General features: G+C 36.8%; 9 protein-coding genes and 1 pseudogene across 16 annotated transcripts in view; 7 read left to right on the top strand and 3 right to left on the bottom strand.

The window, feature by feature from the left end:
• The window catches only part of LOC147296551 (factor of DNA methylation 4-like), a 5,979-nt gene extending 985 nt beyond the window's left edge, over positions 1-4,994 (top strand). Inside the window, exons 2-8 of the mRNA XM_086228820.1 lie at positions 196-1,385; positions 1,488-1,669; positions 2,156-2,224; positions 2,315-2,602; positions 3,065-3,271; positions 3,845-4,077; positions 4,501-4,994. Coding sequence (XP_086084946.1) covers positions 203-1,385; positions 1,488-1,669; positions 2,156-2,224; positions 2,315-2,602; positions 3,065-3,271; positions 3,845-4,075 — 2,160 coding nt within the window. The 5' untranslated portion in view covers positions 196-202 and the 3' untranslated portion in view covers positions 4,076-4,077; positions 4,501-4,994. The remainder of the gene's footprint in view (positions 1-195; positions 1,386-1,487; positions 1,670-2,155; positions 2,225-2,314; positions 2,603-3,064; positions 3,272-3,844; positions 4,078-4,500) is intronic.
• Positions 4,995-7,845: 2,851 nt separating this feature from the next.
• On the top strand, positions 7,846-10,611 carry LOC147296550 (protein INVOLVED IN DE NOVO 2-like). Its single transcript, XM_086229378.1, is given in 7 exon segments — positions 7,846-7,879; positions 7,980-8,287; positions 8,444-8,500; positions 8,606-8,702; positions 8,775-8,971; positions 9,582-9,812; positions 10,381-10,611. Coding segments are annotated over 7 exon segments (1,155 nt in total).
• Positions 10,612-12,464: 1,853 nt separating this feature from the next.
• On the bottom strand, positions 12,465-13,939 carry LOC147296549 (uncharacterized). Its single transcript, XM_086229367.1, has 3 exons — positions 13,862-13,939; positions 13,487-13,756; positions 12,465-12,920 (listed from the first exon to the last, which is right to left on the bottom strand). Exons 1-3 carry the CDS (start codon positions 13,937-13,939, stop codon positions 12,465-12,467), a joined length of 804 nt encoding a protein of 267 aa, XP_086085493.1.
• A 2,570-nt stretch (positions 13,940-16,509) lies between these two features.
• LOC147296548 (uncharacterized) lies at positions 16,510-21,259 on the top strand (annotated as a pseudogene). Its single transcript, XR_015119895.1, has 5 exons — positions 16,510-16,740; positions 16,951-16,991; positions 17,175-17,853; positions 18,031-18,099; positions 19,954-21,259. The product of XR_015119895.1 is annotated as an uncharacterized LOC147296548 (transcript).
• Positions 21,260-23,817: 2,558 nt separating this feature from the next.
• Positions 23,818-31,266, top strand: LOC147296547 (putative F-box protein At3g52320). Its single transcript, XM_086229344.1, has 4 exons — positions 23,818-23,847; positions 23,961-24,194; positions 24,723-24,891; positions 30,335-31,266. Exons 2-4 carry the CDS (start codon positions 24,102-24,104, stop codon positions 31,264-31,266), a joined length of 1,194 nt encoding a protein of 397 aa, XP_086085470.1. The 5' UTR covers positions 23,818-23,847; positions 23,961-24,101.
• A 926-nt stretch (positions 31,267-32,192) lies between these two features.
• Positions 32,193-33,494, bottom strand: LOC147296546 (fe(2+) transport protein 1-like). Its single transcript, XM_086229342.1, has 2 exons — positions 32,895-33,494; positions 32,193-32,648 (listed from the first exon to the last, which is right to left on the bottom strand). The coding sequence occupies exons 1-2, from the start codon at positions 33,492-33,494 to the stop codon at positions 32,193-32,195; spliced, it is 1,056 nt and encodes a 351-aa protein (XP_086085468.1).
• Positions 33,495-34,950: 1,456 nt separating this feature from the next.
• On the top strand, positions 34,951-47,482 carry PHYLLO (2-oxoglutarate decarboxylase/hydro-lyase/magnesium ion-binding protein). Of its 6 annotated transcripts, none has more exons than XM_086229337.1 (28): positions 34,951-35,202; positions 35,292-35,492; positions 35,583-35,782; positions 36,410-36,497; positions 36,693-36,809; positions 37,280-37,381; positions 37,614-37,673; positions 37,806-37,874; positions 38,115-38,219; positions 38,299-38,493; positions 38,834-38,932; positions 39,724-40,290; positions 40,669-40,893; positions 41,063-41,365; positions 42,150-42,217; positions 42,418-42,576; positions 43,090-43,215; positions 43,320-43,451; positions 43,531-43,648; positions 43,738-43,893; positions 44,107-44,346; positions 44,486-44,653; positions 44,880-45,023; positions 45,576-46,037; positions 46,161-46,454; positions 46,546-46,703; positions 46,813-46,920; positions 47,002-47,482. In XM_086229337.1, exons 1-28 carry the CDS (start codon positions 35,062-35,064, stop codon positions 47,252-47,254), a joined length of 5,058 nt encoding a protein of 1,685 aa, XP_086085463.1. In that variant the 5' UTR covers positions 34,951-35,061; the 3' UTR covers positions 47,255-47,482. The 6 variants fall into 6 exon arrangements, with proteins under 6 accessions (XP_086085463.1, XP_086085462.1, XP_086085464.1 ...); XM_086229336.1 differs by having other exon boundaries at positions 36,410-36,527; XM_086229338.1 differs by lacking the exon at positions 37,280-37,381 and having other exon boundaries at positions 36,410-36,527.
• A 551-nt stretch (positions 47,483-48,033) lies between these two features.
• LOC147296544 (factor of DNA methylation 1-like) lies at positions 48,034-50,928 on the top strand. Its single transcript, XM_086229323.1, has 7 exons — positions 48,034-48,195; positions 48,517-48,554; positions 48,664-49,235; positions 49,747-49,857; positions 49,956-50,189; positions 50,292-50,510; positions 50,665-50,928. Exons 2-7 carry the CDS (start codon positions 48,524-48,526, stop codon positions 50,926-50,928), a joined length of 1,431 nt encoding a protein of 476 aa, XP_086085449.1. The 5' UTR covers positions 48,034-48,195; positions 48,517-48,523.
• Positions 50,929-59,308: 8,380 nt separating this feature from the next.
• On the top strand, positions 59,309-61,703 carry LOC147296543 (uncharacterized). 2 transcript variants are annotated; one of them, XM_086229218.1, is made up of 4 exons: positions 59,336-59,354; positions 59,802-59,845; positions 59,938-60,095; positions 61,083-61,703. In XM_086229218.1, exons 2-4 carry the CDS (start codon positions 59,809-59,811, stop codon positions 61,545-61,547), a joined length of 660 nt encoding a protein of 219 aa, XP_086085344.1. In that variant the 5' UTR covers positions 59,336-59,354; positions 59,802-59,808; the 3' UTR covers positions 61,548-61,703. The 2 variants fall into 2 exon arrangements, with proteins under 2 accessions (XP_086085343.1, XP_086085344.1); XM_086229217.1 differs by having other exon boundaries at positions 59,309-59,845.
• An 855-nt stretch (positions 61,704-62,558) lies between these two features.
• Positions 62,559-65,357, bottom strand: EXPA6 (expansin A6). Its single transcript, XM_086246201.1, has 3 exons — positions 65,135-65,357; positions 64,563-64,881; positions 62,559-63,358 (listed from the first exon to the last, which is right to left on the bottom strand). The coding sequence occupies exons 1-3, from the start codon at positions 65,283-65,285 to the stop codon at positions 63,049-63,051; spliced, it is 780 nt and encodes a 259-aa protein (XP_086102327.1). The 5' UTR covers positions 65,286-65,357; the 3' UTR covers positions 62,559-63,048.
• Positions 65,358-68,230: the final 2,873 nt, after the last annotated feature.

Raw genomic sequence — 68,230 nt, 5'->3', positions numbered from 1 at the left:
TGATACTATTCTTGTACTCCATTTCACTATATCAGCTCCCTTTCCTGTTTCTTTGTATATTATCTATCATTTCACTATATCAGTATTTTTCTTAGAAAAGCTTTCAAACTAAGGACTCAGCTTGAAGTGTAATCATCTAGGGCAAAATGAAATGAAATTAGAAGCTGAATCTTATATTTAGTTTCTGCATTGCAGGGTTGAAATGTCTCATAGATTAAGAGAAGATAAGGATTTTATCCATTCTGAATTGAAAGACTACGAGGATGAGTATTACAGTGACTTAAAGAAAGGAAGGTTAAGGGTAAAAAATTCGGATTCAACTTACAAATGCCCATTTTGCCATGGGAAAAGGAGGCAAGATTACCGACTAAAGGAGCTTTCACGACATGCTTCTGATATTGGCAGAGGCTCACCTAGCAGTGGTATAAAAGAGAAGGCCAAGCACTTGGCTTTGAAGAGGTATATAGATCGATATCTTGATGTGAGGAGTCGATTAGAACCTCCGGCCAAGAGAGAGCGTCGGTCAGAACCTGCAGTCGAGACAGAACGTCGATCAGCCAAGACAGAACGTCCATCAGAACCTCCTGCAGCCAAGAGAGAGCGTCGGTCAGAACCTGTAGCCGAGACAGAATGTCGGTCAGATTCTCCTGCAGCCAAGACAGAACATTGGTCACAACCCGCACCCAAGAATGAATGCCGATCAGCCAAGACAGAACGTCCATCAGAACCTCCTGCGGCCAAGACTGAAGATCGGTCACAACCTGCTGCCAAGACAGAATGTCGGTCAGAACCTAGCCCTATACAGGATGACCGATTACTTGTATGGCCTGTGATGGGTGTTTTGGCAAATATTAAAACCGTGTTAAAGGATGGGAGACATGTTGGTGAAAGCGGTTCTAAAATTAAAGCTGAGTTGGCAACACAAGGCTTTAACCCTGTGAGGGTTCATCCCTTATGGACTTTTCGAGGCCACTCTGGGTTCGCAGTTGTTGAATTTGAGAAGAACTGGGAAGGTTTCAAAAATGCAGTGGCCTTTGATAAGAGTTTTCAAGTTGATCACCATGGAAAAAGGGACTATAACACAACGAGGATTCTAGGAGATAAGTTATATGGATGGGTTGCTCGGGATGATGATTACCATTCAAGGAGTGTTGTAGGTGATCATCTTCGTAAGAATGGAGATTTGAAAACTATATCTGGTCAACAAGCAGAAGAACAGAGGAAAACTTCAAAGCTTGTTTCCAATCTAACAAACACCTTAGAGATAAAGAGTTCGCATCTTGAGGATATGAAGAGCAAATATGATGAGACCAATACTTATTTAAACAAGGTAATGAAGGAGGTAGTGGAGAAAAAGGATCAGATGATCAAAGCTTTCAATGAAGGTAAGCTCAAAATTTCTCCAGCTTTATATAATGTTTATTCTTTTCTTTTTCCAGATTCATTTTTGCAGTAGCTTACTTTATATTTCACTTTTACGTTGTTAGAAAGAGATAAAGGGGAACAAAATGCTCGTGAGCACCGAGAGAAAATATTCTTAGAACACGAGAAAGCCATATTGAAGTTGGAAGCTCAAAAGAAAGAGCTTGAGCAGCGTGAGAAGCAACTGCAACAACGCAGGGCACATAATGATAGTGAAAGGAGGAAACTCTATCACGAGAGGAAAATGGTAAATCTTAATTTTTCCATCTTAAAATCAATTAACTTCCAGCTTATTAATGATACATGCTCAAAGTCAGTTTAGAAGTGATCTGGATTGTAAGTTTGTGCGTTAACATTGGGAATTAGAATTTCAGAAGGAGAAGAGACAGCTAAGAGAATGAGATCAATATAGAAAATTCCGATAGTTTCCTTTTACATTTTTAGCTGACCTACTTATTTGATATTCGAATTACAAAGATGAGTCAGAAACTCATCGTACTTGCTTCTGGTTTTAGTTGGTAAGTTACTTTGAGGTGGTACAAAGTTGACCTCACGTTCAAGTTTCAATTTTTACTGTCCCTAGCATTTCTTTCTTTTCCAAGTATGCGTTGTAGTTATCTTTTGATTGTCTAGTTCTCTCCTTTGGCTAATCTAGCATCCAGAATCTGATTGGTTGGGATGTTCTTGGCAATTATTTTTTAGTTTGGGCTAATAAAGTTCCTTTCTCTTTTAGAATGAGAGGGCTACTGTTGTGCAGAAGAAGGCTGATGAAAAGTTGTTGTGTTTGGCAGAAGAACAAAAGGTCTGTTTTCCATTATCGTTTTGAAACTTTGAAATTTGGATGAATGAATCTCTGAAATTTTGCGTTTGGTGATTGAATGGCTATTTGCAGAGAGAAAAGGAGAAACTTCACAAAAAAATTATTGAATTAGAAAAGCAGCTTGATGCTAAACAGGCGCTGGAGCTGGAGATAGAGCGTCTGCGAGGTTCTTTAAAGGTGAGGAAACACATGGATGAGGATGGGGATTTGGAAGCCAAGAAGAAGATGGATGAAATTGAGAAAGATTTACAGGAGAAGGAGGAGGAGCTTTCCGATGTCGAAGAACTTTATAACACACTTATTGTCAAGGAGCGGAGAAATAATGATCAAGTGCAGGAGGCTCGTAAAGAGTTAATCAAAGTATGTATATTTGTTCTTTTTGGTCTGACTGCTGGGTGGGTTATTTTTTTTCTTTTTATATTTTACAACTATTGGGTGGTTTATTCAATTATATATCTGCAAATTATCTTCTAAAATATCTCCCTATACTTTATACAGAATTTGTGCATGGTTAAACTGATAAGCCTTGATAAATTAGGGCCTCTTGACCATGTCTTTTGATTTTGCTAATCTTGATATACATTGTGTTTGAATCACATGTATATTAGCACGTTGAAAGGTCAAGTGGTGGAAACCAGTGAGATGATTGATATACAGTGTCCCGAATACAACCTTTTGTTTTTAATGAAGGGTGCTGGTTTATGAGGTTTCAGAGGCATTGATTTGTTATTCAAACTCAAAGAGTGACTTTAGCAATATGTCTTAATTGTTGATCATAGTGCTCTTGTCAGGTTGTGGTAGTCTAATTTTTGTTCTTTGCAGGGATTGCGGGATTCAACAGGCCGTGCTTATATTGGCGTGAAGAGAATGGGAGATCTTGACACTAAACCATTTCAAATTGCAGCCAAGAGAAAATATCCTGGAGAAGCAAACAAGGCAGTTGAGCTATCTTCTATTTGGGAGGGTAATCTTAGGAATCCTATGTGGCATCCATTCAGGATTATCACAGATAAAGAAGGAAAGACCACGGTATGGGTCCAACTAATCAAGCAGTACCTGTCCTTCAATAGAATATCATTGTTGGTGATTTTTTTTTCTGTTGCTCCTGCTATACCGGTTTAACTTCTCATGAGTGCACATGGTTTCAGTTAAAAAATATTTACGTGATTGGCCCTTTATATTCAACTACCTGAGTTCTTATTAAAGACAAATCCATGTGGTCAATCCTGTGAACTTGCAATCTTGCATATATATATTTTTTTTTCTGCCAATCATGTTAACTTGTTCTCATCCTCTGCTCAATCTAGTAGTACACTAGTATCCTTTCTTCTTGATGACAGTTCCCACTTCTGTAGAACAGCAGAGGGAGCTATTTTGTTTTATCTTATATACTAGGTCCAGTAGCTCAGTGAGCTTGTACCTTGAGTTTCCAGTTTGCCTGTTGGTGGACTATCCCTTTCACTGGATTCTAACCACTAAAAAATTGTGCTATTTTTCTCCAGCATTTTCCTGCCATTGCTTCCTTGTTCTTAAACTCTTATTGTTTTGACCCACTTCTTACTTTCCCTGTTGCTAACTGGGTTTTATGGGATGTGGGTACAGGAAATTATTAATGAAGAAGACGAAAAATTGAAGAATTTGAAAGACGAACTAGGGGATGAAGTGTACAAGGCGGTAACTACTGCCCTATGTGAAATGAATGAATACAATCCCAGTGGCAGGTATATAATAGAAGAGCTATGGAACGTCAAGGAAGGGAGGAAGGCATCATTAAGCGAGGGAGTACAGCATATTCTGAAACAATGGAAACAGCATAAACGGAGAAAGAACTGAAGGTATTTATCTAAATTTTACTTGCTATAGCAAATTTATCGTGAATTATAGAGTTTTCTACTTGAGAGAAATTTTATTTACCTGAATTCTTTTAAATTTCTCTGCAATTATTAGTTAGGAATTGGATTATAGGATCTTTGGGAATGCAAAGTTGTTGACATCAGTTAGATTCTCTAATTTAATGGGTCGCTTTGGTCCCAATATTGCAATCAATTTTGAACTTGGTAAAGTTATGAAGACCCTTCATATAGTCCAATAGACTTGGTACTCAGAAAATATGACATCATGGGTAGCATGTAATTTAATGGTTTATTTGTCCTGATATGGTTGTTTCACATGAGATTACTGATGTAATTGTGATTCTGATACAAAGGTTTACTTCCTAGTATCATGTTTCAATATTCTGATGGTGTGCTTTTTTCTAGGCATTATGGATGGAGTGCTTAAAGAGTGTTGGTTATGCATGCTTGAGCTGTACACTGGCTGCTGTTGATGTTCTCTTGCTTTTCTTTTGTGAGAAGAGTAGGTTGAAAATTAAGACATTTCTTTTAGCATCAATATAGTTAGAATGGTGAGAGAGCAGATCAAATTAGAGGGTTTTTTTGTGCTCTTTCCCATTAACTTGTATTTAGTTGTTGGAAGTTGGAACATACTATTGTGCATGGTCACATTTAGTTGCTCCTTGACCTCCGAAATAGCTGGTAAATAGAGATCCCAGAGTTGGTATTCAAATGCTTTTCTTTCCCTTCTATGGTCCAACATTGTCTGGCATTTGGCACAGCAGACTCCATGCATGGATTGATCACGTCCGTTTGAGTTCTATCCTCTGCTACAGCAGGACCCATGGGCTGCTGGGCATTGGTCACAGTTACTTTTTCAGTTTCATGTAGTTCTATGTTTGGGCTTCTTTATGACCTCACCCAATGTACCAAAATTAGCCCAATTTTTCCTTTTCTTATTTAAGATCTGGAAATTCGAATGAGAATTTCAGATTCTTCTAACCAAGATTAAAAAAGTCAAAATTCTAAATTGCATGATATTCTGTTTTGCTTGCCAAACAGTTTGCGAAATCTCTCTTCCTCTTCCTTCTCCAGGCAAGATTTTAAGAGCCTCTTATCTTTTGGTCGTTGGAATGCAAATAATATTTCTTTAATTTGGATTTTTATCCTCTCCCGTCAATGTAATTAAGTGGCTTATGTTTTAGACAAGTATATCTAGAAGTATGCAATTCAAACTTGGAAACTCTTCACATAACAAATCGGCAAAAAGGGACTATGGAAGATCTCTGCACTGCACAGGGTGTTTTTTTTTTTTTTTTATAATTATTTTTTAGGAAAATGGTATTCACTAATTAACCAATGTTAGACATCAAGTTCCACAATATCGACCAACCAAGTAGGACAAGCATCCCAAAGAATTGGGTTCGAAGAACACGTGAGCGAGCGCAAACTACGCAAGAGCATGCATGGCACAATTACAGAATTACTAGAAAAAAAGTTAATTTCATCAAGTATCAAGCCATCCGCCGAGAAAGATTGAACCTCAATAATGACCGCCTTAATTGCCAGCTGTGCATCCGAATACAAAACTACCTGTTGGAAACCATGATCTCGTGCCATCATCAAACCATATGGAATAGCACACAACTCCAATGCCAAAACAGAGACAGTACCCACAAGCGGTTGAGAGACTGCCCCAAGCACCTCCCCCTTCTCATCCCTACAAATAACTCAAAGCCCATAAACACACTCAGAACTCTTTGTAGCACCATCCACATCCACATCCACCCGAACCACACCAGGTAGTGGGCAAGACCACCTCACCTGCGGACCAGCCCCCGCAACCTTTGTATGGACAACCTCATTAGCAACTCGGAATTCCTTTGCCAAAGCCGCCAATTGATCAAACTGCTGTTGCCCCGTCTGAACAGGAGTATTAAAGAGGAGATTGTTGCGTGTATTCCACTGCCCCCAGCATAAATAAGCAAACTCGCACAACTCAGAGGAGGACAAAACAGCCATGGCAAACAAAAACAAATCTTGAAATTTCCCTTGTCGCCACAACCCCAACGAGTCGGCAAGAATAGAGAAGGACCATAGTTTCCGCGCACTCGAGCAACCCCAAAGAGCATGCAATACCTAAAATTTAAATATTTTGATAATTAAAATAAAAAAATATTTAAATTTAATACCTAAAATTAATTTATAAAAAAATAATTGCGTGAAAATTTAAGATAGTTATTTGAAATAAAAATACAAAAGAACAAGTATTTGTGGTTGTGGTTATTCCACACTTATGAGAAAAGAGGCCAAGCATTATCCGTAAAGTAATTACCTCTATTAAATAAACCAACTTAACTCGATAGTCTCTATCACATTGACATCCTTCCAGTTCCAACTCAGTCACATCCTTGCAGTCACTTCAACGGCGCAGAGATTTTCTTTCTGCAGAATCATACTGCAGAGGTTTTCCTTCTGCAGAAACCAGACCCACGCAAATTATGTTTCTCGTGTAACAAGTCAACGAACGATGAATGCTAGCAAGCCTAGCATCTTGATTTTTGCCTTCTCCTTTCAACCACTAATCTATTATTTTTAACTAATTAAGTATAGCATTGTGCAGTGGTGCAAAGTATTTGCCCTTCGTAGGCAAAACGTTGCCATTCCTCAACCACAGAGAAACTGAAAAAATCCGACAAATATGGGAATTTGAGGCCAGATATTTGTGTGCCAGACTGCCAGTATTGAGTATGTAATAATAATATATTAATAAAGAAGTTGGATGAGGCTGCAGAACTCAGTTGGTAACTTGGTATTAAGTTATTTATTTTTTTTTTTTGGCCAAAGTTGGTATTAAGTTATTAACTATACCATTATTACTAAGAAAGATGACATTAGTAATTAGGCAGCATATTTTACAGATTACAGATTCGTTTCATTGTATTCCAAACAATTTATTTAACTTATTTAAGTTTTAATTTAATTTTCTGACAATTTTTTTTAATTTAATTTTTTTTTTTGTGAGAATTCATTGTAATTTGTAAAAGAATTGTTTGAAATTAAAAAGAAAGCATGTGTCTCCGTTGTACCCAAAAAAAGAAGAAAAAAACATGTGTCTATTTTATGGTTATGCCACATCTTTGGAAAGCTCCTCCCCCAGCAATGTTCTTTTGTAAGTGCACATAAAAAGCATGAAAAACAGTGAAGATCTAGAGGAGTAGGCAAGACAAAACTTAAAGCCCATTTTAGAAGAACAGAGAACCTTGAAAAGAGAAGGTAAGAGGCAAAATTGCTAGGCATTCATAGAGGACTCCCTGAGGACATTCTGGTTCGCATATTGGTGTTTGATGATTGTGTGAATGGTTATTTTATTGTTCAAAACTGAAAAATAATGCTTGGTTGCTGAGAAAATGTCAGGAAAATAGGATGGATATTCCGCATAAACCATCCCCATGCAGACATGCAAGGGGCTGGTTTGGCAGCCCACTTCTAATTTCTTCCTTTTCAAGACCAGACACTTCACTCTCTTCTTTCCCCCACAGTTGACAGAACACCCTTTTTGTTACTTCCAACTCCTTTCATTCGCAACCAAGAGAGAGAGGAAGTACTTTTAACTTCTTCTTGCTTAAATCGGCCATTAATCTCAGTTTCCTTTATCTATATTTTTCTGGGTACCTTTTTTCCTTGTTTAGTTGCTTTGAAGAGGTAGGATTGAACTTGAATCTAAGATTTTTTTTTTTTTTTTTTTGTTCTTTGTATTGCAGGTTTGAAATGTCTCAGAGTACTTCAGAAGAAATGGATATTGGTGAGTCTGAGTTTTGTCTTAATTGATAAATTAAGGTTAAAATTTCTGATTGAACTTGGCGACAAGCTTTACTTTATTTTCATGCTATGTTGTTATATAGAAAAATTGCAACAAAATGTACGTGAGCAACTTGAAAAGGCTTTCGTAGAGAACGGAAAAGCCTTGTCCACATGTGAAACTCAAAAGAAAGAGCTTCTTAACAATTTTAAGCAGAGTTTAGCTCAGAAGAATGAGGTCAAGACAAAGCTAGAGCAGAGTGAATATCAGAAGAAAGAGGTCCAGAGAAAGCTCGACCATAGTGAAGCTCAGAACAAAGAGCTTCAGCAAAAGCTAGACCAGAGTGAAGCTCAAAAGAAAGAGATTAACAGAGTGCTTCTTCGGCAATATGAGGCTCAAAAGAAGGAGATGGTATCCTTATTCTTTCTCAACATAAAATCAATTAAATTACCTTTTGATTGTTTAATTCTCTCTTTGAGTAATCTAGTGACCAGAATATGATTGGCAGATATATTCTTGGCAATGATTAATTTAATATGAGCTAATGCTGTGCCTTTTTTTTCTCAGCGTGAGAGCGCTGCCGTGGAGAAAAAGAAGGCTGATGAAAAGATGCTAGAACAAAAGGTTTGTTTTCCATTAATTGTCGAAACTAGGAGATTTTGTTTAATTCAATTATATAAAAATGAGTCTTTTGAAATTCCGGTTTTGGTGATTGACTGGCAATGACAGAAAGAAAATGAGGAGCTTCATAGGAAAATCGTTGAAATGGAAAAGCAGCTTGAAGTCCAGGAGGATGAGGATGAGGATCAAGATGATGATCAACCTTGTACCAAAAATAGAAAGAAAGATCAGGTTCGACCTAAGGGCATGCATGTCAAGATGGAACCAAGGGATGAAGATGAGGATGAGGATGAGGATGAGGATGAGGATATAGATGAAATTCGAGAAAAGTTAAAGGAGAAGGAAGAGGAGTTGGCCAATTTAGAATCTCTTAACAATACACTCATCGTCAAGGAGCGCAAAAGTAATGGTGAACTGCAGGAGGCTCGTCAGGAGTTGATCCGTGTATGTATATGAAAAAGTTTCTAATTTCCCGTGTGTTTTTCATTCATTCTACTGCTGTGTTTAAAACTTTAAATACAAGCTAGAAGCTTACATTATACATGGATATAAATGGTTCAATATCCCAAAACAAAAGGCATGGCATACTCTTTAATATCAATTGGGTGATGAATTAAAGGGTCTGAAAGAATCAATTGAGGGCTGAACAAGAGGATGAACCAAGTGACGATTTTCTAGTATATTTATTCTTTCTGCATTTGCCTGTTGTGTGGTTTTTTTTATTCTATATCTGTAATTTAGTTTCTTATTGGATTTTTATATGTTATTTTATAAAGTAGTTTCCTTTACATTATAGAGATATAATGTGTACTTAAAACTTATATGTCCTGAACTCCTGATATATTAGAGCCCACTGACCATATTTTTAAGATTTTTAATTCTAGATTTACATTGGCTTTGGACTTCAATCTTGATTAATCACATTTATATTAGTACCTTCCGTTGACAGAAAGATCCAAGTGGTGGAAACCAGTGAGATAATTTATGTACACTGTTGCAAATAAAAATTTTCTTTGTTCTGGTTTTAGTGTCGATCATGATCCTTGCTTGTCAATGTGATAATGCTCTTGTCATTTGGTGGGAGTATGATTTTTGTGCTTTGCAGGGATGGGACTCAACAAGTCGTGCTTTCATTGGGGTGAAGAGAATGGGAGACCTTGACAACAAACCATTTCATAATGTATGCCAGAAAAAATATCATACAGAAGAAGCAGATGACCAGGCAGCGGCGCTGTGTTCGCTCTGGGAAGACCATCTAAGGGATCCAAGCTGGGATCCGTGCATAACAAGCAGGGATGTATTTGGAATTTTCAAGGTGTATTTTCAACTAATCAAGCACTACCAGAGCATCAATTGAATAGCATTGTTGGTCACAATGTTCCTTTTCTGTTGCTCCTGCTGTACCTTTATCTCCTCATGAGTGAATGTGGTTTCAATTAAATAAATATTCATGTGATGTTCCTGCAAATAAGTAGAGCACTGTTTTTATTAGACATATCCATGTGGTCAAGCCTGTGAACTTGCAATCTTCATGTTTCCTTTTCTGTTCATCTTGTCAACTTTATTCTCCTCTCCCACTGATCAACCTACAGAAACCTTTCTTCTTAAAGGTTTCCACTTCTGTTGCAACAAGCCAATAACGAGCGAGATGTGTTTTCTCTTATGTACTAGGTCCTGTATCCCATTGAGCTTGCTTTGTCTGCTGAACCACTGATCCAGTGTCCACTTATTTGACATTGGTGGACTGTGCAGTCTACCCACATTAAGATTGTCATTCTTTTTGCCCATCATTCTCCTGCCATTGCTTTCTGATACTTACTGTGATCCACTTTTCACTTTCCATCTGCATTGCTAACTGGGTTATATTGGATGTGGGTTTACAGCAAACTGTTGATGAAGATGATGAAAAACTCAAAAATTTAAAGGAAGAGCTTGGTGATGAAGTTTACAAGGCTGTGACAACTGCCTTGGTGGAACTAAATGAGTATAATCCCAGTGGTAGGTATTCAATACCAGAATTATGGAACTATAAACAAGGGAGGAGGGCATCATTAAAAGATGGAGTACTGTATATACAGAAGCAGTTGAAACTGCAGAAAAGGAGGAGAAGCTGAAGGTATTTATTTGAATTTGACTTGCTATGGCCAATGTGTGGTGAATTATATATATACGTACAGCTTTCAACTTGAGTGTTAGTTCTTACTAGATTTCTTTCAAGTTTCTATGCAACATCAATAATCTCATTGAATTAATCATTAACATCTTCTGAATGAACAGGTTCTAAGTTAATTGAGACAGTTCATTTCAAATGTTCTGTTAATTGCTAAACCCATACATGTTCTGTTAATTTCTTATGTTTGTTTCAAACTTTATAATTATTGGAAACCACTGATAGTTGCTTGCTAAGCTGAAAGCTCACCATAGGTTCTTAGTTCTAACCACATACTGTTGTCTAACATTTCAGAGTAAGGGGTAGCACTAAGAGTGAAGGCAACTAAAGGCGGAAGAATACAGGAGCTGCCGTAGTTTCCTGTTAGAAAGCTTTTGAAGTAGCTCTTGTACCAAGTTGTCTACCCAGCATGTTCTGTACGTGTAAATCTATAGTCAAGTCTATTTTGTATTTTGGAAATCTATAGTCAAGTAATACTCAAAGTAGGGTTGTAAACTTGTAATCCCAGTTTGTAATCAAGTTCACTAATGTATATAAGTTTGCATTATGATGGCATTTTCATTATTTTGTGTTGGAAAAAAGGGTCTAAATGCAATATTTATAGATAAAAGCATAAACAAATCAATGTTAATTTAATGCATACTCATAAAATAAATTAAACGAAAAAGAGTTTAGAAAACCTTAATATTAGATTGAGGCTAGTATTTGATACTATGTCTTTAAGACAAGATTTGTCTTAAGGTTTGAATTAGCAATCGTCTCCCCAATACAATGATCTTTATTCTTGCAGAAGTAGCACTTTAATCTATAAGAAATGGCGAAGATTATGTTGATCTCTTTCAATAATTAATTATGAATAAAACAAAAATTACTATTGTCTCTATTAAAAACTCAGTATTTATAGAAGATAAAGTGTCTTTTGGAAGGGTTTTATCTGTTAAGAAAAAGTAAAAGAGTACCTTTTTGTTTTAAAATATACCCATTCACAATTGCTTTACTACCTTTTTGTTTTTAGACACATCAATTCACAATTACTGCAGTCCATTAAGCACATTTTCCAAAGTAGATGTCACTTGTATCTATTTAAACAATATATAATTGATAAATGACAAACAATTCTTAAATTTACCTTGTATTTTTATTTATCCAAATAAAAAAATTAATAATTTAAATATTAAATTTCCCAACATTTTGTTCTACCAAAAAATTTATGATGAGCCGGAGCGTTGAGAGTTGAGACTATCGTTCTCGTTCTCGTTCTCGCTCTTCCTAGACCTTGGGCATTTTGTACCAAGAAAAAAATTATGATGCGGAAGAACTTATGATGACATTTTGTTATTTCTTTGTTATGAAGTGTTGGGCTGCATCTTGACTTTTTGTTGAAAATTCACAAAAGTCCAATGGTCTTTTGTTTTTGTTTTTGTTGTTTTTTTTTTTTTTTAGTATTAAGCATTTCATTCAATGGCAAAAAAAAGAAAAAGCATTTCATTCATTGGTTTTTCTGTCTCTTTTTATAGAGGCCGATTGAACCTATCTATCACTAATGTATCCTTATACTACATATAGGTCATCCAAATATACATACCAACATTACTTTCAACATCCTCGATCGAAGTTCAGTAGGCAGTGAAGCATAAAAACCCAATTAATATACATATGTAGAATCGATCTTCAAAATAACTTTTTCCTTGATCTCCTTGTTCCATATTTTTCAATTGATATATCTCAGTGAAAACACCACAAAATGGAAATCACATATTTGGTCCCTTGGCCACACTAATTAAGTTCCATAAAGAATCATGATACTGAGCTCAATGCCTCCATAGGGGTGTGCTCAGCAGTTTGCTCACCTGGAAGAGGAAGAGTAAGTTGAGAAAGCTCATTAGCCTTGACCACATGATCAACCATAGCAGCCAGGACATAGGCATGAGGGTCCTTGAACCACCCATCAAGGTACCCTCGGCAGTAGGCATTCTCCTGTCCCTTATCGACCTGTGGTTGGAAGTAGTCCTTAAGTCTTTCAGAGAGTGCAATCCTCTCAGCCTCCCACTCCTTCTTCCCAGCTTCCAACCTCTCCTTGTAGCTATCCCTGTCCTGGCAGCTCTTCTCCAACTCAGCCTTGCACTTGGACAACTCCTTCTGGACCTCCTTCAGCTCTTCTCCACTCTCGTTCAACTCCTTCAAGGCCATGTCTCGCTCCTTCGTAATAGTCGTCTCATACCAGTCCATCAGAGCAGTGGTGTAAGACCCAACCTGCCCAAAATTATGTAGGACAAAACTTCAATTTCTGTCTAATTTTCGTCTAATTACTCCCTTACCATCCCATTATGCTTGTGGTTTGACAGACATAAACATAAATGAAATGGGAGAAGCAAAATGACAATTATACATACCCATTGAGTTTAATGAGACGTAAAGTAAATATAAATTGATTTAGTGGTTTCCATCGTTTCTATAGTTATTTTTTAAACGGTGAGGTCTTCTCTACACACTGGAGATGTTCCTTTATTTAATCAATGTTATTGTTAACTTGTACAGTTCACATACTCCTTGGCCCGCGAAAGAGTGTGACTTTTTTCTTAGATTGGTTATGGATATTAACTACATGCCAGTATTATTAATTAAAAAGAATTGAATCCACAAGGGTAATACTGAAAATTTGAAATAATGGCTAAAACCCAGGATCTAAACAGCAGCCTAAACATGTAATTTAGCCAATACTTAAACAACAATAACACTAAATAAAATGAGAATTATATTATGTACAAGAGTACATGATGATCACAGAAATAGTTGTATGCAAGTATGTATGTACTTACAGAAGCATAATGCTGAGAGAGGGCAGCTCTGAGGTCTGTGACAGAGAGTTTCTTCAAGAATGGCCAGTCCCCAGGACTTACTAAACCCCTCATAACAGCTTCTGCAGCCTTGGGATCTTTGAGCAAAGATATGTCTTCTGGCAATGGCTTCCCATCCACCTTGAATTCTGGTCTCCACACAACCCTCTCCCTGCTGCTGCAACCCACTTCACCATTTGCAGAGCTGCTTGGACCCACCCCTGCAGGCCTCCTTCCTAATTTCCTAACAGGCTTTTTAGGATGAAAACAAAAACAAACATAAATCATTGAAGAAGAAGAACAAGTTATTATATAGAATCATTAAAACAAACAGATATGTCGCAAGAAAAGCACAACCTGGGTGCCTAGGCGCTTCTTGGGAGCCTTACCACCGGTTGACTTACGAGCAACTCCAGGTGTCTTGCTACGAGCCATTTCTTCTCACATGAAGCACACAAACCCCAAACAGTCTAAAAGCAGAGAGCAAGAATAGACCCATCAGAAACTCAAGATTAATGTAATAATAAGTGGAAGAATTGGAGAGGGGTTGGTTTGACATATCTGTATGCTCTGCCTATTCCTTTCCTTGTAAAAATTGAGGTGTGCACTGGGTTTCCACTTATGGTGCAACTTTGCTTGTTTTGTGCTGATCGACTTTGTATGTTGGGCTGATATATATGTGGGTATATGTTTTGACTTTGGATCAACTAGTAGTGCCTTTTTGGTTCTGTTTTTGCTTTGTTCTGCCTTTACCTTTCTTCGATCAGGCATTCAGGCCTGTGTTTTGAGACAACTAAGGAAATGAAACCAAGCTTTTTTGGCTGACACTGACAGAGGTTGGAAACAACGCTTATAATGTCAAAAGCAGGTTTTTTTATTGTTAACCTTGTCGTACAAAATAGGTAAAATGGGAATGATATGGATTATGTTATCTTGTTTTGGATGGGGGTTAACCAGTTGAGATTTGAACCTGCCAACGATTTGGTGTTGAGACTGTAATGGCACAATATATATTTATGTCATTTAATTTATTTAATATCATTTGGTGAAGAAAATTTATTATTTTTTTTTGACCAATGGTGAAGAAAATTTATTTAACTCAAAGGAATGTGCTATCTTTATCAACTTTTTGCCCAACTTAGGTGTTGGATGCAATTTATATAAAAATTAAAAATTAAAAAACATAAGATAAATTCTATCAAATACATTGATCCCACATTCCCACATAAGTCAAAAAGCAAAAATTGAAAAAAAAAAAAAAATAGTTGGTACACCGTACACCGTACATTATTAAACATTTTTCAATTTGGAAGCATTTTCCAATTTTAAAATTATATATAAAAACACAATACAACAGTTTTGAAGATGTCTCATGCAAGGAGTAAAATTTCGGTTTCGAGGAAATTTTCGATGGAAATTTCGACGGAAATTTTCGTGGAAATTTCGATTAAAATTTCGATTTCGATAAAATTAGATAAAAACGACGGAAATTGTTATCAAAATATGGAAATTTTGAATGAAACTTGACCATATGTTTATTTAACATATTATCTACTATATTAATAAAAAACATTGAAGAAACCAAATTATATAATAGGTTTCATGTGATATAAGATGAATATAATGCGCGTTGGAGAGGCAAAAACTGTTAAACAAAATTAGTATAATGAATAATGAAATCAGTATATTCTTTATACTCTATAATTTATACACTAACCCTAATACTAAACCCTATATACTCTATATATTCTAATATTCTTTATACTCTATAATCTATGCACTAAACTCTATATACTGTATGTTCTTTAAGATATGGACCATATGGTATAAGATATTATGATTTAGGCCCTTTAGGGTATTCTTCCCCACCAAGCACCAGCCCCCTGCCTCTCTCCCCCCAACCCAGTCCATCCCCGACACACCCCCCCTCACCCAGCCCCTCCCAGCCCCTTTTCTGTGAGGCCCTGTATTTTCTAAATAATTATTTTAAATATTTTGAGAATTTATTTTATGGATTTTGAGAATTTATTTGGAATTTAAAAAGGTTTTAATTTAATTTTAATTATTTAATTATTTTTGTTTTAAATTAGGCTTGACCCAAAGTTAACTTTTAAATTTAGTGGACTTTTGATTCGGACTTTGGGCACGTTGGATAGGTCTCGAGTTCACGAGTTCGTAGACACGTAGCACGCGTCGATCGGAGTTATGGTTTGAAAGTTACGGACATTTAAAGTAAAGGACAATTTTGTAATTTTTACAAAAGGGGTTTTAAAACCCAAAAACCAGATTTTTATCCCATTCTCTCTCCTCTCTCCTGGTTCTCTCTCTCTCTCTCTCTCTCTCTCTCTCTCTCTCTCTCTCGCGTGCCTCACCTTCGCCGCGCCTGCCACCGGCGCGTGGCGGCGCATCCAGCCATGGCTGGCAACGGGACCGGCCCAGATCTCCTCGCCATTCTTCCTTCTTCCTCCCCCTGGTGGCGGCGCAGCCCAGAAACCTCCCCCGAGTCGCGAACCAGCTGAGGCCGATCCTTGGAGCTCCGGCGGCGATCTCACTTTTCCGGCGACGACGCGACCTCCCATCACCTGGGTTGTCTTCCTCTCGTCACGGTGAGTCTGCCCATGTGCTTCCCTGGCTCCGACGACCCCGCACGGCGGCGGATCGAAGATTTTGCCAATTTTCCCGAAACTACCCCCAAACCCAGCCGAAATTTCGCCGAAATAATTACCGAAAATAATTGGGTATGAGATAAAATTTCGGTGACCCAAAAAAACGAAATTTTCGGCGAAATTTCGCCGAAAATTTCGAAATTTCATTCCTTGGTCTCATGTTGGAATTTTCTCTTCCATTTTAAAAAGAACATAACACTCATTGTAATTTTTTTTCTTACAATGAAGAGAGTATGAGACTAACTTAATCTTAACCATCAATCCACACCACTTGAGTTAACGCAAGTAAACCAAATCATAACTCATTATCTTCAACTTCACCACTTGGGCTAAGTCAAGAGTAAACCGAATCCAAACCCATTAGCCCACCCATTCTCCTAAGTGGCTAGCTAAGGGCTTCACAATACCCCTTATCTGGTGACAGATTTTAAGTAATATCCGGTAATGATCATTCTTTGTTTACATAATCTTGTTATGATCATTCTGAACTTCAGGGAAGATTGAGCTGGTTTCTCGTTTAATTTACTGGGCAACCAAATTGGGGATTCGCTATTCGCTAAGGAGATTCAGGTTTGCAAAGTGATGATTTTGTGCAATATGCTATTTTTATTGTTGGGGAACTTTTTCTAGTGTGTTGCCAAAACATGAGAGATATATTCATCCTTTCATCTGTATATTTTTGGTACCTTTAATTATTTCCTTGTTTAATTAATTAGGTTGCTTTTCAGACATAATAGGATTGTCTCAGATTTCAGTTATAATCTTTCCTATATTGCACAGGTTTACAATATCTCATTGTGCTTCAGAAGAAAAGGACTTTGGTGAGTCTGAGTTTTGTCTTACTAATTAAGGCTAAAATTCTGATTCAACTTATCAACTTTATTTAGGTGTCCATGTTTGTTTGATGCTGCATATCTTTAAAAAGGGCTGCAAGATTAGACTAGGGTTCATTTGGTATTCTCATAAGAATTTTTTTTTTTTTTTTTTTTTTTTCCATGTATAAGCATGATATCTAGTGGAATGGCATCGGCATCTTCAGTGGCTGCTGCTCAAAATGCATTTTCAATTTCAGGGTCTGGCAATCCTAACATTGGGATGCTCCAAGGTGGTGCTCTGCAATCTGCACAATCCAAATATGTGAAATTGTGGGAGGGAAATTTATCTGCGGCAAGACAAGGGCATCCTGTGTTTATCACTAGATTGGAAGGTTACAGGAGGGCTTCAGCTTCTGAGATGCTTGCGGTAACTGGCCACCAACAATGCGGATAGTCAGGCTCATACCTCAGGACCGAATGAATCACAAGCAATAATGTGGAAGCTTTCTGGGCAATGAATCAACATGGGTTTCTTGGGCAGGTCCAGCAAAAGAAGCTTTATGCTGTCATTCAATTACTGTCTCAGACACTACTGCTCTCTGTTTCTGACAACGCTTCCTGCTTGATTGGAACGCTTTTTCATGTGGATATGGTTGTGTTCAACCCACAAGTAACCGGTCAGCAACAACAACAAATAGGAAAATTGCAACAAAATCTGCAGGACTACCTTGAGAAAAAGAAAGATGGAGCCTTGTTAGAATGTGAAGTTCAAAAGAAAGAGCTTGAGAAAAAGATTGAGCAGAGTGAGACTCAAAAGAATGCACTTAAGAAAGAACTTGAGCAGTGTGAGAAGCAACTGCAACAAATGGTATACAGTACTCTTAGTGTTCTCAACTTCGGTTCAATTGAATGTTGATTTTAAATAGATATTTATCACTGCCATAATTAAGTTTCCATTTTGTAATCTGGATTTGATTTGTTGATTTACTTTACCAAATTGTTATGTGTCTGGAGCTGATCATGTACAGTGCCTTTTTTGTTTTAGAATGAGAGGGCTATCTCAGAGCAAAGGAAGGCTGATAATTTGGTTTTATTGCTGGAAGAAGAACGAAAGGTACTTGTTTTCCATGATTTGTTCTATAACTTGGTGTGTGCTGGATCAATAAATCAATCATATCTACATGAAACTCTGGAATGCTGTTTTTTTTAATGGTTGAGTAGATATGGCATAGAGAAAAGGATGAACTTTATAGGAAAAACAATGAATTGGAAAAGCAGTTTGCAGTGAAGAAGCTAGGCATGGATGAGTTGGAAGTCAAGACCAATCAGGAAGTGGTAGATGGGGAAACACTTGACAGAGTCTAAAGCGGCTAAAGAATGCTGAAATATCAATTACAGCCTATAGAGAGGACCAAATGGCTGTGACAAACCTGTTGAGAGAGAGGTCTAGGTGTTAGCCTATTGGGGGTTCCAACCTTGGTTTGCCTTCTTAAAACTTTCTTGTTTTTGTTTTTTTAATCCTTTATCAAAAGTAAATAAAATGTCTTCTGTTTATACTTTGACAATTTATTTTTTTGGCAGTAAAACGAAACATCAAAATTATCATTACACTTTTGGGTCCTATTATCAGTTATGAAAAAATTTAATGTGGTTATTGGCATTAATTCTTTGGTTTCATAAAATAAGATATGAAGCATCTGAGAACATTATTGGAAGTCTCCATAAGAAATAAAATTGGGTGTGAACTTTGAAGGGAAGTAACCACATTTTGGAAACCATTTAATATAGGAATATGTATTTTTTCGTACAGGGGAGGGTACCTCTTTGGGTACAGAGTCTCAAAATTAATTATGTAAAACCGTAGGTCTCTCGGAATGCTCTGAAATCGAAATATTAATTATATGATTTGGTTGAGAAACAAGGAGAAATATTAGAAATAAGTTTGGTGTTTATGGATTTCAATTATACCATAACAATCACTTTGGATGCCTTTAATTTTTAACACGCATAATTTCTAAATGTAAGGTTGGTATGCCAGTGTAGAGGGCTTTACCCTCTCTCTGTAGCGACAATCAGGATAGGCAAAGCGGTTTGGGAAAGATGACCGGTGGCACGATGATGCCACCAAAAAGGAGACAACTTGCGTCGACTAGAATGTCCTTTTAAAAATTTGGCACGTTTTAAAAGAAAATTACAAAATTACTCTTAAGAACCCTAAAGGCCTTCCTATCCTTTTATATATATGTTGGTTTGTATTCTCGCTTCTCACTCTCAGACCGCCGCTCTTTCAAAATTTCTCTTATTCGAAACAATCTGCTCCTCCTCTCTCTTTCGTAGACTAGTAGCTTACTCCAAAACCGAACAGGTAAGAAATCTACTTTGAGTTTCATATAATTGTAATAGTTGAATGATTAATGATTTCATTTAATCAAATTTATCGATGATTATCAATATGCATAGACAAAAAATTGGTTAACTTGAGCCACATATATTTTGCATTTTTTTTAATCAAAATTTGGATATATTTGAATTGTGAGCTTCGTATATTATCAGTGCATATATACAAAAATTAAAGTCTGTTTGAACATTTGGTAGATTTTATTAAATATTTTTCAAATTTAGGGATTTCAAATTTTTTTTGTTTGATAATTTGATTTTAAAGTTGTGGTTTGTAATTGTAACATTTCTTGTTATTGAATTATCCGGTCCATATCTATACTTGTGTCCCTCCTATAGTATAGACTCATGGTTCCACCACTGCTATTCTACATGATCATACACATACAAATTAAATCTAGTTGTTTTACTAAGACAAACAGTAATTGCTTTCTTGCTGGAATAGATTTCATATTAGATGTACCTAGTTAGCATTTAAGATTGAAAAGAAATTGTGTTATATTAAAAATGTGCTTGATAGTGAAATTATCATCATCTAACGCTGGTTAAGGTCAATTGCAATTGTAAGCAGATGGACTCTAGCTACCAAGAAAACAAAAGGAGAAGAAGATTAGACCCCGATCCTGTAAAACTACCAAAGTTTCCTTTCGAGATCATCATCGAAATATTGAGTTGGTTGCCTATAGTGTCTTTACTGAGATTCAAGAGTGTTTGCAAGCAGTGGCATACATTGATTACTCAAGACTACAAATTCATTGCAAAGCATATGGGTCGGGCTAGGCCTCTACGGCTTGTTTATGAATACAAACAGCTACCTAAGTATGCAGCCATTGTTTTCGACAAAGACTACAGTTTTTATGATCGTTTTGCAGGCTTGTTTCTGGAGAGGAGTCTTACTTCTCCAGTTTGGCGCATCAGAAATCCTGCAACACACCAAGTACTTTACTTGCCTTGTGATGCACACAAGGGTAACTATTGGCAAGTGGAGTGTGGTTTTAATTCAGTCACAGGTGAGTGTAAACTGTTATGTGCTTATGAGAGAAATGGTAGTAAAATATTTGGGGATGAAACATATGAAGTGTTTACTGTTGGGAAGGATAGGAAATGGAGACCCCTGAAATGCTCAAACACAAGTTTGCTGAAACATGGCAAATGGGCACTGACACAACTTGCCCGTGTAGCAAGTAAGGTTGATGGGGTTGTTCATTATTTGGAAAATATAACAGACGGACGCGATGCTAACCTACAAGTTCAATCTATTGATCTATGGAGTGAATGCATCACCACCAGTACTCTGCCCCGGGGAGCCTTCTTGGATTTGAATAAAGTTTGGGCAATGAGTTGGAATCAGTATCCAGCCGTTGCCGATATAGTAGAGGGTGCCCTTAATGTCTTGGTGTTAGAGGACTACAGGGAGCATAAATGGAGTAATGAAAAGATTGTTGTTCCGTTGAAATTTTTGGAGGACGATCCACTTTTGAAGGATCAAATTACTCTTGTTTGTGTTCAGTTTGATGAACTCAAGTTTCGTAAGGGAGGGAAAACTCTTTTGTATGATATGAAAAGGGAAAGAATTAAGGATAACAAACATGTACAAGTCGGGAAAGAACTTGTAGCTTTTCATCAGCCAAGCGTGTTGAGTCTCAAGGGAATGATAACAGAGAAGATTACAATCCAAAAACGACGATTAGATCAATTATAATTTCACTTACATGGGTCAATCTTGCTTCCAAAGTTACTCTTTAATTTCTTAAAGAACGTTGTTGTACTACTACTACTTTGTAATCTCGTTGTACTACTACAACATTGCATCTTTTATATGCGAAAACTTGAATTACTTTATGACAATAGCCAAGTCGCTTGCAAGTTGCAACCCATCTTTGGTTGAGTTCGTCATGTGAAAATAGAAATTTGCACTATTTATCAATTGAGTAAAGAATTAACTAGTATTAAATATGAATATTTGAATAATATTAAAGAGATCACATTATTTTACTATATTTTGATATTATCTGACATGCTAGATCATTCAATGTCAATTTAAGTCTTTTCAATTTTGAAAAAGAAAGAATGTTTAAGTCTTTTCAATTTTTCATTATATTTTTAATTAATCAAAGCTGTAAGCCTGTAAGTCTGTAACATTAAAGGCTTTAAAGCTACTATTAAATCAAAAAATAAACTGGAGAAGTGCCACTAGGGTGAGCACGGGCAGGTGAGAGAGTTTATTCATATTTGTCGTGACAATATGCTTTAATTAAATAATAATAATAGTAGAGTTAAAAAATTAATACACAGTATACCACATTAATTGACGTGACATGTATGCATCAGTTGTCCCATCGAGTGTATCACATGACGCAGTTAGAAAATATGATCTTTTACTGGACAAGAGTAATTTATAAAAGAAAAACAAAAATCTAAAAAGACTTTTAAATAATTATGTATTATCTTTCTATTTTATGGTATCTTTTCTTTCGTTATCGTTAATTAAATACAAAAGAGAAAATATTATACGATATGAAAAGGAAGATGATGAAACCTGTACAGGTCGAGAAGGAACTTGTAACTTGCCCTAATGAAGATTAGAGGCTTAATTAGAACAATTATAGTTTCACTGCCATTGCTAATCTTGTTTACAAAGTTACAGTTTAATTTTTGTTCATCTTAAACAATATTGTTGCACTATTGCGACATTGCTTCTTTTATTACAGTGTGTGTGGGACTTTAATCACGTGACAAGGGTTATATACTTATATCCTAAGAACTTCAACGCTATTGTTCTGGGTTTTGCATTCTTATTGTTTGGGACCTGCCCTAAAAATAGTGTAGTCCTGTCCTCCTTTGGCATTACTTTATTAGGGAACCTTTTCTTTTCCTTAACATGTACTGAATTATGTACATAATTGATGTATCAAATAGTATTTTCTAGTTTTCATTAATTTATAGGATATTTTGAATTTTGGTTTCTTTTTCTGAATTTTTCTTTTTCATTTAGAATTAGTAGTGGTTTTCTTTGTTAATTAGGATTTCCTAGTAGAATTAAGGTTAGAAGCCTATATAAGGCCTAGCTTGCTTTGTATTTTCATTCATTATTGAGACTTTCGACTTTCCTAACTCTGGATTCCAGGTTTTTATCTCTCCGTGTTTTTGCTGCGTCAATAATATATTTTGTACCTTGTATACTTGTTTTGTTGATTTGAGGAGGTAGGAATGTAGGATCGAACTTCGATCCTATATATATATATATATTTATTTTTTTCTTTATTGCAGGTTTAAAATTTCTCACAGATCAGCAGAATGGATATTGGTGAGTCTAATCAATTTCGTCTTAATTAGGGTTAAAAATTCAGATTCAACTTTGATTACTTAGATGCCCTTGTTTGCCTTTGGTTGAAATGGGTGACAAGATTACCGACTGAAGTAGGTTTGCATCATACTTCTAGTACTGGCAAAGTCCCAAAATTGTTTTCTTATATAAGGCTTAATTGTGTTTTTACCACCTAAAGTTTACATTGATTTCTACTTTACCACCCAGAACTTTATTTGTCTCACTTTACCACCCAAAGTTTACATTGATTCTCACTTTACCACCCAGAAATTTATTTGTCTCACTTTACCACCCAAAGTTTACATTGATTTTCACTTTACCACCCAAAACTATTTTTCGTGTCCCAGTTAACATTTTTCCGTCTATTTTGTCACTCTAGATTCAGGAGGTAAAGTAGGAATCAATGTAAACTTTGGGTGGTAAAGTGGGAATCAATATAAACTTTGGGTGGTAAAGTAGGACAGATAAAGTTCTGGGTGGTAAAGTGAGAATCAATGTAAACTTTGGGTGGTAAAGTGGGATAAATAAAGTTTTGAGTGGTAAAGTGAGAATCACCCCAAACTTTGGGTGGTAAAAACACAATTAAGCCCTTATATAATGATAGTACTTGAAAATTAAGTTCTTTAATTTCTTTTTGATTCCTTAATTTAGTAGCTTATTTTATTTTTATTTTTTCATTTTATGTTGTTAAATAGCAAAATTGCAACAAAATGCAGGTGACCACCTTGAGATGGTATTCGTAGAGAATGATAAAGCTTTGTCAAAATCTGTACCTCAAAAGAAAGATCTTAGGAAAGAGCTTGAGCAGGCTGAGGCTCAGAAGAATGAGCTTAAGAAACAGCTTGAGCAGAGTGAAGCTCAAAAGAAAGAGCTTAAGAAGGATCTTGAGCAGATTGAGAAGCAATGGCAAAAATCGGTAAATACTCTTATTATTCCCAACTCTTCCTTGCTTAATTATCCTTTGGTTTATTAGTTTTCATCTTTTGCTAATGATTTAGTTGCCAGAATTTGAATTGAAATATTTTTAGCAATTGTTATTAAATTGGAGCCAGTGCTGTATTCTTTCAGAGTGAGAGGGCCACTTTTGAACAGAAGAAGGCTGATGAACTGGTGTCATGGTTGGCAGAACAACGAAAGGTCTGTTCAATTTCCATTATTTGTTTATATTAGTGATTCGGATTTTGATGAACCAAACATATAAGTATGAATCTTATTCCTTTTATTTTATTTTATTTTTTATGAATTACTAGCAATGGCAGAAACAAAATGGTGAGCTTGAGAGGAGAAACATTGAATTGGAAAAGCTGCTCGATTTGAAGAAGAAACACATTGATGAATTGGAAGTTAAGGCCAATGGAATTCAAGAAAAATTAAAGGAAGAGGAAGAGGAAATGGCAGATGGTGAAGCACATAGCCAAGTACTTATTGTCAAGCAGAATGAAAGTATTGCTCAACTGCAGGAGGTTCGTAATGCGTTAATCACTGTATGTATACTTGTTATTTTCTCGGTTTGATTATTTTGTGGGCTCTTGAATTATTTACCGGCAGTCTAGTTTCTAATTTTTTTTTATAGTTTTAAAGCTTTTCAACAATATCCTCCTATAGAATCGGAGTGTGATTGTTATTTTTATGCTTTGATAAATTAGTGCATGTGATCTTTTTAGGCTGAATAGTTGTGTAAAAATGTTTTGATTTTCTTTCCAAAAGAAAAAAAAAAAAAGACTGACATATTCTTTGTTTTATCATTTTACTCTGTATAATTGGTTGAATAATTGGTTGGAGATCCACATAGGTAGAATAATTGTTTCCAATATAGAAACAACCTAAGAAATCTAGTTGTTTTACTAAGTAAGACAAACAGTTAATTGCTTTTTTGCAGGGATAGATGTCATATTAGATATACCTGATTAGCATTTAAGATTGAAAAGAATTCGTGATATCTTAAAAATGTTAATTGATAGTGAAATTATCATCACCTAACGCTGGTTACGAAACATTGCATTTGTAAGCAGATGGTGTGTTGCTACCAAGGAAACAAAAGGAGAAGAAGATCAGATCCTGATCCCGAAGTACCAAAGTTTCCTTTTGAGATGATCGTAGAGATTTTGAGCTGGTTGCCCGTACAGTCATTGCTGAGATTCAAGTGCGTATGCAAACAATGGCATTTGCTGATTACTCAATGTTAAATTCCTAATTTATATGGGTTTTCTTGTAATTATAGGAATAGATGTATTTGCTATTTAGACCCTCACTTGTACAGGTATAAATACCTCTTTTATATGATTAATGAAATATGCTGAAATTATTAAACCCTAAACACATTGTTTGACATGGTATCAGAGCCACCCAAACTCCTATTCATCAGATTTAGGTTTTTGGTGGTGTGTTAGGGTTGATCTTGATCTGTTTTATTGCTCCTTGCGTGCCCAGTTAGTTGAATTGTTGCTGGGTGCTGGGATTATTTTTTGGTCTTACGTGTTTTTCTGCCCGCCACTGCTGAGACGACGCAGAGGTTGATCAGCCCAGGTTGACGACGCTGCTGCCGGCTGCTGCCCAGACGACGACGACGCCGCCGCTGCTGCCCGCCGTTGCTGTCGCCGGCCGTCGTTCTGCTTGCATCCAGAGGGTGACGACGTGTGCAGAGACGACGCCGACTTCCTGTGTGCAACGCCGCTGCCCAGGCGCTGCCCAGACGCCGTTCCTGTGTGCAACGCCGCTGCCCAGACGCTGCCCAGACGCCGTTCCTCTTCCCTTGCTGCGCCGCGACGACGACGCACTGCCCAGACGACGACGACGCCGCCGCTGCCATCCAGGAACGCCGTTCCTCTTCCCTTGCTGCGCCGCCGGTCTCTTTTGCTGCGCCGCCGTTTTTTCCTGACGCCGATCCTTGTTGCTGCGTGTCAATCTTCCTACTTGCAGCACTAACTGGTCCTTCAGCATCCTGCGTGACATGGTGTGGCTACATGGTGTGGCTGCTGGGATGAATTGACACCTGCTTTGTGTGCTTTGTGCTGCTGCGTGACACCTGCTCTCTGACTTGTTCCGCTGCTACAAATCCGTTTCTTGGTCTAAGTTTTTTTGTTTTTTTGGGTATCATGGCCGACTCTTCCAAGACTGATGGCAAGAAGTCTGAATTGAGTACACCCCCTACACTTCCTCCGGTTACTTTTAATGACTCAGTAATCACACCAGAAAAGCTTGATGGCACAAATTATGGTGAGTGGGCTTTAAATGCACAGAATAAGATCCGAGGCCGGAAGCGCTGGGGTTTAGTTTCAGGTTCACATCCTATGCCTACGGATCGTGATTCACCTGAATTTGAGGCCTGGGAAGATGAAAATTGCATGGTTAAGTCTTGGCTCTTGGATGCAATGACCAAAGATGTGCGTTCATTGTTTATTCGTATGGCGACAGCCAAGGAGATATGGGACGCTCTCAAGAGGCAGTATTCTGTGAGTCAGGATGGTTCCAAGGCTTATTCACTCCATTGTCAGGTTATTTCCACTCGTCAAAATGGTCGAACTATTATTGAATATTATGGTATATTGCAGAAACTTTGGCAGGAGGTGGATGCAATTCAACCTTGTCCTATGGAATGTTCGCGAGATATTGGGTTGTATAATGATATTGTTAGTGCTAATCGGCTATATGTTTTTCTGGCTGGGCTTGATTCGCATTTGGATAGTGTTAGAGGAAGGATTCTTGCTACCTCTCCTCTGCCTGATCTTCGTACTGCTTATGCTATAGTGTGTGCTGAAGCTAATCGCCAGGATGTCATGCTTGGTGGTCCTACTAATACTAGTATGGCCATGGTGGCCAGACCCTCGAGTGGTAACCGGTTCGGTTCTAGAAAGAATGAGACTCGGAAATGTACTCATTGTAATGGTACCAATCATGTGGTGGAGAAGTGTTTTCAACTTCATGGGTATCCGGAATGGCATCCGAAAGGCATGAAGGCATCTCCAGGGGACTCTCCTTTTAAGGCTACCCAACCGGCTCCTAAGGGAAATTTGGTCAATACTTCTGTTTTTGCTGCTAAGTCAGGTATATCTTATTGTGCTTTGCGTACTCCTGCTAATTCTTGTACAAATACATGGATAATTGACACAGGTGCCACCGATCATATGACTTGTGATAGATATGCATTCCAATCCTTGTCATCTAGTAGTCCCAAACCATTCATCACTAATGCCAATGGTGTGTCTTCTCCAGTCCTTGGCATTGGCACTGTGTCTGTTTCGTCTCTTACCTTGTTTAATACCTTGTTTGTTCCGTCCTTAAACTGCAATTTATTGTCTGTTAGTCAACTCACTGCTTCTCGTGGTTGCGTTGTTGTTTTCTTTCCTACTCACTGTATTTTTCAGGATATTCATACCAAGGAGAGGATTGGCAGTGGTAGAAGAGATGGGGACTTGTACTATCTGGATGGTGATACTTTGGGTCTGGATGGTGTCAGTCAGGCTCATCATGTTAGTGGTACTCAGTTAGTTGCAAATAAGAAGAAGATCTGGCTCTGGCATCAGCGGTTGGGTCATCCTTCATTTAGTTATCTAAGGCGGTTATTTCCCTCATTGTTTCGTGGTTGTAATTTCCAGGATTTCCAATGTGAAACTTGTGTGTTGGCTAAGAGTCACCGAATAGTGTTTTCTTCTAATGATAATAAATGTGGAATTCCTTTTGGTTTGGTTCACTCTGATGTTTGGGGACCTGCCCCTCTTTCTACTTGTAATGGTGTTCGATGGTTTGTCACATTCATCGATGATTGCACGCGTATGACCTGGGTTTATTTTCTTCATAATAAAAGTGATGTATGTGGAGTATTCCAATTGTTTCATAAGATGGTGAGAACTCAGTTCAATCATTCGATTCGTATTCTCCGCTCTGATAATGGCGGCGAATATGTTAACAAAGGATTGACAGATTACTTTGGTTTACATGGCATTATCCATCAAACATCTTGTTCTTATTCTCCCCAACAGAATGGGGTGGCTGAACGGAAGAATAGACACTTATTAGAGGTTGCTCGATCATTGTTGATTGGCGGTCGGGTACCGACTTTCTTATGGGGTGATGCCCTTAGCTCAGCCGTGTACTTAATTAACCGCACTCCATCTAGTGTTCTCGATTTTCGGCGCCCATTGGATGTCCTTGCTGCTTCCTGTGAGCTTCCGTCTATTTTGCATTTGGAACCTCGAGTGTTTGGCTGCGTTGTGTATGTCCATTTACATGGGCATCAACGTACCAAATTGGAGCCCCGAGCTTTGAAATGTGTATTTGTTGGTTATGGTCGTGCTACTAAAGGATACAAGTGCTATCATCCTCCGTCTCGACGGTTCTATGTATCTATGGATGTTACATTTCATGAGGAACATTTTTTTTATGAGTCTTCTGCATCTTCCCTTCAGGGGGAGAACGTTGGTGAAGGGTCGAATGCCATAGATATGGAGTTTTTCAATGTTTTCAGGTTACAGGAAGAAAAGGACGAGCAAGGTAGTATCGAGCGCTCAGTGGGTACGGTGGGTGACATACCTCCTCTGGTAGATCAATCCTGCTTACCTACAGACTCGGTGGTGCAGTGTGACAGCAGTGATCGTTCTGACTCCTCAGTGGTTGGAGGTTTGTTTGATGATAGTACAACTCTCAGTCCTCATACTTCACCACTGATACAATCTTCTCCAGAGATGTCTCATGAGGTACATCCTATTTCCCCTTCTTTTTCTGATGATTTGAGTATCCAATCTGAGTCTGAGCCTGACACCTCTAGGTATAAGCTTCCACATAGGTCAACCCGAGGTATTCCACCTACATCTTATGAACCAGATCCTAACGCCAAAGCCAAATACTCTATAAATAGTCATATGTCTTCGCATAGGCTATCCGAGTCATATAAGTCATTTGTGCATCAATTATCTTCTGTATCTGTCCCAAGAAATTTGCAGGATGCTTTAGCAGATTCAAGATGGACTAAGGCAATGGCAGAAGAAATGGAGGCATTGATGAAAAATAGAACTTGGGAGTTGGTTCAGTTACCTAAAGGGAAGAAACCTGTGGGATGCAGATGGGTCTATGCGGTTAAACATAGAGCTGATGGTTCCATAGAGAGGTATAAAGCTCGTTTGGTTGCCAAGGGGTACACTCAGTCTTATGGAGTTGACTATCAGGAGACATTTGCTCCAGTAGCAAAGCTGAATACTGTGAGGGTGTTGCTGTCTCTAGCGGTTAATCTGGAGTGGCCTCTTCTTCAGTTTGATGTCAAGAATGCATTCTTGCATGGCGATCTTGAAGAAGAGGTCTATATGGATCCTCCTCCTGGAATTCCTGAACTAGAACAGTCTGGTATGGTGTGCAGACTAAGAAAGGCATTGTATGGCCTGAAGCAATCACCAAGAGCCTGGTTTGGACGGTTCTCCAAGTCTATGAAGGCTGCAGGCTATAAACAAAGTAATTCAGACCATACACTATTCATTAAACGAAGAGGTAACAAGCGTACTGTACTCATTATATATGTGGATGATATGGTTTTGACAGGAGATGATCAGGAGGAGATGGCCTCGCTACAAACGTACCTGGCTTCTGAGTTTGAGATGAAAGAATTAGGTAACCTGAAGTATTTCCTTGGGATTGAAGTAGCGAGATCTTCACATGGTATTTTTTTGTCCCAGAGGAAGTATGTTCTTGATCTCTTAACAGAAACAGGTATGCTTGCTTGTAAGCCTGCTGCAACTCCTATTGAGCAGAACCATAAGTTGTTTGAAAGCTACAATTCTGCTCCGACTGACAGAGGAAGATATCAGAGACTTGTGGGGAGATTAATTTATCTAGCTCACACTCGACCGGACATTGCCTATGCTGTTAATGTGGTGAGTCAGTTCATGCATGACCCACGAAAGTTACATATGGATGGAGTTGAGCGTATCTTGAGGTATCTGAAATCCGCACCAGGTAAAGGGTTGTTATTTAGTAAACATGATCATTTGGATGTTATTGGATTTACAGATGCTGATTGGGCAGGATCAGCAGATGATAGAAGGTCTACAGCTGGGTATTTCACCTTTGTTGGTGGTAATTTAGTTACTTGGCGAAGTAAGAAACAACAGGTGGTGTCTAGATCCAGTGCAGAAGCGGAGTATCGAGGTATGGCAAATGGTATTTGTGAGCTCCTATGGCTGAGAAGGTTGTTGATAGATTTGGGGTATAAACCCAAGGTCGCTATGAAGTTATTTTGTGATAATAAATCTGCGATTGAGATTGCTCATAATCCGGTTCAACACGATCGTACGAAGCATGTGGAAATTGATCGTCATTTCATTAAGGAGAAATTAGAGGCTAAGATTGTTGATTTCCCTTTTGTGAAATCTGAAGACCAGCTGGCAGATGTTCTTACCAAGGCTGTGTCGAGTAGGATATTTGATTGTTCACTTATCAAGTTGGGCATGTGTGATGTTTATGCACCAACTTGAGGGGGAGTGTTAAATTCCTAATTTATATGGGTTTTCTTGTAATTATAGGAATAGATGTATTTGCTATTTAGACCCTCACTTGTACAGGTATAAATACCTCTTTTATATGATTAATGAAATATGCTGAAATTATTAAACCCTAAACACATTGTTTGACACTCAAGACTACAAATTCATTGCAGAGCACAGGCGTCGGGTGAAGCCTCTACGACTTGTTTACCAATACAAACAGCAACCTCATATAATCCGTGTTTACGACGAAAACTTCAAGTTTATAAAACTTTTTTTAGGCTTGTTTCTGGAGAGAAGTCTTTCTAATTCTGAGGTTTGGCGTATCAGAAATCCTGCAACACACCAGGTACTTTACTTGCCTGATGTGCAACATAAGGTTTGGTACACAGTGGACTTTGCTTTTAATTCAGCGACTGGTGAGTGTAAAGCGGTATGTGCTTATCTCAAAACAGTTGGTACAATATTGGAGGCTGGATTCTGTTTTGAAGTTATAACTATTGGAAAGGATGACCAATGGAGACCCCTGAAAAGCCCAAGCTGCACAAGTTTGCCGAAACATGGCAAATGGGAGCTGAAACGACACTTCTTTAGAAAAGCTATGAGAGATGGGGTAGGTCATTTTGTCAAAATTATTACAGATGGACGAGATGTTTGCCTAGAAGTTCAATCTCTTGACCTGTGGAGCGAGTGTGTCACCACCACTACTTTGCCCCGGGAAGTTTTCTTAGATTTGAATAGAGTTTGGGGTGTGTGGTGGAATCAGGATCTAGCTGTTGCGTATATAGTAGAGGAAGCCCTTAATGTTTTGGTGTTGGAGGACTACAAAGAGCAAAAATGGAGTAAAAACAAGATTGTTGTTCCGTTGAAATTTTTGAAGGACAACCCACTTTTGAAGGATCAAATTGTTCCTTTCCAAGTTCAATCTAATAAACTCATGATGCATAAGGGAACGGAAAGTGTTTTGTCGTATGATATGAAAAGGAAGAAAATTAAGGAAGTCCTACGTGTCTTGGAGTTCGAGAAGGAATATGTAAATTTTCATAGACCAAGCCTTTGGACTTTTAAGGGAATGAAACCGGAATAGGGTATGTACAACCCAAGAATCAATATTAAAGCAACTATATTTCACTTACATGACTTGGTTGTTTACAAAATTACAGTTTAATTTGTGTTCAGCTTAAATTAAGAATGTTGTTGTATTATTCTGTTAAAACAAGGTCGAACCTTGTAGTTTGAATCTTTTTGGACTACATTAATTGGATAAATCTTCTATGGGTCCCACCTCATGTGAGAGATGCCCCAATGGGGCAAGCCCCACCGAAGACTCACTCACATTAATTGCATCTTTTATTGCAAAAACTTGAGTTGCTTTATTGCAAATGACATACCTAATAGCTGGTGTCAATGTTGCAACACATATTTGATTGAGTTAAAGCAAGATTTATCAATTTAAGTGATATAATCCGAACACATTGTGACTCAATTGTCATCTGTTCATAAAGGACAGCCTGTTCACTCAACCAGTCATGGACATGGCAAGGATATTTCCCCAGACCTGCAATGAGTGACTCAGCAGAGCTAGCTGAGTAACCTTGTTGTAGTTAGGTTCGGCTTACTAAAATTTAATTAAACTGAAGCTTAATAATGACCTAAAATTAGACTCTCCTAATAAGTACGTACTTATACAATGTTATTCCAATGTGGGGCAACACATAGTCAATCCCTTTTAGTTCATACTACTTCATAAGGAAAAGGAAAAGGAAAAGGTGAAGGTGCCCAAAAAGTCATATTCTAGCTAATTAGTTGTCCAAGAATGATTCAAATGGTTATTGGTTAAGTAAATTGAGGAAAAATTCCATGGTGACAACTTGTTCCCAAGGGGTACTAAAAACAAATTTTAATAAATAATTTTTCTCAAATGCTTGTCCCTACTGTACATATATGCAGAGCACACAATCCCATCTGACATTGTTGAATGTTGAATCTGCTATATGCTATAATGCTATATTGCTATGCCCATTTGGCCATTAATGACATGCCTCCTGCCCCCAGAAGAACGGCAATGTAAGACCATAATTGTAGCTTGACATTGCCTTGCAATTTAGGACCCATAAAATCAGATGCCAGGAGATCCACCAGTGCCATGTAATTCAGTAGCCCTGCCGATGAAGCATTTAGCAGCCCTACCACAATTAGAGCTGTGGGACTGTTGTCACTGTATACATTTGACAAAGCAATTCCTAGTGCTATACCAAATGGTGTTGTGGCTGAGAAGAAGAACACCATCATTGCTTTCATCTTGCTTCCATATTCAGCCTGTAGTATGCATCCACCTAGACCCATTCCTTCAAAGAGCTGATGGAAGCATAGGGCAGCAATGAGTGGTTTAATTGTGCAGGGATTGTTCGATGCCCCCATTGACAAACCAATCACTACTGAGTGCACTACAATCCCTAGTTCCAATACCTGCATAAATTAATATACAGTTTAATTAATTACTAATTGGTCCACAATGATATAACACAATTCAATTATGGAGCTAGCTAGCATAATTTCTTCAATTCAATTTTGGAGGTGACGGTCATATATGCGATCTTCTTTAATTTCACAATTTATATAATAAGATTCACATGTATATTGTGAGAGATATTTCACAAATGACCGTCACAAATAAAAATTTCTGAAATTAGAGTCTCACAAAGATTTTTATACCTGTGCCACAACACGATGCCTCAGCAACTGTGAATCCTTATCACTGAGCCCCTCCTCACTCTTAATGTGATGTTCACCATGTCCAAAATGCTCTTCTACGTCTACTTCTGAGCACCCATTTTTGGCATTAATCTCTTGGTCTTTTTGAAAAGATTTTCTGAAGTAACTCATTGAAAACGAATCCACCATCAGAGTCAGCACCGCGGAAAGCATTGCCACGAAGGTTGTGAAGGGGAACTTCCTCCAAGGCGTTTCGGGCAGACAGTCGGATCTCAAGCAATCAAACGAATCGGGCAACACGTGCATGTACCCGGTTGCAAGTATCACACCGGAGGCGAACGCTTTAACCATCACGAACAAGTTTTTATCGGGCTGGAGAGCTGGGATTGTGCGTGAAAAGATTGGTAAGCAAACGCCAATCATGCTCGTCACTAGTATGGAACTTATGGCGATCAGCTTCAATTTCAAGGCCTGTGACTTGTCGTGGCATCCTCCATGCTCGGCTTTTGACCCGCATTCATGTGCCTCTACTGCTGCACCTTCGCCTGCAAAGCTTAGGAGGATCATCAAAATGGGAAACACACACTGTTTGATAGCCATGCTAGTAACTTGCAGATTCGTCGTGTGTAACTCAATTTCTTGGAGTCGACTATAAGTTGGTTGCAGAGGAGTTTTAAATGTCCAAAATGCCCATCATGGGGTTTATCAGAACGGGTTTGTTTTAGTTGGTTTGCTAAAGTATTTTTTGGAATCAAGGGGGATAATTTGGAGAGCGTAGACTGGGATGAAGACAAATTGTGGTCGGCGTGTGCTCACTTTGGCCCATGCAGAGTTTTTCTGCCACGCCATCGTCCTAACCAGCTGTTTTGATGACGTGGCGAGTTTGGCCCACGCAGAGTTTTAACCCATCTCGTGTATTAATGCGAATAGGTAGTTAGGCAAGTGACACACACACACACACTGCTTGCTTCTCACATAAAACATTTACTTTTAATTAATTTACAATCATAATTATCTTACATAATCAATATGCGTGAGTTGATTAAAATACAGTGTAGGCTAATTAAAATACTTTTTGTGTTTGCACAAAAAAAAAATAACTTTTTGTGTAACTAATGGTATGGTAAAGCATGTAATCCCAATAAATAAACATTTATATTATCATAAAAATTATCTCACAAATAAGATCTGTCCATAAAAGACATTTATTAATATAAGTTAATTAAATGTTTATATTTTATTGAAAAATTTCAAAATTAGAAAAAAAAAAAGTTACCCTTTTTTCCCAAGAATAAAGATAAAATTCAAAATTTATTCGAAGAAAAAATGAATTCAATCCAAAATTAACATAATTCAGTAGATATTGAAACCAACTCACTATTAGTATATCCCTGCCAAAAAAAACTATTAGTATATTAATATTTTTTTCATAAATGTTACGAATTCGAATATTTGATCTATTAAATAAATTTAAAAAATTGAATATGACAAAATGTTCATTTAAAAGTTAAAACCAAAGCCCTAAATGAACTTTGAACCGAGTTAAGCTATTTAGCCGAGTGGGCCCATCAAGAAGATCCAACCCTTTCAAATTATAACAGCTGACAATAGGCGTTACTGGGCCAACTCAACCATCAAGCCCAACAAATCACAAACTTCTTAGAAATTACGCACCGTCTAAAAATCACGGGTAAAAATCCGAAGCCCATAACGGTCACTAGAAACCGCGTAAAAAAAAAAAAATCACAAACTGCTTAAAATTACGCACTGTAAAGGTGAAAATCACGCGTAAAAATAAAAAACTGCGTAAAAATTACGCACCGCCTTTTATAGAAAAAAAAAAAAAATCTCACCGCCAAACGCATGCTCTCCGTTATAAAAGTACACTAACGGTCACAAGAAACCGCGTAAAAAAAATCAAAAACTGCGTAAAAATTACGCACCGCCTTTTATAGAAAAAAAAAAAAAAAAAAAAAATCTCACCGCCAAACGCATGCTCTCCGTTATAAAAGTATAACGGTCACAAGCACAGTAATACAATGTCCGCGGCCACAGCTTCCTTATCCTCTTCAGTCTTCACCGCCTGCTTCATCCTCACTCCTCACTCTTCACTGTCGCAGACCTCACTCCCTTTCTCTTCTTCCTCTCCACTCAGTCTCCCTCCTCAATGCTATTACTCACAAACTCTCTCTCTTTCCTACATTACAAGCGGAGGTCTCTCCCATACGCAATGCCCTCACCGCGGCCTCTCCAATTCCTCAACCCAAACTCCCGTCAATTTCGACTTCCCAAAAACCCTAATTCAGAGGTCGTTTTACTTTTCTTCTCGTTATTTTCACTGTTTTATGGGTTTTTGTCTGATTTTTCCTTTTTTTTTTTGGGCGAGGGTGTGGTTAGGCTGTTCGAGGAGTGCGATTCGACGGTCCGGCAATCGAAATCGGCCAAGTGTCGGACGGTGATTTGGTGATTGAGACCTGCGTCACGCGGACTCTGACTCCGGCATTGACGCTCGAGCGAGGGCTTGAAAAGATCAAAGAGGCAGTTGAGGAGTTAAAGCTCAATCCTCCTTCCACTTGTAGTGGAATTCATAGGTTTCAGGTAATTAAAATCTTCAATCACTGATTTGATTGGTTACTCGTACAATACAATGTGCATTGAATTTTGTGAATGTGACGCTGAATTTTACAGGTCGCTGTGCCGCCGAGCGCCAAAGCCTTGAACTGGTTTTGCTGCCAACCGGAGGCCTCTGCGGTTTATCCCCTGTTTTTCATATCCAAGGATTCCGACGACAATCCGAGTTATAAATCGCTGTTTGTGAATGAGACCCGAGGAATCTTCGGAATTGGTGCCGCAGTTTACTTCACACCTTCTTCTTCTTCTGTCAAAAAGTTAGTTCCCGCCTTTTCTTTTCTGTTTCTTAGTCTGCATTTGATTTTATCTTCTATATTATTATATTTTCTTGTAAAGTTTACTTTATTGAAGACAGAAAATCGTTTCACATCTCATGCCTTGTTAGACTGAAACTAATTACTGAATTGGTCTCAAGTCTCACTGTGTGATACTTTCTTTTGATTCATTTTTAGTACTACCTGTTATATGTTACATGAGATTCCTGTTAGCATATGGTTTTAGAATTGACATATAGACATGAGTGCACGACGTCAGTTGCCTGTTAGGTTTTTCTGGATTAGGAGTTAGTAATCTTGTCGGTGCTTCAAATTAGAGTAATCCTGCTGAGGTCACAGGCTTATGGGTTTTCCTCCAGATAGAATGAACAGTTGCTCACAAGTCAGGAAAAGACCAATGACATGGTGGTTGGTGTGGTCTCTTTATGTCAGAGTAATGCTAAATTATGGAAGATTGATATAAATTTTTATAAGTTTTCTCCAGATTTTTTTTAAAATTTGTTTTCTATAGCCGAGTACTTCAAGTTTAATGGTGGAATGCTTTGATAAAAACTGAAAAATAGCATATTGTGCGAACAAGCTAAAGGATATATGCATATTTTTTTGCAGATATCTATCAAATGAATCAACCTCTGTAATTGCTTATGGTTTTATGGATATTAATTACCATCAAGAGTCACCTTTGCTGAAGCATGAGGCAGGTTCTTATTACTTTTTTGTTCCTCAGGTAAACTTGCATTTGCTTGTGTACTTGTGGTGTGATTATCCAGAGTATCCTTGTATTCCCCTTACAAATTTTGGGATTGAGATTAGTGAAGTTGATGGTTATGCAGTAGAACTACTATCCAACATACCAACACTACTATTTAACAGAAAAATATTATTTTAACAGATTGAGTTACATGAGTATGAGGGTGCTTCTATTTTAGCAGCAACAATTGCTTGGAGTGACTCTTCCCTTTGTACATTTGAGGAAGCCATCCATTCTTATGAGTTATGTTTCGAACAGGTATCATGTGGATGTAGTCTTACATCTCTTTGTTTCACTATCATGCTTCTATATTTATTTATTTTTTGCATTTGGTTTAATTATTGTATTACATTGTTTGGTTGTAATGTTAAAGATTTGGGAGCATTATTTATCCACCACGGACTTCTTAATATATTACATTGTTTGATGGAATTTTTTGACATTGGTTTTTGAATTATTGCTAATAGTGGCATTTTGTCTGGGCGTAGTTGTTTTATTTCTGACATTCATTCTCACAGATGTTTTTGAAATCTCTTCTAAATGTTAAAGTTTAAACTTTAATTAATATTATTGTTTTAAGTTTATTTTCTTGTTTCTATAGAGTTGCATAAAATAAAGTTGAAAGTCTTTGATATGGCGTTTTTCCATCTCAACTAGTTGCATTATTCTTGAACGAAGCATTCTACTTAGTCCTAACCCATCATGTTGATTGTGAAATACCTTTCCAGTCTAGATGTAATGTTTGGCCCGCAACAAAGAAATCCGACACTAAAACTATCAGATGTACTCTTAGGAAGCTTAATCTTCTAGAGGATGCAACTGTTCCTAAGGTATAAATATCAAGATTTTGCGTAATATTTTCAAAAACAATTTGGTTTTTTTTTTTTTTTTTTTTAATGCTTAATTTGATGAACATGACAATTGAAATAAATTTCGGAACTCTTTGTAAGCATCCAACTCATTTTTCCATAAAAATTTGGGTTGGAATTTTTCAAGGATTTTATACTTTTTTGGATGTTGATTTGTTTGTTATTCCATTTCTGAGTGACACGATTTTTGTAGGTATACATGAATGCTCTGTTATCAGGTGGAAAATATATTGCGGCTGACACCATGGCACTGGTATCCTCCCTTTCCTGGTAATTGTTCATTTTCTTCTGTGAGGTTACATTTACTATTCATGTCTCATATAAGCAATTACTGGTATTCTGTTAGTATTTTGACTGTTTTAATATCATTTACCTGTTTTTGCAGAAAGAGGCTCCGACTTCTTGCCAGTTCTGTGTCAGGCTTTCACCTACCATTACTGTTTCTAGTAACATGGTATGATATTTTCATGTTAGTAAATTTAGGAAAGCATATGCTCATAATACTTGGGTATTCTTATGAGCATTGGAAGTAGAAAACACAAGTAGCTTGGTAGAATGCCACATGCCACATACCATATACCTTGTGTGCTTGCAATTCTTCTATTGATTACATTTAGTTTGTATTTTAGTAATGTTAAGAGGGAACAAAATCAGTTGAATATTGTTCAGGATATTTGTCTGTTTCTACTATCAGTTGGATCATGCCAGTGAGATGAGCTACTCAGTACAAGATTGTGCCAACATCAATACTGTTTGGGCATCACTTATAATTGAAGAATGTTCTCGACTTGGTTTGACGGTGAGATTAAGTATTTCTAAATCTATATTATCTATAATGTCGTACTTTTGTCTGATTCATTCTACATTCTTCATTCTAGTATTTTTGTGTAGCTCCAGGATCAAGATCATCCCCTCTTGCTGTTGCTGCATCCACTCATCCTCTTATTACGTGTATTGTATGTTATGATGAGCGCTCACTTGCATTTCATGCTGTTGGTTATGCAAGAGGATCTCACAAACCAGCAGTAGTCATAACATCATCTGGCACTGCAGTTTCGAATCTTCTTCCTGCTGTGAGTTTACCAGAAATTTATCACGAGTAATAAATCTATTTTCTGCTACTGAAAGCTTGAAATCTACAAGGTTTTTCTGAAAACCTGTTGTCTTTTGTTCCTCCAATTCTGCAATTTTTTGGTTATTGTATTTTAGCCACTTGGCCGTCTCGGACATTTTTGCATTTTCTTGCTCTGGTTTGTGGCATGCTGGAAAAAAATTTATCATTACATTGTTATTTTACAAGTCTTCGTTCAACATGTGTGTGTTTATGACACAAATCATATATGTGCGTTATGTGTCTATGATAGTGTTTCTTAATTTTCTGCTATCACAATAACATTTAAAGAAAATGTCCAGGTCGTCGAGGCTAGTCAAGATTTTGTACCACTTCTATTGCTCACGGCTGACCGTCCTGCAGAATTGCAGGATGCTGGAGCAAACCAAGCAATCAATCAGGTATGGAAGAATTAATTACATTTTTCCAGTGATTTTATCAAATACTATGCTATTTTTAGATATATATATATATATATATATATATTTGTGTGTTTAGTGTTTATACCAATTGTACTTTTGGAATTGAATGATTATGCATTTCCATGGTTTTAAACCATCTGAATTCAACTTACAGTTATAAATTTCATCAATTCATAGACTAGTGACTACTGATGACAATTAAAGGAATTTGAGTCCTAGTTGACTTTGAGTTATTTATTACATGAAGAGCTAAGTCAACGAACTTTCACCGCAATAGATAGATACATCATCATAATCTGATACTAAAAGGAAGCAAAAGCAATTAATGTTGAATTGGTACAAAATGAAGTGCTTAAAGTTGTATTCTGCAAATCTACAATAATTTGAGTCCTTGATTTGTCCTAATTATTTCTTCCTTATTAGATATGAAAAGAAAATCCTATATTTGCAACTTAAATGCAGGGTGTATAAAGTAAAAGTAGGTATCTTTTATTGTAAGCTGTACCCAAGATTTCATAATTGAGAGGAAATTTTGTACTTGTCTCTGCTGCTGGTAATGGATTATCTCGCATGTGGCACCTGTATGTTTCTAGTCTACCTTCAATGACTTTTTTATCACTTCATTTGGCATAGAATTCTAATTCAATTAAACAAATTTAAACTTCTGGGTTTCTATTAGAGCATAGTTGCATGAGGACATAATTGAGTTGCTGCATTGAGATATGGATTAGATTTTCCTTTAGTTTCACATTTTTTACTTTGTATGCCAGGTAAACCATTTTGGTTCTTTTGTAAGGTTTTTCTTCAGCCTTCCTGCACCCACTGATCATATTCCAGCACGGATGGTGCTTACAACACTTGACTCAGCTGTACATTGGGCAACCTCTTCACCATGTGGCCCCGTTCATATTAACTGTCCCTTCAGGGAGCCACTGGAAAATAGCCCTAGCAAATGGATGTTGAGCTGTTTAAAAGGATTAGACTTTTGGATGTCCAGCGCTGACCCATTTACTAAGTATATTCAAGTACAACGTGCTCATGCATGTAATGATGGTTGTGACCAAATGTTAGAGATTCTAAATGTAATTAAAGGGACTATCAACGGGCTTCTACTTATTGGTGCAATCCATTCGGAAGATGAGATGTGGGCAGTTCTTCTCTTGGCTAAACACCTTCAGTGGCCTGTTGTAGCTGACATCTTGTCAGGATTACGATTGAGAAAGCTTTTGACAGCTTTTCCTGAAATTGAAGATGATCTGTTGTTTGTTGACCATCTTGACCATGCTCTACTATCAGAGTTTGTCAGCAATTGGATAAATATTGATGTGATTATTCAGGTATACCTCTTCCTCCACCCTCCATCCACCTCTTCTATTTGGCTTAGTTTTATGGCCTTAAGTGTTATTTTTGTCTTCTCTATGGAAGTGCGAGACACCTTTACTGTAGTTGTGGTTGGTGAAAGTGCAAGTGGAGTATAAATCTGTCAGTGTAAGAGTATTTTAAACTCAGTGATTCTGGAAAAAAGGGATTTCATTTTAATCTATAATCCTAAAATTACATCCAAAGAAAACCCAATCTTGAACCCTGTTGATGAGTTGACATTTTATATTAACCCTGCAACCATGGTTGTGGACTATACTACAGATGTCAATTGTATGAGCGGCTATTTTCGTTTCTTCTTGTTAATTTTATGCCTTGGTGTTTGTTACAAACAGATTGGGAGTAGGATTACAAGCAAGCGTGTTGCTAAAATGCTAGAGGAATGCTTTCCATGCTCATTTATCATGGTTGACAAGCATCCATTTCGTCACGATCCTTCTCATATTGTAACCCATAGAATCCAAAGTAGCATTGTTGAATTTGCTGATTATCTACTTAAAGCTGGTTTTCCCCATATGAGCAATGAATGGCGCACTAATCTTCAAACGTTAAATGTTATGGTAATAAATAAATTTTATATTAATGGTGATTTGTGTGTCATTCTTATCCTCATTTTGAATGTTCCAACAAAAACCGACTTTATTCTGGATAGGATTGTAAAATGAGTAGAACTGATAAAAAGAAGGATGGTGGAATGAAAAACCTCCTTCTCTTTTTCTTATATTATAGGTTGCAAGGGAGTTGGCATTTCAAATTTGTGCTAGATACGCCTTGACTGAACCTGCAGTCGCACGCATAATTTCAGAAGCACTTTCAGCTGGGTCTGCTCTTTTTATTGGGAACAGTATGGCGATACGTGATGCAGACATGTATGGATGTGGTTGGTCAGAGCTTAGTCATAGTATTGCAGCCATGAGTTTAAAATCAGAACTACCATGTCATATGATTCGGGTGGCTGGGAATAGGGGTGCAAGTGGTATTGATGGGTTACTCAGCACAGCTGTTGGTTTTTCCGTAGGATGCAATAAACGAGTAAGTTTTTGATAATTGTCTCAGCATAGTACTCATAATTGACTTATGAGTACTAGGTGTTTGTTGGTTATATTTAGTATTTAAGTTGGAGAACTATTCTGCTGCAGCATGTACCTATGGATGGGGATTGATTGAAATTAGCTATTGTGCTTAATTTGTTTTTATTGGTATAGAGTTTCTTATGCTTGAAGCAAGTAGTTACTGTTGTTTTTTCGGATGGTTTGTACTTGAATGTCTTTTCTTTTGTAAAGCAATATAAGATTTTTAATTTTGGATGCTTGCAATCATTTTTAGTTAAGAACTTAATTTTTTCATCATTGTATGGATGCTTGCAGTCATTTACAGTTTATGCTTCTTTCTTTTATCCTATTCTCCTTTCTTAATCTATACAAATTTACACTGGTTCAAATTTGTTATAATGTTAGTACTTTGTGTGATTGGAGATGTTTCTTTCCTTCATTAAGTAGTTAAATATGCTTCTTTCTTTTATCCTATTCTCCTTTCTTAATCTATACAAATTTACACTGGTTCAAATTCCTTATAATATTAGTACTTTGTCTGATTGGAGATGTTTCTTTCCTTCATTAAGTAGTTAAATATAGCTGATTTTCCTTCATAAGGTATTTAATTCAGATGCTTGCAGTGATTGTTAGTTAAGAACTTCATTTTTTCATCATTGTATGGATGCTTGCAGTCATTGTGAGTTGATGCTTCTTTCTTTTTTCCTATTCTCCTTTCTTACTCTATACAAATTTACACTGGTTCAAATTCGTTATAATGTTAGGTACTTTGCGTGATTGGAGATGTTTCTTTCCTCCATGATACAAATGGCTTGGCAATTGTGAACCAGAGGTAGGACGCTTTTCTATTGGTTTTTCAGGCTTGGGAGTTATGTTCTAGTATATTCCCTGCTTTTATTTTTCCCCTTTTATTTTTTTTCTTTTTGTTGTCTTATAATTCACCTGATGTACTATTTATTGACATCTCATCGTACCAGAATGCAGTATAAATTTTTTGTTACTTTATTGATACAAATTTACTATGTTGTGAAGGACATTGCGGAAACCAATGACAATACTTGTGATTAACAATCATGGTGGTGCAATATTCAGTCTCCTTCCTATAGCAGATAGAATCAAACCAAGAATCCTGAGTCAATATTTCTACACCTCTCACAATGTTTCAATCCAGAAGCTGTGTGCGGCTCATGGGTAAAATCCTTGGTACATAATGAATATAAACCCGTTTTGCTGCTATGTGATTCATGTACTCGACAACCTTACATTATATGAGATAATGTTAAAGGAAAGGAGTCAGAAGATGTTTTCCTTGTTGTGTCTTTTCTCATTATATTAGGAGGTTGAGTTGGAGGTGCGTTAAAGATGCTATGTGCAATAAAAGGCAATTCAACAGATTTTAAAATCAGAGAATATGATTTGGTGATGTTGGAGTTGTGATCACCCACTTAAGTCATTACCAAGAAATCAACAACCCTTGAGATAACACGAAGAATATTGGCAAGATGACCCATATGAACTTTGTACTGCTTGATTAAATGAGGATACAAGACATGGAAACTGGATAGTGAATGCGCCTGAATATATAATTTTTCTTGTTGAGAAACTGCATCAGTGCTTACAGTTTTCATCTTCATCGTTGACTTACTGTCATCTATATGCAAACCAATTGTTTTTTTTGGACTTAAAAAATCACTAATTTTACAGTGTGATGCATCTACATGTGAAGACGAAGTTGGAGCTTGAAGATGCATTGTTCACATCTCAACATGAACTGGTGGATTGTGTCATTGAAGTTGAGAGCTGCATAGATACCAATGCCAGCTTTCACAGGTTGGTGGTTACACACTACTTTGATGAAAAATCTTTTGTATCTTCTTAGCACATATGTTTCTCACTTTTCCGAACTTATCAAACAAATATTGTTCTGTTCTCAGTACTTTAAAGAAGTTTGCATGCCAAGCAGCAGATCATGTGTTAAGCCTCTCCTCAAAGCTTTCTGTTCAAAACTTTATAGCAGATGGCACTTTACTTTGCAGAGTCCATAGAATGGAGTATTCACGCTTTAGGTAAATTTCTTTGTCGATGGCATATTTTAAATATTCAATAGAAAGGATTTGATGTATTTTTATTTTCTTTCTGTGACAGGATACCACTCTGTGCTCCTCATACTATGATTTCTGTTGGTGACAATGCCACTAGCTTCTACAGAGAAGGGTTTATTTTAAGTTTGTGCCTCGAAGATGGAACTGTTGGATTTGGCGAGGTTAGTTTTGGTTTTAATATTTTTCTTCTTTATCCACTCGCATACTTATTATGATGTTTAAAATTCCATTCATGACTTTCATTGAACAGGTTTCACCTCTAGATATCCGCAGAGAAAACCTGCTAGATGTAGAAGAGCAACTAAGGTTTCTTATTCATATTATGAAAAGAGCTCAGATCGGTTGCTTCCTTCCTCTGCTAAAGGGCTCATTTTCTTCTTGGATATGGACCAACCTGGGAATCCTGGTAGGTCCAATTATTTTCATGCTGCATATGAGTATCATATAATTGGTATAAAAAAAAAATAAAACTTAAAAGAAAAATAAGCATTGTCACTTATCGAAAAGATAAAGATAAAGCTTTGTTATAACTTCTTATTTATAAGTATACCTTCTTTGTCTTTTTATATCTTCAAAGGAGTTATGTTTCAAATAAGAAATGCTTTTGACTGTAATACAGCCATGTACACTCTTTCCTAGCATCAGATGTGGTTTGGAAATGGCAATTCTTAATGCCATAGCAACTAGACAAGGTTCCAATTTATTAGGCATACTCCATTCCCAGAAAGTTGGAGATATATCTGAAAAGTCGCCAACAGTTCAGATTTGTGCCCTTGTTGATTCCAATGGAACACCCACAGAAGTAGCTGATGTTACTGCCACACTTGTTGAAGAAGGATTTACTGCAGTAAAGCTGAAGGCACTAATCTCTCTAATTCACAATTCTATTCTTACGAAACATTATGCTAATTTGATACTGTTATTATTGTGCATCAAATTAAAATAAAGGCTTTGGTTTTCTGGAAATATTAGCTCACATTCCATTGATTTTGCAACAGGTGGCACGTCGGGGGAGTCCCTTGCATGATGCTGCAGTTATACAAGAAGTAAGAAAGAAAGTTGGATACCAGATTGAAGTTCGTGCTGATGCGAATCGGAACTGGACCTATGAAGAAGCTATCCAGTTTGGTTCCTTGGTAAAGAATTGTGATCTACAGTATATCGAGGTATGCTCTGTGGAAAATTGGTTAATATTATTTTCTATTCTACATCCTAGTCCCGAGGGGTGCCTTCTGATGTAGATCATATTTTATATGCTGTGTAGGCCTTCTTTGAAAATTTGATGATTCAACTGTGCCTCATCTTCCTTTTATCTACATCAATGTAGGATTAATGGTGCTAGTCAATATTTGTAATGTAACTGTTGACCCTATGACTGTTTTTTTATTTCAGGAACCTGTTCAAAATGAAGATGATATTATCAAATTCTGCGAAGAAAGTGGGTTGCGTGTGGCACTGGATGAAACTATTGACAATATTGGAGAACATCCGCTTAAGAAGCTAGTGAAGTATACCCATCCAGGAATAGTAGCTATTGTAAGTGGCAATTTATGTTCATTAGTATAATTTGTGGGTGCACTTATTAGCATGTCATTGTAGCACAGGAACTGTGGTTTGACCAAGAATAAGGTCATTACTTTTTCTAAGTCACATCTGATAGAGTTCAGTTGGCAAATTACATATTTCATGCATCAAAACCAATGTAATACTGGTAAAGGATCCATCTAAGTTCAACTCATGAAGGCCTTATTCCAGCTAAAGAGTCAATTAGTTAGGTAGCTAATATTGTCCAAAGTTTTTATACTGGCTGTATGTACTTTCAGGAGCATTTCTGGTATTTAGGACTATTGCGGGTTCATGACCGTCATTTCTGCTTTTGAATAAATACAGAGGTATTGTAAGAAAAAGAACAATAAACAAAATCTACAAGTAGGATCACAGAAAATTATGAAATTACAAAGAAAAAAACACTGAATCTATGCTTTGATGATGTCTTTGATAGAGAATGTCTTGCTGAAATTTATGACCACTTGTGAAATATGTTAATGTTGAGTTCCTGATTTAGGATTTCTATATTGGTTCTTTCAGGTTATTAAACCAAGTGTTGTTGGGGGTTTTGAAAATGCTGCAACAATTGCCCAATGGGCCCAACAGCACCAGAAAATGGCTGTTGTTAGTGCTGCATTTGAAAGTGGCCTAGGTTTGTCAGCATATATTCAGTTTTCCTGTTATCTCAACCAAAAGAATTCAGAGATATGTAAAACGATGAACTATGCATTAGCCCCACCGATAGCCCATGGTTTAGGAACATATCGCTGGATAAAAGATGATGTAACGACTGCTCCTCTGAAGATAAGTCGTAATCCACATAGTGGCTTCATAGAAGCATCTGTTGCTGATGCTGATCGACTTCTGCAGACATTTCAAATCAATCAAAACATAGTTCATGGAAATTTTACTGGAGAGGAAGTTTGTACATACCAGCTGCCTGTAGATTTGAAAGGTTTCTCTTGTTACATCAAAGTTCACGAGATTGGACAAAGAGATGATGTTAGTAAAAATTTTGTGTACTTGTGTACCCTCCCTCTCCATTCCTTTAGAGTTTGATATGCATTAGCATGTAGCACTTCTCCTTTGTCGCATGCTCACTACACAAAAATTATGCTGATGCAGGATAATGTATTTGTATTTCTTCATGGGTTTCTTGGAACTGGTGAAGATTGGATTGCTATCATGAAGGCCATTTCAGGATGTGCAAGATGCATTTCAATTGACCTTCCCGGTCATGGTGGAACAAAAATACAAAACCATGGTGATAAGGATGTTGATTCAGGTTTGTCAGTTGAGGTAGTTGCCGATCTTATATGTGAATTAATTAGGCATATTACTCCTGGGAAGGTTACCCTTGTGGGATATTCAATGGGAGCAAGGATTGCACTGTACATGGCTCTGAGGCTTACTGACAAAGTATGTCTTCTGTTTTGAAGAATTTCATTTCAATTCGAGCTTAAGTTATGTTTTTGCGGTGTTAACCAAAAAGTAGGATATTATCATGAAGGTCAAGGGAGCTGTTGTAATATCTGGAAGCCCTGGATTAAAAGATGAAGTGGCAAGAAAAATTCGTAGAGCTCAAGATGACTCTAGAGCTCGCTTCCTTATTGCATATGACCTAGAACTCTTTCTAGACACTTGGTATGCTGGAGAGCTGTGGAACAGGTGATTTTAATAGTTTTCTCCTTAATTGTCTTTGGCCTATATGGTTGCCTATAATAGGTTAAAAGGTTCTTGTGCATGCATCTTTAACTGTATGATTTAATTTGAACAGCTTACGAGTCCATCCCCGATTTCGTGAGATAGTCGCCAGCCGCCTGCATCATGAAGATGTGCAGAACCTTGCAAAAATCCTGTCTGCTTTAAGTATTGGGAGGCAGCTGTAAGCTTACTTACTGAATATTTGTTTCTCGCACAACATACATTCTGAATATGGTGTTGATAAATCTATTTTCCATGTTAGGCCATTGTGGGAGGACTTGAAGCACTGCAAAACACCCCTTTTGCTCATTGTTGGAGAGAGAGATAAAAAATTCAAGATGATAGCTCAAGATATGTGCCATGAAATTGGTGGTGGTGTGGTAACTGGAGATGGCCCAACTAATGACATTTTTGAGATGGTTGAGATTCCTGATTGTGGACATGCTGTCCATCTGGAGAACCCTCTCCCTGTAATTCGCGCATTGAGACGATTTTTGACAAGCCAGATATCATAGATTAGAGGTAAAAGGGACTATAAGAAGGGCCGTGGCCCCTGCGAACTTTCGAAAAACAGAAAAGAAAAGAAATTCAATATAAGTTGTAGAATACCAATGTGTTCATATTTGTTGTTTGTAATTACTTTTTTTTTCTCTTTCTATTCTATTATTTTCGTGAACATTACAATTAAATCAAATTCCAACTAACTCAAACCTCACAACATTATTTGGATATTTATTTTTTATGATTATTGGTAATATGAGTTTTTTTTTTTTTTTTTACTTAATTGATCATATTACTTTTTTTTTTTTAAGACTGGGCTTGTTTGAACCCAATTATTTTGTATCTTATTTATAGCCTAATTTTTTGTATAATTTTCCCCTACATTTATATTTGCAAAAAACTACAACTAATGATTATTTATTCTTGTAGTTTCATTTGTTTTAAGGACCATATCTCTTCAAAGCTCAATTTCTTAAATAAAACTCCTTCGTTAAACTAAAAAAGAAAATTAATTTAAAAACTAGATATTACACAAAGAATCAAAGACAATTGATGTGAGGATGATTAGTGCAACAAATGTGTAAAACATAATATTCAACAATAATTTTTTAACATGCTCAAAATAAATAAACTTTAATTATAAATATCTATATAAATTCACAAAATTATTGATTTCAGTTGGCTCCTCTAGGAGCCTTTGATATATTGTGACCCTTATTTTTATATCAACCGTTCTGATTTTAGAAAGATTATCTTTGCAGCCTTTTTGTCTGAAAAGTGAAACTTTGACTCCTGCAAATTGAGATGTGTCTGGTCTGATATCCATTCCATACGTTACATGTGTCTGACCACAAGATCAGTAAATAAAACCCCCACAGGACCCGAACCAACATTATGCTATAGTGGAGGTTTTTTGTTGAGTTCCACTGAAGTGGAGTTGGACTTCTGTTTCCTGGTGAGCAATTAACAAAAGACCACTTTTTTTCTTTTCTTTTCTGGTTTGCATGTTGATATGTTTTGATATGGTGTTTTATTGTTGAAAAATGACCTGCATTGTGTTTGGTTGCTAAGAAAAAGTCAGAAAATAGGATTAGTGAGTGTTCTGTTTTTATTTTTATTAGTGGTAGGTCCGAAACAGTTTACCATGTGAAACTCATCCTTTTATCTTTATATTCTTACTGTGTACCTTATTTCATTGTTAAACTGCTTTGAAGAGATAAGATTGATTTTGAATCTTGGGTTTTCTGTTTTTTTTTTTTTTATCTCTATATTGCAGGTTTGAAATGTCTCCCATATCAGAAAAATCAGATTTTGGTGAGTCTGAGTTAAAGATTTATGGTTCAACTTTTAATTAGATGCCCATGTTGCATTTTCTGTTTTATTCCTGTGGTAGCTTACTATATGTTTTGGTTTTGTTTAATAGGAAAGTTGCAACAAAACGTAGGTGACCAGCTTGAGAAGGTATTCTTAGAGCTGGATAAAGCCTTGTTAAAATCTGAAGCTCAAAAGGAAGAAGTTGTTTTCTTTTGGTCTGAACAAAAGGAAAAACTTAAGATAGAACTTGAGCAGAGTGAAACTCAAAAGAAAGAGCTTAAGAAAGAACTTGAGCAGAGTGAAGCTCAAAGAGAAGAGCTTAAGAAAGAACTTGAGCAGAGTGAAGCTCAAAGAGAAGAGCTTAAGAACAAACTTAAGCAGAGTAAAGCTCAAAAGAAAGATCTTAAGAAAGAACTTGAGCAGAGTGAAGCTCAGAAGAAAGAGCTTAAGAAAGAGCTTGAGCAAAGTGAAGCTCGAAAGAAAGAACTTAAGCAAGAACTTAAGCAGAGTAAAGCTAAAAAGAAAGATTTAAAGAAAGAACTTGAGCAAAGTGAAGCTCAAAAGAAAGAGCAGAGTAAAACTCAAAAGAAAGATCTCAAGAAAGAACTTGAGCAGAGTGAAGCTCGAAAGAAAGAGCTTAGGTATGAGCTTGAGCAGCGAGAGATACAACTGCAACAAATGGTATTCTTATTCTTCTCATCTTAAAATCAATTAACTTAATTAAGTTTTGCTTGGATTAAATGGAGATTTACTGCTGCCATGAACTTCCACCTTGTATATGGCGCATATTTTATGCCTATTGAATAACAAGGATTTATAGCACAATTGTCCTACTTGGTTCTGGTTAAAGGTTGTAAAATGTATCCTTGATGGTTCTATCTTTGGTAATTACCTCTTTGGTTGTTTGATTCTATCTTCAGAATAAGTGGGTTACCCTAGAGAAAAAGCAGGTTGATGTATGGATGCCATGGTTGGCACAAGAACGGAAGGTTTTTTTTTTTTTTTTTTTTTTGCATTATTTGTTTTTACTTGAATATTTGGATCATTGAATCAACCATATATGCATGATTCTTTGAAGTTGTGTTCTTTTTATGACTACCAATGGCAGAGAGAAAAGTTATTTGATTTTTTAATATACTATTGGCAATTCTTATTATTTAATGTGATCTGATGTAGTTTCTTTTCCTTTCAGAGTGAAAGGTTTACCTTAAAGGAAAATGAGGATGACGGTTGGGTGGCATTTTTTGCGGAAGAACAAAAGGATGCTTATCAATCGGTGCCATTGTTGGCAGAAGAACGAATGGTTTGTTTTCCATTATTTATTTTCCTTAGAGATTTGGATCGATGAATCAATGGTACCAGTATGAACATTTGAAATGTTGTCTTCTTTTATGATTAAAGCAATGGCAAAGAGAAAAGGTTGAACTTCAGAGTAAAAGCCTAGAACTGAAAAAGCAGTTTGTTGTCAACCTCCAACACATGGATGAGTTGGAAGTTAAGACCAATGAAATTCAAGAGAAGTTGAAGGAAATGGAAGAGGAATTGGCAGATACCAAAGCACTTAACAGAGTACTTATTGTGAAGGAGCATGAACATAACGCTGAACTGCACGAGGCTCGTAATAAGCTAATCATTGTATGTATTTTCTATTTACGGGGTTTGACTATTTTGTGGGGGGTTTGATTTACTTACTCCTGCAGTTTAGTTTATTTTTCAAGTGTTGTTTTCCCTTTGCAGGGACTAAGCCAATCATCAAGCGGCACTTGTATCGGCGTGAAGAGAATGGGAGAGCTTGACATCAAACCATTTCGTACTGCGATCAAGAGACAGAATTCTAAAAGAGTAGCACATCCTGATGATAAGGCCATGGAGCTATGTTCTTTGTGGGAGGTTCATCTTAGAGATCCAAGTTGGCAACCATTCAAGATTATCATGGATGTCAAAGGAACGCCAATGGTATACATTTAACCCATCAAGCACCCCATTGTGTCTTGTTGTATGAGTCCATTTCTTTGGTGGTGGTCCATTTTTCTGCCTTTGATTCTTGTGCTTAATCTGTAACTTTCCATCTGCCTTGGCTAACTGGGTTATATTGGATGTGGGTATGCAGGAAGTTATTGATGAAGAGGATGGAAAGTTGAAGAGTTTAAAGATGGAGTTTGGTGAAGAAGTTTTTGGGGCTGTGACAACTGCCTTGGCAGAATTGAACGAGTGTAATCCCAGCGGTAGGTATCCAGTACAAGAGCTTTGGAACTTCAAGGAAGAGAGGAAGGCATCGTTGGCAGAGGGAATTTCACATTTACTCAACCTTTGGAAACCAATTAAACGAATTCGCCGAAGTAGTCAGATGCAAAACGATCCGTTTTGGCGTTGACTTTTGATGCAGCGCTAATACGGAAAAGGGATAACAAGCGTCAACCCTAGAACAGATAATCTGGAATCTACCATGAAGTTGAGAAAACCTCAATAGTTAAGTTGATAAATTATGAAAAATCAAAGTATAGCAATTGTAAAATTGCTTAAGTACGCTAATGGAACCCTAAGGCGCAAACAACCTTATAATTAAGGCTCACGGGTAATTAAAGGCTCAAATAAAATATAAACGAAAGCAAATAAAATGTTTGAAAGTTTTAAACACAGTTTTGAGGCCCTAAACGTCATCGGACGGTCGAAAAAGCCCATACGTCATGGCAAAGCGATAAGTTTGACTCGCCTCGCGATTCCCTTCGATTTACATGTTGAAGAGATCTTGAGAAATTTATTTTAAAATTGTATAAGTATAATAATCAAAATAAATGTACTTCACTCGAGCGAAGCAAAACAGGTTCAAGCCAACTGTATCTATTGCTAAACATAAGTCGATTGACTTGTTCAAAAAACCTGGATCAAAATGGTTATAATATTTCCAACACACAGGCACTTTTTAACGAAATTCCTACAAAAAAAAAAAAAAAAAACCAACTAATCTCAGATATAGTAAAAATAAATAAATCTAACAAAGTTGTTCCATTTTAATCCTTTCTATTGGGATGAGTCGGATGACATAAGTAACGACTTCAGATAACCTAAGCAATGACTTCAGAAACTCTAGGATATGACTTTAGAACTGTCAAAACATGACTTATAATGTCACTAGGTATAATTTGAAATTCACCAATAGTATAAATATTTAAAATTCCTCGAGTTACGAACAAAAATTTGAAACGCACCTAGGGTATAAACATTTAAAATTTTTCGAATTCCGAATTAAAATTCTTAAAGAATGACATTGGATGCCCTAAGGAACGACTTCAGATGCCCAAATGAACGACTTAAGAAACTCTAGGTATGACTTAAGAACCGTCAAAACATCACTTGTAATATCACTAGATACATTTGAAATGCACCTACGCTATACACATTTAAAATCTCTCGAGTTACGAACTAAAATTCTCATGGAACGACTTGGGATGCCCTAAGAAACGATTGTAAATGCCCTAAGGAACGACTTGAAAAATTCTAGGTTATGACATAGGAAACGTCAAAACATGACTTGAAATGTCACTAGGTATAATTTGAAATGCACCAAGAGTAAAAACATTTAAAATCTCTCGAGTTACGAAATGAAATTCTAAAAAAATAACTTCAAATGCCCTAAGTAACGACTTCAGATATCTTAAAGTACGACTTGAGAAACACTAGGATATGATTTGAGAAACGTCAAAAAATGACTTGGAATGTCACTAGATACAATTTTAAATGCCCCAAGGGTATAAACATTTAAAATTTCTCGAGTTACGAACTGAAATTCTCAAGTAACGACTTGAGATGTCATAAGAAACGACTTCATATTTCCTAAAAAACGACTTGAGAGACTCTAAGGTATAACTTGGGAAACGTCAAAACATGACTTGTAATGGCACAAGGTATAATTTGAAATGCACTAAGGGTATAAACATTTAAAATTTCTCTAGTTACAAAATGAAATTCTCAAGGAACGACTTGCGATACCCTAAGAAACTACTTTAGATGCCCTAAAGAACGATTTGACAAACTCTAGGGTATGACTTGGAAACCATCAAAACATGACTTGGAATGTCACTAAATACAATTTGAAACACACCTAGGGTATAAACATTTAAAATATTTCGAGTTCCGAATTAAAATTCTCAAGAAACGACTTGCGATTTTTTAAGGAACGACTTCAGATGCCTAAAGGAACGACTTAAGAAACTCTAGGTTATGACTTAGGAAATGTCAAAACATGACTTAAAATGTTACTAGATACAATTTGAAATGCACCAAGGGTATAAACATTTAAAATCTCTCGAGTTACAAAATGAAATTCTAAAGGAACGATTTCAAATGCCTTAAGGAATGACTTCAAATGCCCAAAGGAACAACTTCAGAAATTCTAGATTATGATTTGGAAAACGTTAAAAAATGACTTGAAATATTACTAGATACAATTTAAAATGCACCAAGGATATAAACATTTAAAATTCTTTGAGTTACGAACTGAAATTCTAAGGGAACGACTTGAGATGCCCGAGAAATGACTTCAGATTTCCTAAGGAACGACTAGAAAAGCTCTAAGGTATGACTTGAGAAACGTTAAAACATGATTTGTAATGTCACAAGGTACAATTTGAAATGCACTAAGGGTATAAATATTTAAAATCTCTCTAGTTACAAAATGAAATTTTTAATGAAAGATTTGGGATGCCCTAAGGAACGACTTCATATGCCTTAAGAAATGACTTGAGAAATTCTAGGTTATGACTTAGGACATGTCAAAAAATGACTTGGAATGTCACTAGTTACAATTTGAAATGCATCAATAGTGTAAACATTTAAAATCTCTCGAGTTATGAAATGAAATTCTAAATGAACGACTTCAGATGCCCTAAGAAACGACTTGAGAAATTCTAGGGAATGACTTGGAGAACGTTAAAAAATGACTTGAAATGTCACTAGATACAATTTGAAATGCACCAAGGGTATAAACATTTAAAATTCTTCGAGTTCCGAACTAAAATTCTCAAGAGACGACTTGGATGCTCTAAGGTATGACTTCAGATGCCCAAAAGAACGACTTCAAAAACTCTACGGTATGACTTGGAGAACGTTAAAAAATGACTTGAAATGTCACTAGATACAATTTGAAATGCACCAAGGGTATAAACATTTAAAATTCTTCGAGTTCCGAACTAAAATTCTCAAGACACGACTTGGATGCTCTAAGGTACGACTTCAGATGCCCAAAAGAACGACTTCAAAAACTCTATGGTATGACTTGGGAAACGTTAAAAAATGACTTGGAATGTCACTAGATACAATTTGAAATGCACCAAAGGTATAAACATTTAAAATTGCTCGAGTTACGAATTGAAATTCTTAAGGAACGACTTGAGATGCCCTAAGGAACGACTTCAGATTCCCTAGGGTATGACTTGGAAACCGTCAGAACATGACTTGGAATGTCACTATATACAATTTGAAATGCACCTAGGCTATAAACATTTAAAATCTCTCGAGTTATGAATTGAAATTCCCAAGAATCGACTTAGGATGTCGTAAGGAACAACTTCTGATGTCTTAAGGAACGACTTGAGAAACTCTTGGTTATGACTTGAGAAACTCTTGGTTATGACTTGAGAAATATCAAAACATGACTCGGAATATCACAAGATACAATTTGAAATCCACTAAAGGTATAAACATTTAAAATCCCTCTAGTTACAAAATGAAATTCTCAATGAACGACTTGAGATGCTCTAAGGAACGACTTCAGAAGCCCTAAGGAACGACTTGACAAACTCTAGGGTTTGACTTGAAAAACGTAAAAACATGACTTGGAATGTTACCAAGTACAATTTGAAATGCATCAAGGGTATAAACATTAAAAATTCTTCGAGTTATGAACTGAAATTTTCAAGAAACGACTTGAGATGCCCTAATGAACGACTTCATATTCCCTAAGGAACGACTCGACTTAAGAAACTCTAAGGTATAACTTGGGAAACGTCAAAACATGACTTGTAATGTCACTAAATACAATTTGAAATGCACTAAGGGTATAAACATTTAAAATCTCTTTAGTTACAAAATGAAATTCTTAAGGAACGTCTTGGGATGCCCTAAGGAACGACTTGACAAACTCTCGGATAGGACTTGAAAACCGTCAAAACATGACTTGAAATGCCACTAGATACAATTTAAAACGCACCTAGGGTATAAACATTTAAAATCCTTCAAGTTCCGAACTAAATTTCTCAGGGAACGACTTGAGATGCCCTAAGAAACGACTTCATATGTTCAAATGAACGATTTAAGAAACTCTAGGATATGACTTGAGAACCGTTAAAACATCACTTATAATGTCACTAGATACAATTTGAAAGGCACCTAGCCTATAAACATTTAAAATCTCTCGAGTTACAAACTGAAATTCTCGAGGATCAACTTGAGATGTTCTAAGAAACGACTTCTGATGCCCTAATGAACGACTTGAGAAACTCTAGGTTATGACTTAAGAAACGTCAAAACATGACTTGAAATGTCAGTAGGTACAATTTAAAATACACTAAGGGTATAAACATTTAAAATCTCTAAAGTTACAAAATGAAATTTTAAATGAACAACTTAAGATGCCCTAAATAACGACTTCAGATGCCCTAAAGAACGACTTGAGAAACTCTAGAGTATGATAAGGGAAACATCAAAACATGGCCTGGAATATCACAAAATACAATTTGAAATACACTAAGGGTATAAACATTTAAAATCTCTCTAGTTACAAAATGAAATTCTCAAGGAACGTCTTGAGATGCCCTAAGGAACGACTTGACAAACTCTAAGATATGACTTGAAAACCGTCAAAACATGACTTAAAATATCACTAGATATAATTTGAAACGCACATAGGGTATAAACATTTAAAATCATTCGAGTTCCAAACTAAATTTCTCAGGGAACAACTTGAAATGCTATAAAAAACGACTTCAGATGTCCAAAGAAACGACTTAAGAAACTCTAGGGTATGACTTGAGAACCATCAAAACATCACTTATAATGTCACTAGATACAATTTGAAAGGCAACTAGCTTATAAACATTTAAAATCCCTCAAGTTACGAACTGAAATTCTCGAGGATCGACTTAGGTTGTCCTAAGGAACGACTTCTGATGCTCTAAGGAACGACTTGAAAAACTCTAGGTTATGACTTGGGAAACGTCAAAACATGACTTGAAATGTCACTAGGTACAATTTGAAATACACTAAAGGTATAAACATTTAAAATCTCTCACGAAATGAAATTTTAAATGATTGACTTGAGATGCTCTAAATAACGACTTCAGATGCCTGAAGAAATGACTTGAGAAACTCTACGATATGACAAGGAAAACGTCAAAACATGGCTTGGAATGTCACATAATACAATTTGAAATACACTAATGGTATAAACATTTAAAATTCCTCTAGTTACAAAATGAAATTCTCAAAGAACGTCTTGAGATGCCCTAAGGAACGACTTGACAAACTCTAAAATATGACTTAAAAACCGTCAAAACATGACTTAAAATGTTACTAAATACAATTTAAAACACACCTAGGGTATAAACAGTTAAAATTCTTCGAGTTCCGTATTAAATTTCTTAGGGAACGACTTGAGATGCCTTAAGAAACGACTTCATATGTCCAAAGGAACGACTTAAGAAACTCTGGGGTATGACTTGACAACCGTCAAAACATCACTTATAATGTAACTAGATACAATTTGAAAGGCATCTAGCTTATAAACATTTAAAATCTCTCGAGTTACGAACTGAAATTCTCGAGGATCGACTTAAGTTGTTATAAGGAACGACTTCTGATGCCCTAAAGAACAACTTGAGAAACTCTAGGTTATGACTTGGGAAACGTCAAGGCATAACTTAGGATGTCACTAGGTACAATTTGAAATATACTAAAGGTATAAACATTTAAAATCTCTCAAGTTACGAAATGAAATTTTAAATGAACGACTTCAGATGCCCTAAAGAACAACTTCAGATACCCTAAGCAATGACTTGAGAAATTCTAGAGTATGACAAGGGAAACGTCAAAACATGGCTTGAAATGTCACTAGGTATAATTTGAATGCACCAAGGTATAAACATTTAAAATCCTTCGAGTTACGAACTGAAATTCTAAATGAACGACTTGGGATATCCTAAGAAACGATTGTAGATGACCTAAGGAACGACTAGAGAAACTCTAGGTTATGACTTAGGAAACGTCAAAACATGACTTAGAATGTCACTAGGTACAATTTGAAATGCACTAAGAGTATAAACATTTAAAATCTCTAGAGTTACAAAATGAAATTCTAAAGAAACGATTTTAGATGCTCTTAAGAACGACTTCCGATGCTCTTAGGAACGACTTGAGAAACTCTAGGATATGACTTGGAAACCGTCAAAACATGACTTGGAATGTCAATAGGTACAATTTGAAATGCACTAAGGGTATAAACATTTAAAATCACTCGAGTTACGAACTGAAATTCTTAAGGAACGACTTGGGATGCCCTAAAGAACGACTTGAGAAACTCTAGATTATGACTTAGGAAACATCAAAACATGACTTGGAATGTCACTAGGTGCAATTTGAAATGCACCAAGGGTATAAACATTTAAAATTCCTCGAGTTATGAGCTGAAATTCTAAAGGAACGACTTCAGATTCCTTAAGCAACGACTTGAGAAATTTTAAGGTATGACTTATGAAACGTCAAAACATGACTTGAAATGTCATAAGGTACAATTTGAAATGCACTAAGGGTATAAACATTTAAAATCCTTCTAATTACAAAATGAAATTTTCAAGGAACGTCTTGAGATGCCCTAATGAACGATTTGACAAACTCTAGGTTATGACTTGAAAACCGTCAAAATATGACTTAGAATGTCACTAGATATAATTTGAAACGCATCTAGGGTATAAATATTTAAAATCTCTCGAGTTACGAACTGAAATTCTCAAGGAACAACTTTAGATGTCCTAAGGAACGACTTCATATGCCCTAAGAAACGATTTAAGAAAATTTAGGGTATGACTTTGGAACCGTCATATTTGAAACACATATAGGGTATAATCATTTAAAATCTCTCAAGTTATGAACTAAAATTCTCAAGGAACGATTTGAGATGTCCTAATGAATGACTTCATATGCAGTAAGAAACGATTTGAGAAACTTTATGGTATGACTTTGGAACCGTCAAAACATGACTTGAAATGTGATCACTAGGTACAATTTGAAATGCGCTAAGGGTATAAATATTTAAAATCACTCGAGTTTTGAACTTAAATTCTGAAGGAACGACTTGGAATGTCTTAAGGAACCACTTCAGATACCCTAAGGAACAACTTGAGAAACTCTAGGGTATAACTTGGGAACTATCCAAACATGACTTGGAATGTCACTAGGTAAAATTTGAAATGCACTAAGGGTATAAACATTTAAAATTCATCGAGTTACGAACTAAAATTCTCAAAGAACTAATTGGGATGCCCAAAGGAACGACTTCAGATGCTCTAAGAAACAAGTTGAGAAACGCTAAGGGATTACTTAGGAACCGTCAAAACATGACTTGAAATATCATTAGGTACAATTTGAAATGCACCAAGAGTATAAACATTTAAAATCTCTCGAGTTACGAACTGAAATTCTCAAGAAATGACTTAGATGTCCTAAAAAAACGACTTCAGATGCCTTCAGGAACGACTTGAGAAATTCTAAGGTATGACTTTTGAACTGTAAAAACATGACTTGTAATGTCACTAAGTACAATTTGAAATGCACCAAGGGTATAAACATTTAAAGTCTCTCAAGTTACGGAGGTCATGCTTAGTTTAGGCCTTTCTTCTGTTCCAGCTCCACAGCCTAAACCGATGTGGAGTACGTCGGAGGGTGAGTTGTTTAAACTTAATGTTGATGGAGCTACAAAGTTGAAGGATAGGGTGGTTGGTGTTGGGGCTGTCGTAGGGAATAGTGGTGGGGTGTTGCAAGCTGCTACAATTCAGTGGTTCGATGTTTGTTTTTCGCCAAAAACAACTGAGCTATTGGCGATTATTCATGTGTTGCATTTGTGCTTGCGGCTGGGTTCTCCCGCATTGTGGTGGAATATGATGCACTTGAGGTGGTTAATAAGGTAATTTCTAATGATGAATGTCTAAGTGTCGATGGTGAGTTAGTTTTGAAGGTTCAACTGTTGGTAGGTGATTCTCAAGCAATATAATTTGCGTATAATCCACGGACATGTAACGTTGTGGCCCATCAATTACCTCAATTTTCTTTGAGTTGTAATCATTATGTTGTCTGGGGGAGATTGGCCTTGTTTAGCATATTTCTTTCCTCCAAGATGATGTTTTTGCTTGATTGAATTCAATCCAATAAATATGGCTCTTTACCTTGATGATAAAAATAATAATAATAAATAATAAATAAACTTGTTTTCCTATTTTTTTATTGTTTTATTCAGTAATGCTACACTTACTATATTTTTATATCACAATTTTATATCATTTTACGTGGCATTCATACATTGGACACTACAAATTAAAAAATAAAACCTAAAAAAGAAAAAGAAAATACTCTTCCAGTAAAGTAATGACACATCAGGTGGGATACAAATGTGGGACAATTAGCATTATTATTTTTTATTTTTTTATTTTTATTTTTTAGAACAAAGCCAAATGTTAACTTATCAAAGTGAAGAAGAGCGATTGTCGCTCGCGACCAGCTGGTGTTGCTTGCTCTGTACTAAAACCTAACACTGTACTGTACTGTCTTCAATTCCCCACACATTCACACCTCTCACATGGTTGACTGCACTGTTTACTACTTCAATCGGCCATTAATCTCAGTTTGCTTCACTGTTTTTTCTTAATCAAGAGCTCAATTGAATGCTCTACTTCCCAAAACACTTATTGCATGTAGGATCGAATTTTCAATTACCCACTTGCAATTTCTAAAATCAGAGCTCTCTGCTGCTCTAACTTAGTAGCCTGTCTCATCAATCCGAACCCAAGAAATAGAGTTGGCATTCGGTATTACAGGTTTCAAATGTCTTCACAGTTCAGAAAATCCAAAGGCATATGATGGGCATTGTGGCAAACACTAAATCTGAGTTTTTGAGAAACACTAAATCTAATTTCATTATTTCCCTTCTGTTATTTCCTTGTTATGTTGATTTTTAGAGATGGGATTCAATTTGTATTGCAGGTTTGAGATGTCTAACATTTCGGAAGAAATGGATACTGCCATTGGTGAGTCTGTTTTATTTCCTGTCATAATTTTTGCAGGTTTTAATTTTCTGTTTTGTAGCTTACTTTATTTTTCATTTTATGGTGTCCAATAGCAAAATTGCAACAAAATTTTGATGACCTGCGTTACCACCTTGAGAAGGCATTCTTAGACGAGGGTAGAGCCTTGTTAAAATTTGAAGCTCAATGGAAAGATCTTAAGAAAGAGCATAAGAAAGATATTCAGCAGCGTGATCTGCAATTGCAACAAATGGTATGGAATTCTCATAACTTTGGTTTTGCTTAATTGGATTACATAGATATCGATATATATGGCAGCCATGAATTTTCACCATATATGATGCATTTTTATGTCAGTTTGAATGTGATCTGGATTTTGAGTTGTTTGCATTGGCATTGGGATGAGAACCTGCTCATGAATTTCCTTTTTACATTTGTGCTAAGCTGTTCCAGTACTTATATGATAGTCAAATTAGAATAACAAAGATTAATCAGACAGTATTGTCCTACTTGGTTCTGGTTAAAGCTTGTAAAATGTTGCCTCTTTTACATATGGTTGAACTGAATTTTGAGGAACCCTTTGGTTAGTTGTTCCGAATTCTTTTATATTGAAAACTAGAGATCACTGAATGTGTCAGTCCTAGAGTTATCTTAACATGATCTAATAAAAAGACAACTGAATATCTCAGGTTGTTCTACCCACAGTCACGTATGCATACAAGCATTGTTTAATAGGGTGGATTTATCACACTTTTTGTGTGTGTGTGTGGGCAAAAGTATTGTGGGTTAAACAATCATGTGTTTGGGGAGCCAAAACATAGAACACAAAGCTCAATTATAGAATTTTATTTTTTGTGCTTAGTAACCTAATAACTGTATTAGAATACCAAACAATTATAAGTGATAGAGGAGTGGTTTTTATAGTAGTGTAGTACAATGGTACTAGTATTCACGCTGGAATGTAAGTTTTTACAAGCATTTATGGGAAAGGGGGAGGGGGAGCCTAAGGTTAATTATAGAAATTTCCTCTCCACATCTATGATTATTTCATATATATATAGGTATAGGGATGTTGTCTGCTTTCCCAAAATCAAACTGTTGGCAGTCAAATTCCATCAAATGAAGAATGACTACTACGGTGTTATTCAGATTACATCAATCAGTGCATGTATTGCATGTCTGTGTTGTATTCATTTTATTGTTGTTTTCATTTCAAAATTAATCGCCCTGTATCTTTCAGGGTATCTCAATACCCTCAACTGCGACTGAACACTTCGCTACTGCAAATCCAAATCCCACCTCATGGACAAACACTACTCCTCGGCCTCCTGGAAATGGCACTTGGAAACTTTATTGTGATGTATGCAAAATTTATTGCGACACCAAGGCTGTACTTGATAAGCATAAAATGGGAAAAAAGCACAGGGCGAACCTGGAGAAATTGAAAGGAAAAGCTGTTGCTGGACCAAGTAAGAAGAAGGCAGCTGGACCTGCAGCAGATTTGGAGACTAAGAGAAGGAAGGTTCTTGAAAGTGGGGCAGCAGCCCACGCTTTAAGGACTTGTGCTATATGTAATGTGTTGTGTCTTAGTGAGACAGATTTCAATAATCATATTGTAGGACAAAGGCATGCAGATGCTGTTGCAATGGCCAAGAAACATGCAGCTGGAACCAGTAGCTACTCCCAGCTAAACAGAAGATTTTAGTGTAGGAATCTATAACTTGTTGTATTTTGTACATAGTAGAACCAGCCTTACTATCCAAACTTCACAACATTTTTTATAGGTGAGGCTGTGAGCTTTCAAATTGATGTCTGAACTCGGAATTGATAATTTAATCTTCACACCATTTGTTTCTTTTCCTTTTATCAACTATTGATGGAAAGTCTTGAATCCCAAACCATTGAAACAAAAAGGCCAAAAGGTATTCCTTATGATGATGAGCACAAATCAAGAGGAATCTCATTCCTGTTGAAAGGAAATTTTCATCAAGTGAAAGCTGAACCAAGCTGAGAGGAAGAAGCTTGCATAAGGGTATCCAAAGCCCACTACATATGTTTTTACCTTTTAGGGTGGTAGGAATCCAAAGATGTTTGTCCCATAAATTGTACACAAGAAGATGGAGAAGAACTTAACCACCAAAATTCTCAACAGAGAATTAACAAACCCAACCCAACCCCACCCATGTGCAGGTTTGGTAGCTTTGGTTAGTGCAAATGCATTGGCCACTTATGATTTGATCTACTTGGAGTTATTGGTACTAATTTGATGGTTTCTCCTTTACTTTCTGTAAACTAAATACTTGCACTAAATAAATGCCTTCCTTTCAGACTTTGGCATCCTAAAATATTAAAAAGTAAAAATTATCATTATACTTTTGGGGTTCACAAAATCTGAGTAGTGTAAAATTTGGAATAGTTTACACTAGGAAATGAACTGGAAACTTCCCTTTGGAAAAACTACCCCTGCTTTATCCATATGGAAATAAACTGGAAACTTCCCATTTAAGCTTAAAATTTTCTGATGCGAATAGTTTTCTTCCATTACCACACCTCAGAGGATCAGAGTGACCCATGTTCATTTCTACACATTCTGCAGCTTCCATAAGCTGGTGCCTGGTGGCACTAAGCCAAAACACAGGAATGAAAAGGGCAATTTTGTGCACCTACTTGGAAGTTCCATTACTTTTGTACTCAAATTCATCAAAATGGCAATTGATACAAACCAAATACTTTCCAAGTCAATTTCATCAGAAAAAGTTACTACAAATACATTTCTCATAAGCATAAATGCATAATATTATGATATACTACAGCTTTGCTTTACCAGTATTATAATAGGCTGCGGGCTACAAATTCTCTGCAGCCGCCTCAACCAACCCTACTGCAAATTTCCTCACTTGGGTTTTTTCAATTTAATTTTGTCTTGCACTGTTACACTGAGTTACCCACTTACCCCTACTTACTCCCACACTTCCACAGTCCTCACACTCTCACAAGTCACACCAACCAAAAAGTCAAAGTTGTCCCTGAAACCCCTCCCAGTGAGTTCCCCACTAAAACACTTTCACATTCTCCAACACCCAGTCAAAAACAGCATCTTAAAAAATAAAAAAACCAAAATGGTGCCAAGAAAGGGTAAAAATGGAAATATATAATTATGGCGGGAAAATCATAAAAATGTTGACTTTCTTAGTGGGTTGCATCTATCAAACTCGGAAATTCTTTCCGGTGAAGGTTTGACCGAACTGCCAATGGGCCGGGACTATGTTCCACGAGGTGGAGGTGCGTCTGTCACTGCCTGTGACCCTGAAGGACAGTGACTGACCAGCCAAAACGGCGTTTGACTGCCAGTTTTGACCCCAGTTGCGGCTCATGCTCATCCACCCAGTCCTCGTCCCCTTCACGCTCACGCGCACGATATCCCCTGCACCCGCGACGTTGGAGATGAGAACCAGGTTGAAGTAACGGAAGCCGTTGATGGTGAACCTGATCCCTCCACGCTTGCGGCATGGCACCCTGCGTAAAAAGTAGAAAAACTGTGAGGACATGTTCGTAATTCTGACCTAGTTATGTTAACGTGGAGGGCGGCCCGTGTTTTAAGGTGGGCGTGACTAAATCTAAAGTCCTTTTCACATTGATCAACGAGTCTCGGACTTTTGGAGACTGTGCTTGGTAGTCTTTCATTTCTACGTAGAAACAAAAGTACATGCGCATCGTACTTTGGACCCTCTGATTCCCTGGTCAAAAAGTACTACGGTCTAGATCTTACGTAGACCAAGCACCTTAATCACAGGAAAAGCTAGGTTTAGTTGCTAATCAAAGTTAGTATCCTATAAGTCAAACTTTCTTTTTCATTCTTGGCCAAAAAAGAAAAAAAGTTTCTTTTTCATTAAAAATCATAACTTGAGATAAACAACAATTTTTTTTTTGCCATGTTTTTCTCAAAAAAAGTCATCAAATTTGTTTTATGTCAAGTTCTTTTAAAAAGATCATTTTACCCTAATCAAATTACAATTTTAACTTGACATCAAACATTCCCCACCACATACAATTATTTACACTTTTTACTATATGGGTTAATTTTGAACCCTTTTCTTATGAACAAGTAGGCATGCACGCCCACAACGCGCATGCTACCAAAGGTCCACAATAAGGCCAGGTCTAACATTTGGCAACCGAGACATTTCATGAAATCTAGCAGCATAGTGTTAAATATCAAGGTTTTTTTAGTGAGTTAAAATATTCCTATTGCCCATTCTTAGATTGCTTTCAGCGTTTGGGACCAAATGGACTAAAGCCAAAACTGCCGAAAGCAACCAACAAACCTCCAATTAACTAACTAAGCCAATAGCTAAACCCAAGTAAGCTCGGTGACTCGTAAAGACTAATTAGATTTGAGAGAAATCATGGGCATTCTGGTCAATCAGGAGAGTTGGCCGTACTCTGCAAGAGCAATAAACACCCAGACCAGAATCTGACCCCACAAGATAAGGAAAGATCACAAAATGCATTGAATTCTGTATCCACATTTTCCACTCAACAAAAAAAAAAACTAGTTTATTTGGGGTAAAATTAGCATTTGGAAGCATTGACCCTGTTTTCAAAAGCAACCCATGTATTAATCTACTCTAAAAAATGTTGCAACTACTTCCAAACAGATCCCTAAGTGTAACCAAAACAGAGCATTAAGTGAAACAAAAACAGAGATGCGACTGCTTGCCTCCGGTATGCGACTGGTACAATCCCAGCTCGGTACTCAGCAATCTTGAGGAACATGGGCATGGCAAGGTCGAAGTGAGGCCTAGGAGGGTTACACCAGCCGCCATTGTCGTTTGGTTGGGCAAAGTTGGGAGGGCAAAAGTTGGTGGCAGTGATCAAGATGGATGGGCTGCCTGAGTGGCACCACTTGGGGTCGTTTGCGCACTTGATCTCAAAGCAAGCGCCGCAGCTGAGGCCATTGTTGAACAGGGCTGTACTCAGTGCAGCTGTGCTCACTCCATAGCCTTGGCTGTAAAGGTTGCCATATCCACAAGCACCACCTGTGCACAATTACAACAAGTTAGTTAGCTTTCTTGGTTGTGGATCTTTGTTGGGTTTGGCAGAATTTTGCCTAGCTTTGTAGGGAATGTGACATTTCAGTGAAAACCCAGAAGCCAAAAATTTAATTTTGTCAAAATTTATAGCCCAATTTGGGTTACACAAGATAAAAATGAAAACTTAAAGTAAAGGGTTGAAGAAAAATGCAAACTTGGTTGGAGCAGAAGAGAGAGAAGTGAGTTGGGGTTAACATACCCATAGTTCCAGAGGCATCTGAGCCTCCATAGAAGGTGGCATGAGCACCTTGCCATGCACCCCCAGTGTAAACCCCTGGGATTCTAGCTTCAGCCATCCACAATAGTGAGATAAGAGAGACAATGCAAGAAACCACACCCACCATAGCCATATTTTTCTTCTCTCTCTTTTTCCCTAGAAACAAACACCAAGAAAGAAAGAAAAGGGAGAGACTAGAGACAGATAGTGAGCTACTAACTGAGGATGAGGGCTTAAAGGAGAGGGTTGTGGACTACTTAAGGAGGTGGCTTTAGGGGCAAAATTTGGAAATTTCAGACCCCATCAGAATCAAGAATGCCCCTCTATGTGAACTAAAAAGCATTCTGTCCCCATCCCCAATCTCAATCTTTGGTGCGTGTGTATGACGCTCCAATTGCATTGAAGCTTGTACGGATAAGTGTGGGTCTCATGGAGTCTTCTATTTCCCAGTTGGTGGGAGGTTGAGTTTTACACGCTCTTGAAGACGAGTGTAGGTATCATTACTTTCTTTGTTTTCTCTCTTCTTCCCGGAAAATGTATTTTTTATTTAGGGGTAGTCCAATTTTCTTCGCTCCACACCTAATACTGGTTTTGCTTTGTCTTTTGTCGAGGCACATTCGCATAATGCACATAATCATCGTTCATACGTAAGTAACGTAACCGCAAAAAGAAGAAAAGTTAACTGGAAATAGCAAAATGAAATCACAACTAAAACGATGCAAAAAAATATTCATATTTTGGCTGATGTTAGTATGTTACTTTATCACAATATGATATTGTGTGTGAAAATAGTAAATTACAAGTATCATAAACATTCGAACGGCTTTTATTATCTACAAGTATTTCAATTAAACTATTAATTATAGCCAACACGATCATATTATTAAATTTTAACCAATATTGATATTATTCACAACTTATCTACTTTTATTGTGAAATCAATAACAATCAACTCATTTAATATGAGATTTTATGTAAAGGTTCTACTTACTATTTGTATTGAATAACCCAATTTATATTTTGTAAATTGATTATGTTATCTTTTTTATTGAGATTAACATAATCAAAATTGTGATGTAGCGAGCTGCAAAACCCTAACTTGGAGGATATTGTACCTCATTTGTGAATTGTGAGGTAATGTGACATCATAAAAGAAGACTAAGGCCTAAGGGCCATTAGGGCAAGGGCAATGTGGGAACTAGAATCTTGAACCCTTGATTCGTTAGAGTTGAGTACAGGGATTAGAATTTGGATCTGGATTTGGAGAGAGTAACTAGCTTTGAGTCGGTCTGAAGTTGAGGCGTGATGAGCGGCTGTGATTGGAGTAAATCTTGGGGGTCCACAAAAGATTTGATGGGGCATGAGATGGATACCCATATGCAATACAATGTAATCCCCACTTTGCACCAGAAAAGCGTGGGTGGGTACAGAGGCTGAGAGAGGGTGCCCAGAGAAAAATTAAAGCACACACATGACACACCTAATGACTAATGAGGCAGGCTGCCAACTAGAATGTGGGCTGTGGTACCCACTTAATCCCGTAATCATCGGCCCATATAACCCGCCTGGCTTTAACTTTAAGTGGGGTACAAAACAAAACTATGGCACATAACAATAACATATTAACATATGAACCCTCTCAATCTCGAGCCACACCCTATAGGTCCATAGGAGAGCCCCACAGGGTCCGACCCAGTAGAGTCGTACAACAAACTCCATTATTTTTACTTTTCCCAACCTATATTTGCATAATGCATGCATGTGTTTTTTTGTCACCTTTTGTCCCACTTTAAGCTAACTTTCTTTCTCTAACCAAAATTTAAAAAATTAGAAAGAAAAAACGGGAAATTGGAAATTTTACATGCATGTATGTAAGTAGCTGCTGCTACAAGTAAATTGGTAATAAAAAGAATTTGTATGGAACGAGTTGTGAATTAAGAAGATTTATGTTTAAATTCAAGCTATAAACTTAACCATCTTAAGTTTGAATTTCCCAAGAATGCAAATGTTGTCTACCTTTGTATCAAAATTTTGATTCCGGAAGAGGTTTGGTTCGAAACCTCCAACTTTAACCCCTCCCCCCACATTACTTATCAATTATCATGTTAACTAGTAAAGTAGAGCTATTTTTATTATGGTTGGGTTTTATTCTCGACAAATCGAACCGACCAACAAATCAATCGACTCCAAACTGTTCGGTTCGATCATGTGCAATGGTTTTTTGATATCGATAGTTCTACTGAACTGCAGTGACCCAATCGGTGTCGGAATCGGGCTTGAACACACCCCCATCAGACCACCAAAATCTCGACCTACACCTCCATTATTGCTAACCAAACCAAATCGACACCAAAGTGTCGATAACTGATGGCAATCGAAACGGTGGCAGCTCCTTCATGTGCCATCCGACTGGGAACGGTTCGATAGTCGGTACCCCTATTCGAGTCGGTTATCGACACTGACCCACCTTTAATTTTTATGATGAAATTGCATAATGAAACTGTCCGTGAGAGAGTGTTTGATCACCACATTAGTAACTAATTTCTTCACTGTTTAAATTTTTGGAATTCAATGATTGTTGAAGACCAAATTAAACACTTTAATGACTTAATTACCTGAAACCCATAGTATATTTGTGAATGTTTCACACATTCCAAGTCTAACTTAGCATTTTATATCCGATTAGAGAGTGGGATGTGGATATTAATCTTACTCGTGACCCAAAAACTTTCTTTAGCTGCATGCTTCACTGTCATTTTTCTCCATCTAGTGAAACATTATTATTACATAGGATACCCATTAGAAACAAGCCAGCTGATGAATGACTGAATGATAATGATGATTATGGTTAGTAGGACTGTAGGAGTACCCACTCGTTTTTTACAATTTTTTTCTCATTTTCTTTTATACTTTTTTGCAGGAACCTTCTGTGTTTGTCAACATATCAAACTGTTTACATCAAAAGAAGGGGAATAATGGATTTTCTGGTAGACTATGCATGTACGAAAATTCGAATGAGGGCCAAATTTTGGTGGGAAACTTGCATTGACTGTGATCTTTTGTGATTGTTACAGAGGC

This window comes from Dryas octopetala, chromosome 1 (assembly GCF_963921425.1).
Source record: "Dryas octopetala chromosome 1, drDryOcto1.1, whole genome shotgun sequence".
NCBI classification, from domain to species: domain Eukaryota; kingdom Viridiplantae; phylum Streptophyta; class Magnoliopsida; order Rosales; family Rosaceae; genus Dryas; species Dryas octopetala.
Note: the sequence above shows the minus strand (reverse complement) of the source record. Positions and strands in the feature narration are given on the sequence as shown.

What these genes read in the sequence shown, in the direction of transcription:
- PHYLLO (XM_086229336.1), top strand. Translation starts at nt 35,062, where the DNA reads ATGCTATTACTCACAAACTCTCTCTCTTTCCTACATTACAAGCGGAGG. An exon ending in ATATTGATGTGATTATTCAG is followed by an intron (nt 40,291 to 40,668) that starts GTATACCTCTTC and finishes TGTTACAAACAG; the next exon opens with ATTGGGAGTAGGATTACAAG. An exon ending in GCTGGAGAGCTGTGGAACAG is followed by an intron (nt 46,704 to 46,812) that starts GTGATTTTAATA and finishes TAATTTGAACAG; the next exon opens with CTTACGAGTCCATCCCCGAT.
- LOC147296543 (XM_086229217.1), top strand. Translation starts at nt 59,779, where the DNA reads ATGGGATTCAATTTGTATTGCAGGTTTGAGATGTCTAACATTTCGGAA. An exon ending in AGAAATGGATACTGCCATTG is followed by an intron (nt 59,846 to 59,937) that starts GTGAGTCTGTTT and finishes GGTGTCCAATAG; the next exon opens with CAAAATTGCAACAAAATTTT. An exon ending in ATCTGCAATTGCAACAAATG is followed by an intron (nt 60,096 to 61,082) that starts GTATGGAATTCT and finishes TGTATCTTTCAG; the next exon opens with GGTATCTCAATACCCTCAAC.
- LOC147296547 (XM_086229344.1), top strand. Translation starts at nt 24,102, where the DNA reads ATGGCAGATGGTGAAGCACATAGCCAAGTACTTATTGTCAAGCAGAAT. An exon ending in TTCGTAATGCGTTAATCACT is followed by an intron (nt 24,195 to 24,722) that starts GTATGTATACTT and finishes ATTTGTAAGCAG; the next exon opens with ATGGTGTGTTGCTACCAAGG. An exon ending in GCATTTGCTGATTACTCAAT is followed by an intron (nt 24,892 to 30,334) that starts GTTAAATTCCTA and finishes TTGACACTCAAG; the next exon opens with ACTACAAATTCATTGCAGAG.
- EXPA6 (XM_086246201.1), bottom strand. Translation starts at nt 65,285, where the DNA reads ATGGCTATGGTGGGTGTGGTTTCTTGCATTGTCTCTCTTATCTCACTA. An exon ending in AGATGCCTCTGGAACTATGG is followed by an intron (nt 64,882 to 65,134) that starts GTATGTTAACCC and finishes AATTGTGCACAG; the next exon opens with GTGGTGCTTGTGGATATGGC. An exon ending in GTACCAGTCGCATACCGGAG is followed by an intron (nt 63,359 to 64,562) that starts GCAAGCAGTCGC and finishes CTTTTTACGCAG; the next exon opens with GGTGCCATGCCGCAAGCGTG.
- LOC147296544 (XM_086229323.1), top strand. Translation starts at nt 48,524, where the DNA reads ATGTCTCCCATATCAGAAAAATCAGATTTTG. An exon ending in ATCAGAAAAATCAGATTTTG is followed by an intron (nt 48,555 to 48,663) that starts GTGAGTCTGAGT and finishes TTTGTTTAATAG; the next exon opens with GAAAGTTGCAACAAAACGTA. An exon ending in CTCGTAATAAGCTAATCATT is followed by an intron (nt 50,190 to 50,291) that starts GTATGTATTTTC and finishes TTCCCTTTGCAG; the next exon opens with GGACTAAGCCAATCATCAAG.
- LOC147296549 (XM_086229367.1), bottom strand. Translation starts at nt 13,939, where the DNA reads ATGGCTCGTAGCAAGACACCTGGAGTTGCTCGTAAGTCAACCGGTGGT. An exon ending in AGAAGCGCCTAGGCACCCAG is followed by an intron (nt 13,757 to 13,861) that starts GTTGTGCTTTTC and finishes CATCCTAAAAAG; the next exon opens with CCTGTTAGGAAATTAGGAAG. An exon ending in TCTCTCAGCATTATGCTTCT is followed by an intron (nt 12,921 to 13,486) that starts GTAAGTACATAC and finishes AATTTTGGGCAG; the next exon opens with GTTGGGTCTTACACCACTGC.
- LOC147296546 (XM_086229342.1), bottom strand. Translation starts at nt 33,494, where the DNA reads ATGGCTATCAAACAGTGTGTGTTTCCCATTTTGATGATCCTCCTAAGC. An exon ending in GGCATCGTGTTGTGGCACAG is followed by an intron (nt 32,649 to 32,894) that starts GTATAAAAATCT and finishes TAATTTATGCAG; the next exon opens with GTATTGGAACTAGGGATTGT.